This window comes from Antechinus flavipes, chromosome X (assembly GCF_016432865.1).
Source record: "Antechinus flavipes isolate AdamAnt ecotype Samford, QLD, Australia chromosome X, AdamAnt_v2, whole genome shotgun sequence".
NCBI classification, from domain to species: domain Eukaryota; kingdom Metazoa; phylum Chordata; class Mammalia; order Dasyuromorphia; family Dasyuridae; genus Antechinus; species Antechinus flavipes.
This window is the reverse complement of record NC_067404.1, coordinates 76,844,592-76,916,680: the sequence shown is the minus strand read 5'-3', so window position 1 is coordinate 76,916,680 and position 72,089 is coordinate 76,844,592.

The following is a 72,089-nucleotide window of genomic DNA, read 5'->3' as shown; positions in this document are numbered from 1 at the left end:
TTTAAACTGTCTACTCCCTCAAGAAATTTCTATTTAACTGAGGCAAAACAATATAGAAAGAGTGAACAACAAAGTACTTTCTGGTGAGGTGGAACATTTATAATTGGTAAGACAAAGTGTTCTTTTCCTCTTGGGATTGTTTCCTTTAACTTGGTTTATATCTCTGTGCATCTTAGATTCCACATCCCCCCCCACCTCCTGTAGAACCTGAGCTCCTTGAGAGCAGGAATTCTTTCGTTTCTGCCTCTGTATTCAGCATCCAAAGATGGATGGGGCTTGGGACTTAAAGTTTAAGAGATGTTTGCCGCATTGACTGGGCACCCACCACGGTGGTACATCGGGTTCAGCGGAAGTTCTGGACCTACCGGGGGCAGCCGTGAGCAGGCTTTGAAATCGTCTTCCTAGAGCTCGGAAAGCAACACTAAACGCCTAGGTATTAAGGAAATGGAGGAAAATTGTCCTGAGCTTTCCCAAGCATCCTTCCCTTGTCATAGGCGATGAATAATGTTCAGGCTGGAGATGATTTGCAATAAGATGCCTTGCTGGTGATCAAAGGTTGCCAAGCCTTTGGGATATTCAATCACCTGTTTGCACTGTTTATTGCCTGATCTGGGTGACAATGAACATTATGCCTCCAATTGCTTTCTGCTATGGTGCTGTGACATAATTAGGTTTTCCAGGAAGTCTGTCTTGGTGGCATCATACTTTTCATTAGCATAGTGAGTAATGACAGGCTTTTCTGCTACCAGACTGATGTGATTACTTCTTGGGAAACCTGGCACAGTCTCCGAACACCTGACTGTCAGAAAAAAACCCATGGGTAGTAATACAAAGTCAAGGCCAGGAGACAAGGGCAAGGGGTGGCCGGGTTGCTAGATTGTCAGACCTTGGTCCCTCATCCAGCTGAGAGCTTTGGATGTCAGTCACAGGAAGGCACCTAGCTTCTCTCGGGAAATTTCGAATCCGCCAATGTATTCTCGGTGGTATAGCGCAAATGGACGCAATTGCCAAAAGGAGATTGTTTCCCATACGAAACTGGCGGTTAAACTGAAAACGGAAATGTTCAGACGCACATCTGGGTGCTTCCAAACATCTGGTAACCTCAGGTAACCAAAAAACAATCTCCGCCCTGCCTCCCCCCCCCCCAGATTGGGAATTGAATTGTTCTGTTCCATCCAGCTGTTTGGCACTAACTAGAAATTGTCTTTCATTTAAGGAAATCCTTCTAATTACAAACAGCTTTTCCTTCATGGAGTTGGACTCAAGTTTGGGACGGCGCAATTAGAAATCCATGGGAATCAGGATCTTGTTTCTTCTGGGCCTCATCTAAAAAGAACATGACAATGTTCCAGTTTACAAACAAGTGACCATCAATAGCTTGGAGTTGTCTTCTCCTTTGCTGAGAATAAACCATGCTCTGGCTTCTTAAGTAACCCACCCTATGGAGAAATCAGCTCCTGCTCTTTTTCCACATGATCGGAATTGGACTTTTGTCCCTGATCTCATTTTCTCCATTTTCACACATCCAGTATTAAAAATATTCAATGATAAAATCATATTTGTGGCTCAGTGCCTAAGCTCCCATTTTTGTTTAGTGGAATTATGTAACTGCTGAGTGAGCATGCACAGCAGCCCCTTGAAAATAATATTCAAAGGATGTAAAGTCATGGTTGGTATGGGTGGAGTTATTCTACTCTGTCATGAGATGCCTAATGACTCAAGAAAAGAAAGTTCTCTTCCCCTAGTTATTATGCAGTATCCCCAACTGCAAAATGGCAGACAAAGACACATGAAGGCCATCTGAGTCATTCAGTCAACAACTATGTGCTAAGCACTAGGCATACAAAAAAGTTCTGCTTTCAGGGAATTTATATTCTAATGAGAGAGACAACACAGGGGAAAAAATCCATGTACAGACACAATATATACAGGCTAAGTCTGGAGGAACCTCAGAGGGAAGGTACCAGCAGTGGGAAGAAGAAGGCCAGGAGGCAGAGAAGAACCAACTTATAGACAGTATTTATGGAGCATATCCAGAGCAGAAATCAGTGACAGAGAATAGGGACCACACTCAAGCATCAGTAAAAAATGGAAACAATGCTGAGAATTATCTTTATATTCCATAGGATTTTATAAAATCAAAAGAAAATTGTCATGGAACTCCAGATTGTGGCAATGAGCTCTAACATCTTCTTTCCCCTTCTCCAGACCCAATACATCCTGCCTGCCAGGTCCAACTAAATGTCTTCCCACCACAAGTGTCTCTGCCAATTCCCAACATTTAATCAGTCAACATAAACTAAAAACTTGACATAAGAATAATATTTTATTAGATACTGTTGGGAGTTACCCAAAAGGCTCTCCCAATAACCTTGTATTCCTGACAGATAGCTCGCCCACAAAGTACAAACTCAGAGAGGAGCTATCTTGCTAGAAAGGCTTCAGATATGGACCCAACAACAGAGCCCGTATCGATCACGGTCAAGGACCAGCCCAGCTAAGTCTGGAGAGACTCATAACCAGGAACCTGGCCATGTGATGATAAATACTTTGATGATGGCAGTCCATGGAACAAAGACAGATACAAAATAATCCCCGGGCCTGGGCTGGGCAGCCCCTTTGGCTTCTACAGTGAGTGACAAGAGCACAAAGACAGAAAATGGGGCAGAAGACGATTTATTAACTCTGACTGGGATGCTGGCATCTTAAATGTAAGCTCCTTGGCCAATGAGAAGAAGGGAAGGAAGGGGAATAGGTATTTATATAGATCTTACTATGTGCCAGGCACTGTGCTAAATATTGTACAAATATCATCTCTACTACTCACTGATCAGTTAATGGACTTACTACTAGAGGAAGGGAATGGTTTCAATCTTGAGATTCTTACAATGAATGAAACCCCAAAGAGAAGGAAGTTTCATCTAGATGGAAGGATAGCCTATATGTACTCCCTGGAGAGATAAAAAAGAAGCTGGCAAAATGGGTTTCATTGAACGTCCAGAGACAATACTAGATAAAGTTAATTGAATGTTTAGTCATCTTTTCATGTAATTATCTGCCAAAAAGCAATCACAGCTTTTTCTTGTCAGTCGTTCAGCTGTATCTGACTCTTCGTGTCCCCACGGACCATAGTACACCAGTGGTGTCCATAGGGTTTCTTTGGCAAAGCTACCAGGGTGGGGTACCATCTTTCTCTGCAGCTTTGGCACCGACAACTATTGCAGAGGATGCAGAGGCAGAGAAATTCTACCCGAACTCGATAACCACTCTCCTCCTAATTAAATCAGCATGGACTGTTAGACTCAGTCATTGAAATGCAGAGTGGGAATAACGGGTGAAGAGGACAAGAAATAGATTGGGAAGCAGAGAAACGGAATAAGAAATCAGAGAGGTCAAAGACATATAGATGATACAGGTTGAATACATTCATTAAGAAAAGAATCTAAAGGAATCGTACATGGTCAATACTGAATAACATCACAAAAATGACACTGATTATATTTGAACAGATGGGACACATCTCATTACCGATGTGGGAGTCATCCTTTAATCAGCTGTGTACAGTCAAACTACCTGCCTGCATGAGCAAAGATCAAAATGGGTACACGGGGAAAAGAAAGAAGAAAATTGTAGAGTTCATAATTAAAACGACTCCGAGTTGCCCTACTTAAATGTATCATTGAAAATGAAAAATGAAACAGGGAGAGAAGGTTAGAAAGAATCCAGTACCTTTCTAGTCTTTTCAGATAGTTTAACCAACATCAATCTATTGTTATTGAGAAGAGACAAAAAGAACTAAAAAAGTATCATTGACTGCAAATGCTTGACTTACTTGCCACGTGGAAAACATTTGACAAAGGCGATGGCAGGGGAAAAGATAAATTTGCATAATCTGATGTAAAAGAATGGTCCAAAACCTTAAACAATATTATCTCCTAAGATAGATCTGAAGAGTAGAGGGTGAGAGATGTTTAAAAAAAAGCTTGGTGAGGATGGAAAATGCCATCCACATTCAGAGAGAGAACTATGGAGACTGAACATGGATCAAAGCAGAGAATTTTCATCTTTTTGTTTTGTTTTTCCTTTTTCGTTGTTTTTCCTTTTTGTTCTGATTTTTCTTTCCCAACAACGGAAATACGTTTAAAATGACTGCACATGTATGACCTGTATCAGATTGCTTGCTGTCTTGGGGGAAAAGGAGGTCAGGGAGGGAAGGAAGAAAAAAAATCAGAACTCAAAATCTTGCAACAATGAATTTTGTTAAAAAAACCATATTTAATGAAAGAGTGTTCCAAATCATTATTGATCAGAGAAATGAAAATTAAGACAACTCTGAGATACCACTACACACCTGTCAGATTGGCTAAGATGACAGGAAAAAATAATGATGAATGTTGGAGGGGATGCGGGAAAACTGGGACACTGATGCATTGTTGGTGGAGTTGTGAACGAATCCAACCATTCTGGAGAGCAATCTGGAATTATGCCCAAAAAATTATCAAATTGTCCATACCCTTTGATCCAGCAGTGTTTCTATTGGGCTTATATCCCAAAGAAATACTACAGAAGGGAAAGGGACCTGTATGTGCCAAAATGTTTGTAGCAGCCCTGTTTGTAGTGGCTAGAAACTGGAAAATGAATGGATGCCCATCAATTGGAGAATGGCTGGGTAAATTGTGGTATATGAATGTTATGGAATATTATTGTTCTGTAAGAAATGACCAGCAGGATGAATACAGAGAGGACTGGCGAGACTTACATGAACTGATGCTAAGTGAAATGAGCAGAACCAGGAGATCATTATACACTTCGACAACGATATTGTATGAGGACATATTTTGATGGAAGTGGATTTCTTTGACAAAGAGACCTGAGTTTCAATTGATAAATGACGGACAAAAGCAGCTACACCCAAAGAAAGAACACTGGGAAACGAATGTAAACTATCTGCATTTTTGTTTTTCTTCCCGGATTATTTATACCTTCTGAATCCAATTCTCCCTACGCAACAAGAGAACTGTTCGGTTCTGCAAACATATATTGTATCTAGGATATACTGCAACATATCCAACATATAAAGGACTGCTTGCCATCTAGGGGAGGGGGTGGAGGGAGGGAGGGGGAAAAAATCGGAACAGAAACGAGTGTCAATATAATGTAATTATTAAATAAAAAATTTAAAAAAAAATAAAAAAAAATAAAAAAAAAACCATATTTACTCATAATTGGAAAAATAACATACTTTTAAAATTAAATTAAAAAGAGACAACTTGGTGAGAGACTCAAGCAAACAAGGTCATCCCAGGAACAATAAATGTAAGTCTAATAGTAACCCTCAACTGACTTCATTCTCTCCCTGTGACCTCCAAGATCAAATGAAATTTCTTTTGTTTGGCTTTTAAAGCACTTCACAGTTTTGTGAAAGACAGCAGGAAGAAAGATAGTAAAGATCTGCAAAGATTTTCTAAGAAATCTTTTTAATATCAAAGTATGTGGATCCATGATCTTTGAATGCCGTATCCCAGCTCCAGATGTGCTCATTCAGGAGGTTTCAATGGTGCCAAAGGGAACACAGACAAGAAAAGAAGTTGAATTATACCAAACGTATATAGAGGAGACCCATACTAGTGGTAATGCCATTGGGAAGACACTGAGGGACTGCAATATTCACAAGATATCTTAAAGCAGAGAAAATACCAAAAGTAGAGGGGAAACTCTTAAGAACTTAACACTCCAAAATAAATCAAAAGAACATCAATGATGATCCATCAATATACTTACTTCCCCCATCTATAATATATATTAATGAGAATGATCTCTATCAGCATGGAGGGAATAACTGATGAGAATATTAGGAGAGTACAAACACATTTTTACAAGTGATGTATCACAGCGGTCCATATCTGAACTATCACACAAACGATTGAAAGATATGAAAACTAAAACCCCGCTATACCTATTGAGGACTATGAAAAGTATTCGATTGGGTAGAACAAAAGGCAACCTTAATGACTCTTCCAACGAGGTAGCTTCTATGCATCCACCAAAACGAAGGGATTTTTTGGAGGATGTGACAACAGAAACGACCTTCTTCAATATCCACTGACCCTGAAAGTCAAGGGAGACATAAAACAGGAAGATGTGTGCCCTCATCAATTCCTATGTGTTTAATTATCAACTTTATGCAGATGACTCCCAAATCTCAATATCTAACCCTAGCCTCTCTTTTGAGCTCTAGTTTCACATCACCAACAGCTTTGCAGACATTTTGAACTGAGTGTCCAATGGGCACATCACACTCAATATGCATAAAACAAAATAAAACATTCTCTTTTCTCTAAAACCGACCTCTCCTCCCACTGTTTCTATTTCAAACAAGGGGTACCACCATCTTCCATTCTACTGGGTCTGTTACCTTGGTATCACCCTCTATAGCTAATTCTCTCAGCCCCTATCTAGTCAGTTACCAAACTGTTGATTGCAATTCCATAGAATCTCTTAGGTCCATCCCCTTCTCTCTAATTACAAAACCACCACCACAGTCCATGCTGTCATCACTTTTAACTTACTTACTTCACTACTTACTTACACACGTACTTATATACACACTTACTTACACTATTGCAATGGCCTCCTGATGGTTTGGCCTTCCTGCCTCCAGTCCCTCCTCTCTCCAGACCATCTTTCACACAACATTCCTGGAGGTTTTTCTAAAACACAAATCTGACCCTGACACTCAACCAACCTGAGCCTTTCCCTGTTACCTCGAGGATCAAATATGAACTCTTGTTTGACTTTGAAAGCCTTTTCCAACTTCATTCTGACCTATCTTTGCAGGCTTATTATGTCATTCCCTTCCTTCCATACACTCTTCAGTCTAGCCTTCTTGGGGCTCTTTCTGCCCTTGCACAAACTGCCCCTCTTTCTAGAATGCATTTTCTCCTCATCCTCAACTTTTAGAATTCCTCACTTATGTCAAAGCCTAGCTCATGAACTCTATCATCCATGAGATCTCTCAATTCCCTTCCTTCAATTATTAGTGCCTTTCCCATGAAATTGCCTCACATTTACAGTTTATGTTTTGTATATATGTGCATGTGGTTTCTCCTACTGAAATATGGGCTCCCCAAAGACACAAACTGTATCATACCTATTTTTATATCTCAGTATCTGTCACAAGGTCTGTCACACAGTAGGTGTTTTACAAAAGCTTGTTGATCGGTTCAAAGTCTGTGGATGGTGAGGATCTGCAGAATATCCTGTTTGCCAACGGGGTCGTGCTGATTGTTTCAAGCTCCTCAAAATCCCAAACCTACTGGAACCGTAACAACTCACCAGAATTTGTCTCATCCGTTCACACAGGAAAAAAAAGAAGTTTATGAAGAGTGTCTATTGTCCAGATTACAACATGCAGTTAGATGGACAACTCGCAGAGTTCATCTGTCAGTATATCTATCTTGGCATGATACTGGAGATGGACAACAAATTGGGTCTAGAAGAGGAGGAGAACACAGGCTAAATTACCTTTGCCAAAGGCCAAAGATCTTCATCGACCACAACTTTCCCCTGAATCAAAGAGCTATCTTTTTAATACTAATATTTGATCAGTATTGTGGTTTGGATTTATGAATTATGGAAGAATATTGTTTAAGAAGAATTAATAAATATAATTCTGAAATAATATGGAGCCCCATGAGATATATAAGTCCTACTTATGAGTTATAAGAAAGTTATAACAAATGAGGGATTATAAAGGAGAGCTGGAGTAGAAATATACAACTAACAATGGTGGGCTACTAGACAGTTCCAAAGGACCCATGATGAAAAATGTTCTCCCCCTCCAGAGAAAAAACAGATGAAGTCTGAATACAGATTGAAGCATACTTTTTACTCTTTTTATTTTTATCCTTTTGTTTTGTTTGGGTTCTCATTTGCAAAATGGCTAATATGCAAATCTGTTTTGCATGACTTCACATGTATAATTGATATCAAATTGCTTGCCTTCTCAAGGAAGCAGGCGGAGCAGGAGAAGGAAGAGGATTTGAAACTCAAATTTTAAAAAATGATTGAAAGCATTTTACATGTAATTGTGAAATATTGAACAAAATAAATGATAATACTTTTTAAAAAAATAATAGCTTTTTATTTTCAAAATATATGCATATATAAAAAATTTTTTCTCCCTCCTTTCCTCCACCCCCTCCCCGTGGCAAATAATCCACTATAAGTTAAACATGTGCAATTCTTCTATTCGTATTTCCACATTTATCATGCTGCACAAGAAAAATCAGCTCAAAAAGGGAAAAAATGAGAAAGAAAACAAAAAAGCTTTTAAAAAAAATGATGGGCTGGTGAGGAGGCAAGTGATGTGGCTGTGGGTTCCATGTGTACCCTCACAATGCCATAGAACATGAAGAAGAACAATAACATGATGATTGGGCCTCCTGTGTGGAACTAAGGAGAGGATGAGGACAAGAGTCCCGCAAAATGGGCAGGCCCAGATGGGTCTAGAGGCCTTTTTCAATCCCCATCCTTCTCAAAGTTTAGCTGCAACTAACACTTTAAATAGTTTCTCATTCCACTCTCTCCTCTTTCCTGGTTTTTCTCCTACCTGACTTCTTCTTGGCCTCCCGTGCTAAATCTTCAATCATGTCAGGCACACTCACTGTGGGTATTCCCCCCAAGGCTCTGTCCCAGGTCCTCTTCTTTTTTCTATATACTCTTCTATTTGGTCATTTCATTTATTCACAGAGCTTCAAATATCCTCTCTATGCAGATGATTCTTAGAGCTCTCCATATTGTCTGGATTTCTCTATCGGGCTTCAGTCTTGCATCATTAATTCATGTCCAAAATGGAACTCATTAATTTTTCCCCAGAATCCTTTCTTCCGAACCTCTCTATTACTGCCCAAGAAACTACTACTATGCCAACCTTGATGTCGATCTGGACTCCTCACTCATACTTCCCACACCAAGGCCAAACTTTTTTTTTCACCTCCACAGCTCCCCGCCTTGTCTAGTCATCACATAATTCAGGCCCATTCCATCTCCCACCTGAAATACTAAAACAGTCTTCTGATTGGTCTCTCTGCCTCCAGTTTTTCCTGTCTCTTATCTCAGCCACCAGAGTGACTTTCTGAAAGTGGAGATCTGACCTTATTACTACTCTACTCGGTAAGTTCCAGAGGCTCCTGATTGTCTCCAAGAAGTACGGAGACCTCTGTTTGGCATTGAAAGTCCTTAACAACCCAGCCTCTTCCCTTCCTGACCACTTTTCCTTCCTCCTTTCCAGGATACCTTGGCTTACTTGCAGTTCTTCTCACATAACGTTCCACCTTCTGTCTCAGTGCTTTTGCATTGGCTATACACGGAATACTCTGCCCCCTTATTTCTACCTCAGTTTCCCTGACTTATTTTAAGACTCACCTTCTGCAGAAGGTTTTTTTCAGGTCCCCCCAACTGCTAATGTCTTTCCTTTGATATTACTTTACATTTGCACTATCTATATTGGCAATACACATTATATATATATACACACACACACACATACATACATACATAAAATAATAAAAATACAGGCCTTCCACATAAGAATGTGAGCTGAGGGCAGGGACCCCATTTTTGCCTCTCTTTGTATCCTCAGGGCTTAGGAGAGTGCAGACATATAGTAAGCATGTAATAAATGCATGGGGGGGACTGCATCATTGAAAATAATAGCCATATTGATGAGATCTCAGGTGTATTGAGTACCCTGAGTATAGAAAAGCACTCTAGGACCTCTCCACGTGAAATTTAATCATATAGGAAACAGAACCAACACCAATGACAGAGGCTCCTTTGCTAGATACACATACATGTTTCTGTCTTTCTGAAGGAATTAGGCCATCTGCAAATTGGCCCACGGCACCAGCCTATGGGAAGAGAAAAAGTCGCCTCAGGGTGTACCAACAATTAAGTTAACTTGCAAACCAAACAAAATACTTTTACTCTAAGAACAACTAAATGAGTAAAAATTCCTTTTTGAAAAAGGTCACAGAGTTCCAAAATAGACGATTTTATTATTTGGATTGTTTCACACACTCCCTCATTTTGATTGGCAAGCAATTTTTTTTTCACAGTCTTAAATCAAGTTTATCTGCTATATTAATAGAAGTTATATCTGATGGCCCATTTTCAAATAGATCATCTGGGGACTATTCATTCATTCATGCAAATGGTAATACATAACAGACCTTGTGAAATAATGTAGGCAAGATTTCAAATTAATGTGGTTAAAAGGAGGATCGACTCATTATGTAGTATTCTCAATTGCATCGGGGTGGCCCAAGATAAAATTTGTTCATTAATTCATTTATTCACTCATTCATGTATTCACCAGTCATTACATCAAAGAAGCCTAGAGCTCATGGAGAACGGCGAAAGATCAGACAATCTAAATCAGGATGGGGAATGTCTGGCCTACCAGCTGTATAAGGCCCACAAATTCAGATGCTGAGGTGATGGCAGGAGACGATGGGCTGAAAGCAAACTCCCACTGCTTGAGCTCTATAAAATCTGTAATTTTGTATGGCCCGCCAATGTTATAAATATCCAAAAGGCCCTTGGCAGGAAAAGGTTCCCCACCCCTGGAAATCCTTGCTTAATAAATGAATATTCTTTGTGTTCCATTGAATACTGGTACTTCATAAGCCCACCCTATAGCCTATTCTTTATACAACCAGACGCGTATAGTTCCGTGAAAAGTATTTGAGGTAGTGAAAGGATCTGGAGCTCTGCAGCAGCTAAAAAACTGAGCGCCTGGTGGAATGATCAGTGGGGATACCGTCCCTTTATCCTCCCCACCTCCAAATCTGGAATTGTTGGTTTCTGCCTATTCAAATCTTCCATTCTTCTAGGCCCAGCTCCAAGCTTATGTCTCTGAAGTACTCATTAGCTTCACCTTTCTCTGAGCTCCTGTAGTCTGCAAGCCCCAGGACTTGCTTAACTTCTGTCTGTTCCTGTGTACTATGTGGTTCAAAGGAGTGGGCTGTGTATTCCCAACAAGATGGTAAATTCTTTGAGGATTGCATTTATTTCGCTGCATTCCCTACAAGGCCTAAATGAGTAGGGGCTCAACAGCTATGTGGAAACACACTTGTGAACCACGTGACTGTGGGGAAGCCCCTTGATCTGCCCGAGCTTCGGTGTCTTCATCTGTACTTTTCCAATAGTGCTCGGAGCTGTGATTTGGTAGGTATAAGTAATCTCTGCACTGATACAGATGTCAGAAGAACATCCTAATATTTTGACCACAGAGCTTCGCTGGCTTTTTCCTCCCAAGATGCTTAGCAACCAGGGGATGTGGGCCAGGAATGGATAAGTACATCACCACAGGACTTCAGAAAGGAATAGTAGTAGAAAAGAAAAATGGGTCAGGGACTAACCCCCTCACAACTGGCAGCCTCCATCCTATTATGGGACAGGGCAAGTTTGAGATTTCTCTGCTATTCCTGCAGAGGCTAAACACAAAACATTGATTAAGTTGTACTGCCCTAGCACCAGTAGGTCTCTGTGTGGCTCGTGCGCTTCTAAATCCTGAGTATGTTGAGTATTCTTCAGCTAATGGCAGAGGTCCTGGTTTGAGCCAAGATTCCGCCTTCTAGATCCTGAAGACTGGATGTTTCTGGGGTAATGGGTCAGATATTCTCATGAGGTTTTGATCCTCTAGTTTAACCTCCCGGCCAGAGCTACTCTAGGCTGAACTCTGCTCTCTATACCCGTGAGTTGGTTAAAAAAAAAAAAGTTGCTTGCTTGGCCCATGGGTGTTGGGAGTACTTCCAGCTGAGACATTTTCTTGACATTGTTATGCTTTTACCAATTAAACTGTTTTGCTTTCACTACCCCTAGGAGTTTAAGGTAACTGGTGAATATCATCTGGGATTTTCGAGGCAGTGGAAATTTTCCAGTAGAATGGGAGCAAATGAACCCGTGAGAGTATCTAGAGCTCGAGAGTATCTAGATAAAGAATGTCTGGCCAGCAAGCCTTATAAGGCCCATAAAATTATTTGTATAATCAACCACAGGTGATGATGAGCCGAAAGTTAGGTCTAACAACCTCTTCCCACTGCTTGACTTCTATAAATTGATCATTTTGTTTGGGCCACGACTGATGTTATAAATATCCAAATGGTCCTTCACAGAAAAAAGGTTCCCCACCAATGCTCTAGAGCATGGGAGCAAAAGGAATTAAGGTTCTTGTTTGTGCTGGAGATGGGAAGGGGAGGAAAAGGGGTTTCTATAGCCTTCAATTCCATTTGAATTTAGTGGAAGGTCTTTGAGAATCATCGTCCCATAGGTAATCTGATGATGAACATTTATAATCTCAGTGGGGCTAACCCTTGGACAACAGAGACCCAGTTTCTCGTTTTCCCCCATTTCACTGAGAAAATGGGACTAATAACTCTGTAATCTGAAAAGTCTTATCGAGATTTGACCTCTCTGGTCATTGTTTGTTTGTTGGTTTTTGGTTTGTTTTGTTTTTGCTGTACATCATAATCTGACTCACATCCACTTGACTACCGGATCCTGGATGTTGCCCTTCTTCCAGGGAGTTCCCAGCATAGGGTATCTGCATCTTTCTATTATATCTCTATAAGAATGGCTCTCTGGGTAGGCACCAACCTACTCTCTCTCTCTCTCTCTCTCTCTCTCTCTCTCTCTCTCTCTCTCTCTCTCTCTCTCTCTCCCTCCAGACCAAGACAGTAATGGATAGACTGCAGTGTATCGTTTCCCAACCAGAACTATGCTGCAGATCAGCAAACGGTCCACATTCATTAGCGCTCCACAGCTGCAGTGAAATGACTTGCAAGGATTCAAAGGAGTGGGGACCAGGCTCTGGGAGAAGGAAGGAATCGAGGGAGAGAGAAGCCGTGGGACAACAGGGCATCATTGGGTTCGAGCTTACAAGAAGTAAGATCCTTTAGTAATAAAAGAAAGAGGAGGTACTCCCTACCCCTAGTGAGTGATCAAATTGTAGCTGACATAGCTAGGTTTTTCAGAGTTTATTATCATGCTTCATTTTTACCCTTGTGGAAAAAAATCTAAAAACAAACAAACAAAATCCTTCCAACAAAGAAAAACCACAAAGACATATCTTATCTCTCTCTCTTGTCTCAGTATGACCAAAAGGAGAACACAAAGGGACACGCGGGTCACTTCTAATTCCCAATCATTGCCGGGACTCATAAGAATTCACATCTCCATCACTGTGCAAGCCTTGGGGAGACAAAATAACTCTCCCTCCCTCCCGTAGTCCAACAGGAACAAAAAGAGAAAATAACTGGTTAAACCTCTGAAGAAGAATCCTCCCCTCATTCACTGATGCTTCTGCCCATTGATGCCACCCGAGAAACGAATGGGAATATCTCTCATTACGGGGTCACTGATTTGGAGCTAGAAGAGAACTCAGAGGCTAGCTAGTCCAAGCCCATGATTTGACAGAGAACCGGAGCTCCGTGAAAATAAAGCTCAACTGAATAGTAATCGTCAGAGTTGGGATTTGAACTGGCACCCTCTGCTCCAGACTCAGGATTCTATCTGACGTCCATTGAGCCTGTGACCTTGGACCAGCAGGCAGCCCCGGGCCTTCCTCCAAGTTAATGCCCCTTTTCTCTAATGAGGCATCTGAAGCTCACCGGTTCAGCCATCCATGCTATGTGAGAGATGAACAAAGAAGAGGTGTTCCAAGGGCAGACTTCTTTGGCAGAGATCTCATTTACCCGCATTAGAAGCAAGATGGGAAGTGGAGGGCTCCGTTTCAGGATGTCAGATAAAGGGGGACTTATGGTGCCAAAATGCCATTAAAGGCTAACTAAAATAACATCCAATGGGCTGGAAAAATGGAAACTATGCAACTAGGAGGGAGTCGTGGGTCCCAGGGAGGGGGAAAGGAATACTTGGGTTGGATTTTAATTATGCCAGACAGGCCTGTGCTAAGGCATGGTTGACTCTCCTCACGAAGAGACGCCTCTGATCCCAGCAGTACCCGGGGATTTGGTTTCCAGAAAGCAAGACCTGCTCAGATCTGGGTACTTTCCTCAGGTTGGCGGGGGAAACACAGACTCTGCTTTCTCACTTGGCTCCCCTACTTGTCGAAAAATGTCTAAATCGGGGTTTGCTTTAGGACCAAATCTTACAAGTTGATCTTGTATTATTTCTGAAGCCCCCATTTTACCCCCACTCCCTACCCCTGAAAATGCCATGCCTATTGCTGCTTAAAATTCTTTTGACAGGAAACAAATATTATGGAGCTTAAAGACTGAAAATGCAAATGATAGTCAGCTAAGCAACTGCCATTTGCAAGGGTGGAAACCTGAGGATAATACTAGTGCTACTCAGCCATAGTTAATGACCTCTGTGGAGATGGGAGAATATGTGAAAAGAGAGGGAGACGAGGGGGCAGGGGAAAGGATGGAGAAGACATATTGGCTGTGTTGCTCCGAGGTTTCAGTCACGACTGACTCTTTGTGCCCCCATTTGGGATTTTCCAGGCAGAGATATTGGAATGATTTGCCATTTCCTTCTCTGGTCCATTTTACACATGAAGAAACTGAGGCAGACAGACTTAAGTGACTTCCCCAAAGTCACACAGATAGGAAGTGTCCGAAGCCAGATTTGACCTCAGAAAAATGAATCTTCTTGACTCCAGACCTGGCATTCTAGCCACTCAGCTTCCTACTTGCCTCAGGGATCTCTTTACTTTCCAAGTTAGAAAGGCTTTCTATACCACATATCAATAAGTGTGTCTCTCTAGCACCAGAAATATGGATCCAAAGTGATAAATGATTTTTCTTCTGGCCACAATTAACTCAAGAAACTGTGTACAAAACTTGGAAGGGGATGTGATCTGCTACCTGGTGAGGACACCCAGTTTTCAAAGAAATTCTTATCTTAGGCCCAAAGGAAGAGAGAAATCCAGGTACAGAGTTTGTCCCATAACCCCTTAGGTAAAGGAAAAGGACAACCTGGCCAGAATTTGATGAGCAAAATGCTAAAAATAATCCCACAATAAGTAGAAACCATTAGACTGACCAGGATGCCAAAGATGATAGAACTCCATCGTGTCTGAGGTTTCTCCTTGCATTAAATCAACGATTATGTTGATGGAGAAAGTTTAGGCAACATTGGGGATGGAATGGAAAGGAAGAAAGTGCCCCCCAAAAGAGAACCCTTCATCGTCTCAACAAGTGAAAGGTAGAATAGCACAATGGACAGAGAACTGGCCTCAGAGTCAGGAAAACATGGATTCAGATCCTGCCTCTGACATATCCTATTAGCTGTGTGAAGAGAGCAAGTGATTTTGCTGCTCGATGTCAGGCAACTCTCATTAAAGATTATAGATTGCTGACAAAGTTGCTAATCTGCATCAGCGGGAAGAGTTTCCACATTAGGACTTCCTCACACCATGGAATCAGAGCTCTAGATCCCACTCAGTCCTCACTCCCCAATTCTCAAAATTGGGGTGATGTTAGTGGAAATGCCAACAGCTTGAAGGGATATTCAAGTAAACACTATTACTGATGTCATTGTTTCAAAGAGAAACATTTTCTTTTTCACTATCTAGACTCTTCAAGATCACAAAATACATTTTTAATATCATCCAGAGGAAATGAACAGTCTTTGGACTTTTCCAGATAATGCAGGAAAGCAGACAACTAAACCTTCAAGTGGGCAAAAATTACACAGTAAAAAAGAGAAGTAAAGGTGATCATTTGAACGCGATAGAGGAAAATTTCACTTTAGGAAAGCAACAAATAAATCTTGGGCCACTTGGGCCACTAACATTTGAGTGAAGTAAAGACAATTTTGTAATCTCAATCAGAACTGCCTCCTATTTTATCCATTTGCATAAAATTATCTAATTAAGTATAACCATATGGGACAACGCCATAGGAACTACATGTTCACGCAGTGTTGCGGCCTGAGGGAGGAGTCTGCTATTTGACAGAGTCCCTGGACTCCATTTCCCACAAGGTTATGCACGGGCTTCATGCCCGTGGTGATGTCTCCTCTGGCTACAATCTGGCTGACTAGGGATTCTTCTGGATGTTCTTTTGTTTTTGTTTTTTATTTTGCTTTGTTGTTGGTGTTTTTAATAAAGCCATAATAGTTTTACAAGTAAAAGCTAGCTAGTTTTTGAGGCATAGGAAGAGATGAAACAAAATGGCTGCTTCATCTGGAGAGGAGGAGAGAGGAAGAGAGAAAATGGGGAAGTGAGAAGGAGGGAGAGCAGATGGCTCTGTTGTGGAGTTCCTGTACTCAAGCACCTCAGCTGAACTTTGAAGTCGGTATGGTTTCCAATCAGATATTTCTACATGTCCAGTCCCTAAGAGTAATGGGGACCTAAACGGGAAGCAGTATTGCATGCAAGAGAATGGAATACATTCACCAAAGTTGTGTTTGGGACACAGAAGAGAAGGAGTGGAGAGATAACTGGGTGGAAGCCATGGGAGTATGGATGCGAGAAACACTTTCTAATCCAGATTCTTTCATCACTTCACTTTGCGAATTCACAATTTGTTTTAAATTTTGAACTCATAGGTCACTCGCCTTCCTTTGACACAAAGAGTATCTTGAACCCCAGTGTAGTTTTCAAGGGGCTCCTGGGCTAAATAACATTATTCACTCACATACAGAGATGAAAGATGTGAGCCAAGTGAGTTTAAGGCAACCCTTTCACTAGCTCATAAAAAGATGTGCACAGACATCTGGAAGATGAAATCGGGGGAAAGGAGAAAATGTGAGGAAAAAACTCAACCCAAATGTTTTCTACTCTGTCCCCCACCCAGATACGGAAAGCTCCAAAAGACTGCCAGCTATGACCACTTCTGCTTAGGAGTCTTCTTGTTCATCCTCCTCGAAAAAATACAGAGAAAAGGGCCAAAGAATGAATGGCAAAGGGCTTCTCACTGGTCAGTAGCTGATACATTGGTCCTTTAAGACTTGCTGTGAACAGAAATCTGCCTCAGCTCACTGTTTGCCATCTTGTTTAATGGTTACCTCAACCTGTACATGTGGCCCGTTTCCTGTTGCCTTGGATACTAAAATGTAATGATGGCGCCCAAGGGCCTTTATTCAAGTCACCGATGATTATCAGCAAGCTGCTTTGCTCTGTGTACCTCTAGTCTGGAACATTTTTTCCCTAGGCTTAGGGATTTTCATTATTCACACTCACCCTTCCTCCCCCCTGGTTTTATATTTTGCCAAGGTTATTGTTGTTGATCCTGGTATCCTCACTTCGGAGAATAGAGAGATTTGCCAGAGGCCCTAAAGCAGGTGCGGTGGTCTTCACTGACAGTTTAGCTTTCAAACGCTGTGGAGTCACAACATTTGACTGGCACCATGCCGGAAGTCTGGATGGCGTGTTAGGAGATGGCTTTCCATGAGAATTTCTATTTCTCTCTCTCTCTCGGTAATAAAAACTTGAGCTTTGGAGCTCAGTCCTCAGAGATATTGCTGCCACGATGAGAATGCCCCAAAAATGAGAACAGAGAGTTTAAGGAGGGGGTGGGGTTTGTGGGAGCCCAACATTTTCCTAGAAGGGATCTCAATAGTTCATCTTGATTCATGACAGCCATCTTGAAAACTGTTTCCTTAACAGGTTTCTCGGTACCACAAGACAGAATACAATTTCTTCTGGGAGATGGGATGGGGTCAGACTTAGCACCTCAAGTTTAGAGAGGACCTGTTGGGTAAGACAGGCCCATAATTGCCTAGAAAATAGAGCTGGAAGTTCTGGTTAGCTCCCTTAGAACAAGAGAGGGAATGAGGTACTGGGAGATTGGGGTGGGAGAGGGAGGAGTAATATGAGTCTGATGGTCCCTTAGAGATCATCAAGTCTGCTCAATTCTCAAATGAAGGAAGAGAAACCAAGAGAGAAAGTAGCTTTCCTGTAGTCACAGTTTAAAAAGTTTTTTAACTTTTAACTTAATCTTTAAAAAAAAGTTACTCCAGGTTATGAATATTCTGAGCATCTAGACTGCTATCCAACCCATAGCTCATTAACCCACCCCCCCCCCCGCAGGTGCTTATTTTTATGATATATGTAGAAAATACACATAGTTTGAAAACAAAGACAGAAATTAAAATAGCACAGCATTATAAGTTACAATAGAACATCTCTCTTGTAAACCCAGAGCTCGCTCTTTCTTTCTTTTTTTTAATTTAATGATTACTTTATAATGACAACATTATTCCTTGCACTCGTTTCTTTTCCGATTTTTCCCCCCTCCCTCCCTCCACCCCCTCCTCTAGATGGCAAGCAGTCCTTTATATGTTGGATATGTTGCAGTATATCCTAGATACAATATATGTTTGCAGAACCGAACAGTTCTCCTGTTGCATAGGGAGAATTGGATTCAGAAGGTAGAAATAACCCGGGAAGAAAAACTAAAATGCAGATAGTTCACATTTGTTTCCCAGTGTTCGTTCTTTGGGTGTAGCTGCTTATGTCCGTCATTTATCAATTGAAACTCAGTTAAGTCTCTTTGTCAAAGAAATCCACTTCCATCAAAATATGTCCTCATACAATATCGTTGTCGAAGTGTATAATGATCTCCTGGTTCTGCTCACTTCACTCAGCATCAGTTCATGTAAGTCTCGCCAGTCCTCTCTGTATTCATCCTGCTGGTCATTTCTTACAGAACAATAATATTCCATACCATTCATATACCACAATTGACCGAGCCATTCTCCAATGGATGGGCATCCATTCATTTTCCAGTTTCTAGCCACTATAAACAGGGCTGCTACAAACATTTTGGCACATACAGGTCCCTTTCCCTTCTTTAGTATTTCTTTGGGATATAAGCCCAATAGAAACACTGCTGGATCAAAGGGTATGCACAATTTGATAATTTTTTGGGCATAATTCCAGATTGCTCTCCAGAATGGTTGGATTCGTTCACAACTCCACCAACAATGCATTAGTGTCCCAGTTTTCCCGCATCCCCTCCAACATTCATCATTATTTTTTCCTGTCATCTTAGCCAATCTGACAGGTATGTGGTGGTATCTCAGAGTTGTCTTAATTTGCATTTCTCTGATCAATAATGATTTGGAACACTCTTTCATGTGAGTGGTAATAGTTTCAATTTCATCCTCTGAAAATTGTCTGTTCATATCCTTTGACCATTTATCAATTGGAGAATGGCTTGGTTTCTTATAAATTTGAGTCAGTTCTCTATATATTTTAGAAATGAGGCCTTTATCAGAACCTTTAACTGTGAAGATGTTTTCTCAGTTTGTTGCTTCCCTTCTAATCTTGTCTGCATTCGTTTTGTTTGTACAAAGGCTTTTTAATTTGATGTAATCAAAATTTTCTATTTTGTGATCAGTAATGGTCTCTAGTTCATCTTTGGTCACAAATTTCTTTCTCCTCCACAAGTCTGAGAGATAAACTATTCTATGTTCCTCTAATTTATTTATAATCTCGTTCTTTATGCCTAGGTCATGGACCCATTTTGATCTTATCTTGGTACATGGTGTTAGGTGTGGGTCCATGCCTAATTTCTGCCATACTAATTTCCAATTATCCCAGCAGTTTTTATCAAATAATGAATTCTTTTCCCAGAAGTTAGGGGCTTTGGGTTTGTCAAACACTAGATTGCAGAGCTCACTCTTTCACAGAGATGTCTTCAGAAGCAAAAATAATGCTATCGGTAAGAACAATTGACATTTTTATAGTAATTTAAGGTTTGCAAAGCATGCTACATACATTATCTCATGGATATACACAGAATGCATGGGGAACACATGGCAGTAAGGCCTATAACTGCAAGGGCAATGCACTCCTCTGATCTGCAGAGCTGCCAGTGTAAGAAGCAGCATGGTACAGTAGAGGTCCTGGGGTTCAAATCCTGCCTCTGCCACTTTGACTAAGTCACCCCTCTCAGGGCCTTGATGTCCTACCTCTGGAAACTGGGGGTACTGGTCAAGATGACCTTGATCAAGATGACCTCTAAGGTGGCTTCCAGCCATATAGTTAAAATTTCTCAGCCCCGTGATTAACTAGAAAAGGCTTCCAGAGCTGCAAGATTTCCAAATCTGCAGCTTTTCATATCACTATTAGTTATTTAGGAGTTTTTTTCCCCTTTCCCTGATTTAGGAATGAATTTTGGCCTTGTTTTGAAACAAATATTCTCAAGAATCTTCCGGGCAGGATGGTGGATTGTTCCCCATCCCCATAAATGATGTATGTAGATTTTTACTCTCCCTCCCCCCACTCCCAGGGTGCACCTGATCTATGAGCTGACATTTCTTTGTGAATATTTAAGTTAATGTCTGCTCTGGTCTCCTGTGCAGAATCCACTGCAACTTCTTCAACTTGACTTTAGTCAAATGTAATGTTATTTGCTTATGAACATTGCAGGGGGAGGAGAAAAAATAGGTCATCTCTTTTAAAGCTATGATTTTCTGTTTGGATAAATGAGGGTCTCTAAAAGGCTTTTCGGGGATTTTATTCACAATGAACACATTTCAAAGAAGCTTTACATTTACTCAGGCTAGTAAAAGCTATCCCAGCTGGAAAATGAAAACACCATCTCACTAATTATAGCCTTTCATTATTAGAAGAAAGTCCTCTTTGATGTACTGGGTCTGCACCCGTCTGTAAATGAAGAGTTCAAATGTCTTTTCTTGAAGACGAAGGGCAATGAGCGCATTTCACTGTCCTTCCAGTGATGGCACTTGAGGGAAAAAGAGACAATAAACTCTTAATAACAGGAAATGATCTCAATGGCTTCTGGTGTGTTCCAGACTTTCACCTTTGCTGGAAATTTACAGAATTTTGGCTAGTCTTTAACTTGCTTTTAATCTTTGAGCTGGGAATCTAACAGTTGAGAGGATTTTACTGAGAAAAGGCACCAGGGCTGTGGTCCAGAAGTAGGCCCATGGCCCAGCATGGTTTATAGAGGAAGAGAGTCACTCTTTTTCCACCGTCATCTCTGGGCGGCCAAGTGATTACCTAGTGTGCACGCAGCCATAGAAAACGGCATGATGCATTAAGTAAGTCAGACTCAACACAAGATGGGCCTAAGAAATAGCATGAGACTGGCCAGTAGGAACAGAGATCCTAACAGAGATTCCAAGATTCTCAGAAAAAGGCACAAGATCTCTTGTGCCACCTTAAGAATCACAGAAATCAGAGGGCTTCCAGTTAAGAAACATACCTTCCCCCAAGTTGCCAATGTGGGTAGGACCCTGGGATACACTCTAATCTTACCCTCCGATGGGATACACTTCCTTTCCTCGCCATTCCAAATTAATAACACTTTTTGTCTGGATGCACGTACCAGATGGTTTTGGTCCCTTCCATCGTATAGAAGTGTTAGAGATAGAAAGGAGCTCAGAAGTCTCCTAATACAGGACTTCTTAGGCTTTTTCTACTCCTGACCCGTTTTTTGCCCGGGAAATTTTTATGTGACCCTGGGTTTATAGGTACATAAAAGAGGCACCCAAATCAAACACGTACTGATAACAAATCATAGTTTTACAACCACCACATCCAGTCACATCACCCCATATGAGATCCTATCCACAGTTTAAGAAGCTTTGTTCTAGCCCATGGTCCTTGGTTCAAAGAGACCGAGACCCAGAGGGTGATTTACCCAAGAACGTTCCGCTCCCAAGTTGCCTGTCCTTCACCCTGACCCATCATCCATTCCCTTGAGGTAGCTGGCAATCTTCCCTCTCATACATTTACCTGGGGCCAATCGTGTGGCTGCTTAGGGAGGGTGATATCCAGCCCAGTGGTATAGGTCAAGGGACAACAAAAGGCCACTTTCTCCCAGGTTTTTCTCCAGAAGCCTCATTGTTTTTCCTTTCCATAGTATTTAGATTTAATCGAATTGAACCTAAGCCATTTCTTCTTTAGATCTTCAAAATGCCAGCACCTAACTTATTAAGCATTTTACCTACATCCCAGGCCTAATGTTCAGTGCTGGGCTGTCCACTTTTAAAATTACTACTTGGAGTTTCGATAAAGGCCTCATTTCTAAAATATATAGAGAACTAGCTCAAATTTATAAGAATATAATCCATTCCCCAACTGATAAATGATCAAAGGATATGAACAGAATTTTCAGATGAAGAAATTAAAACCATTTCTAGTCAAATGAAAAAATGCTCTAGATCACTATTGATCAGAGAAATGCACATTAATACAACTCTGAGACACCACCACACACCTCTCAGATTGGCTAAGATGACAGGAAAGGATAATGACGAATGTTGGAGGGGATGTGGAAAAACGGAGACACTGAGACATTGTTGAAGAAGTTGTGAACCGAGGCACCCGTTCTGGAGAGTAATTTGGAACTATGCTCAAAGGACTTTCAAATCCTTTGATCCAGCAGTGTCTCTACGGGGCCTGTATCCCAAAGAGATCATTTAAAAAAAAGAAAAAGATCCACATGTGCGAAAATATTTGTGGCAGCCCTCTTTGTAGTGACAAGGAACTGGAAACTGAGTGGATGCCCACAGTTAGGGAATGGCTGAATAAATTGTGGTATATGAATGTTATGGAATATTATTGTTCTGTAAGAAACGATCAGCAGGAGGATTTCAGAAAGGCCTGGTCAAACTTACATGAGCTGATGCTAGACTTTGTTCTGTACGTTTGTCACAAGAGTTTGCATTTTTCCCCAATGGAGGAAGGGAGAGAAAATAATTGATTGGTCAATCATAAAAACAAAAAAAGCATTTTACTAGTATTACCTAGAGCATCGAGACATTAACTGTAACACAGCCAGTTCTTCCTTGCTTTGAGTCAGTATCACCTTCCCATCCTACCTCTTATGATTGTAGACATAGTTATTCTCAAGTCTCATGCTGCCTTCATACGGTTTTTAAAACCCAACATAAAAAGTTAGTTTTGGCTCTGTACAAGAAGACCTGCATTTTACAAACCAGGTACAATGACGACTGATGGGCCTACAAGAAAAGCACCAGCCAGGAGTTCCTGCATCCTGCAAAATGAAATCGGACATAGAAAATCTCAACCATTGCTTGAGAGATGAGGTAAGGGAATAGAGAAAACCTTGATCTGGAGTCAGGAGGTGCCAGATTCTAATCTGCTCGTCATATTTACTAGCTGTGTCATCCGGGAAGGTCATCTAATATTTACTAGCTGTGTCATCCGGGAAGGTCATCTAACCTTTTGGGGTCCCAGTTTTGCCATCTGTAAAAAAAGTCAGTGGACTATTTCACTTCTAAAGCTCCAGTGAGACTCAAATGAGTCACCACGTACAGAATTCTGCCACCCTGAGCGTTCTGCCAGCGTCACTGTGTGCCATTAAAAAACCAGGCCCAGTGCACGGAAACTCTCCAGGTGTTACTCAGCAGCAGAGCCAGACCCGCCAAAGGGAAGAGTCCACAGGTATGGCTCGACACCCGGCCTCTGAGGCAAGAGAAAAGAGACTGGGAGAAGAATGGGACAAACTGGCAGAGAAGATTGGTGGGGGGTGTTAAGGCTGTTTGAATGACCTGCACACAGGTCATTGCCTTTGGGAGCCTATGCCAATCTCCCAAATTTAGGATCCAAGGGTAGTATTTCCGAATTTAATTTTTTTTATTAAAGCTTTTAATTTACAACACATATGCACGGGGAATTTTTCAACATTGCCCCTTGCAAAACCTTGTGTTTCAAATTTTCCCCTCCTTTCCCCCACTCCCCTCCCCAGATGGCAGGTAGTCAAATCACATTAAATATGTTAAATCCAACATATGTATACAAACTGAATTTAGAATTAAGAGTAATTTGGATTCACCAGAGGAAGAAATCAAAGGCAAAAAGTAAATTACTTTTTTGCAAAGTTGAATCTTTGATGCCAAAGGGCTTCCACAGAGAGACAAGAGGAGCCTCCATTAAACAGAAAAAAAGTAGCACTCCAGGAGCCTTTTTCTTTTAAAACAAATTTATGCTCTACTGGGCTGCCAAGTTCTTGGCCCCGAAATCAAATCTTGGAGCACAGACATTGTCATCACCCCCATTTTCTTTGTTATCATCCTCGGCATTGACTCAAATAGACTGCTAGAAAGGATGGAGAACAAAGGATGGCTTAGATGGAGAGATGGAGCTGGCATGGGCCAGCCTCCCGAGGTCAGGAAGCGCCCAGGACACGCACTTCAATTAAATCCATTTGGGGGATACTCTGGACTTTCTGTTAACAAGATGCCATGGACACTGACCAAGGAACAAGGACTCCTGCATGATGGATAGAACGAGTGCCTCCTACTAAGGCAAGCTGGGGCTTCCCCTTGCCCAACCCATTTTCGGAGAGAGTTGCCTAGAGCAGAGGTGTCAAAGCTGAGACCTGCAGGCCCCAGACCATCAGTAAAACTCCCCACTGCACCAGGAACCAAATTAGAATGTCACTGGGGAAAAGTTTAACTAAATAAAAATACAATCCAACAGAGATGATGTTAATTTGTGGTTTTCTAAGTCAAACTGCAGTCCACAAAGCTCCCTTTCTATTTTAGTTTGATTCCACAGGCTTAGAAGACTGAGAAGGGAAGGAAACACACTCAAGGAGTGTTCAAAGCAGGCTTTCTCTAGCTACCACACCCTCCTGTCCCAGTTCTTTTTTCCCTATTCACTTTCTTAAACTCTGTATCCCTAGCCTTGGGCTTTGCGGAGCCCCCTCTTTTATCAGTTCTTTGTATTCACCCCTTAAACAAGCCAGTGAGAAGCCAGAGACACTTAGTGATCCCCAGCTGGTTTTTCTGATGCCTAGAGCAAGAACAAAAAACTTTTGCGTGCTTCCCCATCTCTACCAAAAAAGAGGGAGTTAAGAGGAACTGAGCTGTCCCAACTGTAAGTGGTCAAATTAGTAGTGGGGCAGGGACAAGTGCAGAGGGAAAGCTTTTGGATTCCACTCTTCTACCCGCTGAGGCTCTGGAGATAAAGCCTAAATCATTCCTTCTACCCCAACACTCTCCCTTGGCTCCCCTAGATCGCCACTAACTCACTTCTATGACTGTGCATAAATCCTTTCTCATGTGTAGGCCTCAGTCTACTTTTCTGTACTATGGGGGTAGAACAGCTAGGTGGCAGAGTGGATAGAGTGCCAGGCCTGAAATCAGAAGATTCATCTCCCTGAGTTCAAATATGGCCTCAGACACTTCCTAGCTGTGTGACTCTGATCAAGTTACTTTACCCTGTTTACCTCTGTTTCCCCATTTGTAAAATGAGCTGGAGAAGGAAATGGTCAACCACTCCAGTATCTCTGCCAAGAAAATCCCAAATGGGGCCACGAAGAGTCGGGCATGGCTGAAAATATCTGAACATAATTGTTAGAACAACCATGAGAGTAGTACGATGTAAGAAGACTAGCTGCTCTAGAACATGCCTCCCAGCTCTGCCAGGCTCTCAGTGAATCCAGCCAAAGCTCCTTGTCCCATGATGAAGTCTCCGAGGAGGACCTTAACGGAGCCTGAGTGGGGAGCAGACTAGGCAGAAAACCATGACATGTGCACAGCACCTGATCATTAGGACACTGTTACTGACCTGTCTTCCCGCGATCATTTCATATTACTGCTAAGAATCTTGTCCCCAAGTTCAAGTGAATTCATTTGACCCAGAAGTAAAGATAAAATCTTGTCAGAGACTACTCCCTTTGACGGCAAGGAGCAGCTCTTATTCTCATGCCCATCTCCTGATATTTGCCACTAAGGGCCGATCTCTTAAGAAGAGTTTGTGGGGTGGATGTAAAAATAAAAACTAGTCAACAACTGGAGAACACTTATCGAAGCTGGCTAAATAATGTTCTGGCCTTTACTCCTCTGTCCCCAGATCGAACTGTATGCTCGGAGAATGGGTTTCCGAAACTCATGTAAAACCTATAAGGAAACCATTGTCCATTAAACCAACAGATCATTAGGTTGGAGACAAATTCGTTCCTCTAGGTGGGATCTACTTATCCGTTCATCCTCGACAGCCACCATTCTCTCGCTCTAGTTTCCAAGACGAGACGAATCCCTGCTGAAGTTCACGGTAGGAGGCAAGGGCCCTTTCCAAAGGCTCAGGCGAGTCCCCGGACTCGTACCATGGACAGCGAGCAAAGTAGCCCAGTCTCTGTGGCTTCTTCTGCCCCTCTGCTGGCATCGGTGCTGGAGTGAAGCAGTGAAGCGGACCAGATAACTACCTCCAGCCCACCTCTGTGGGCAGTGCCCAAGGACACCTGTTTACCTTTCTCCCCGGCCTCTCTGAGCCCCCGCTTCCCTGGCAAGGCTCAGTCTGGAGTTCAGCCAATGATCATTACCTTAGGCATATTTGTCCTGGAGATCTGCTAATTCAATTATTTTATCCCTTCAATATTGATCCTTGCCTCGCGCTCTAATCCGTCCCTTTTCCCATCCCCGAAGCCCAGTGATTTCCCATCAACTTTTAATTCGTTGGAGCACTCAGCTAGAGCGACGTCTCCTTCCACTTGGTATTCATCTGCCCAAATTTCCTTATTAGACTTTCAAATTAGCTCCTAGACTGGCTGAAGCCTGGCTCTTTGCTGCTTTGAAATAGCAGGGTGGGGGACACAGGAGAGCGGCTGATCTTCCGGCTTCTCTACAAATCTGTCTACAGAGAAGCAGGGCAGCACCCAAAGGAAGTGGCAATGGGATCTGGGACTAGCACCTCCAGGATTTCAATTGCAAGGGCCATTAATCCTGAGTTGCTAGATTGTTCCAAATCTGAGGACATTCATCACCTGGGAGCATTCTCATTCTCATTTTCTCTTTCTCTCTCTTCTTCCCTCCTTCCCTTTCTCCTCTCCCCCCTTCCCTTTCTCCTTGTTTCCCTCCCTTCCTCTCTCTCTCTGTCTGTCTCTGTCTCTCTGTTCCTGTCTTTGTCTCTCTGTTTCTGTCTCTCTGGCCACCATATTGCCTGATTTTAAGGCCTTCAGTCTGTCTCTATCTCTGTTTCTGTCTGTCTCTGTCTCTGTGTCTGTCCCTGTCTGTCTCTGTCTCCGTCTCTTTCTCTCAAAGCTAAGAACAGAGAATAATCTAGAGGGGAAGGAAGGAAAGACCATGAAAATTTCTAACTAGGAATGCTGGCACAAGGGGCAAATTCATCTGGGATGGGGAGATGGAGGCAAAGGCACAGAGACTATTCTATCTATGGAGATGGGGGGAGGCCGAGCCAGCCTGCAGAAAGGTGAGCTTGTGCCCAGATAAGATGGCAGGGAGCCATTACAAAAGAAGCAGAAAGGCCGTGTTTTTTATCCAATTTCAGTGCCCTGGGCCAAAGGTCTGACCTCCCCTTTCTAGTTACTGCTCTGGAAAAAAGAGAACTAGGATAGTGATGACTATTACTTTCCGTTCCTTTCCAGTAGAACAGAAGCTCCTCGGGAGCACTATTTTCTTTGTGTCCTCAGAGTTCATTTAGCTCAGGTCCTGAAACATAGGAGATTTTTAACAAATGCCTGTTGCATTAAAACTGAAAACTCAGAGACTCTGGGTCATTTCAGGGTTTTCTCTTTCATCGGATTTCTCCTGCCCAATGGAATGCCCCCAGAATCCACCTCTTTGAGATATACCTGAAGGACTTAAAATTAGGCAATACGGCAGCCAGATTCTTGCTGACAGATATGTTACTAGCCTGCTGTGCAATCTTCAGTAAGCTGGGCCACCTCCCTGGGTCTCAGTTGACTTCTCTGTCAAATGCATGGGGAATGAGAGTCACAATGGGTTAGCCTGGTCTGAGTTGGTCACAATGAGGCTGGCCTAGTGCTCTCTAGAGCACTTGCCCACAGTTCAGATCCTGCCACGTTCAGACACCACAAGCAGCAGCAGCCAGCTTCGCTGGGGATTCAGGAGCTGCTGCAGCTACTTGGCAGCATTGAGTGAAACATCATTTCCATCACCTGGAACTAACCTGGAGTTAGAACGTGCAACTGACAAAACGTCACCAGCTATAGCATCTCCAGGGGGGACTGCTGGGCCCAAAGCCTGTGCTGATCTAGTGATGAGAAAACAGGCTTCTTGCTGCTCTGAACTAGTTCTGGTGCCTCCTTCAGGATTCAAGATCATCAGAGTTCATGAAGCAAACCTCCTCCTTTGCTGGGCTGGATGCATTTGCCACAGAGAGACGTCTGGATCTTTAACATATGAGCCATTCCACAGAGCTCATCAAAGAGGACAGCCAGGAATCATGGTACCAGTTTGGGAGTCAGACAACCTGGCTATAAGCATTTGATCTGTCACCCACTGCCTCGATAATCAGAGATAAATCATTTTCTCTCTCTGGACCTTAGTTTTCATCTCTGTAAAATAAGTAGATTGAGCCAGCTGTCCTCCATGGTCCCTTCCAGTTCTAGAACTGAGATCCTTTGACCTAGGCTCCCAATGTGGAACTTCGAGGATTCTACAATACCACTCACGTAAAAGGTAGTAGTCTTTTACTGACAGCTCCATGGATCTGGACATGTCAAACATCATGCACAGGGAGTCCCAGGTACCATTCTGAAGCTCATGCCATCCTTTGACAAGATCAGCTATGGGGCATGTGGGGCACCCATCTCGGCAAAGAGCCCTTCCTCAGCTGCGATCCTCAACCAAGATCCTAGATAAACTAGAAAGGGGTCATTTCCCACCCATGTCTGTTATTGGCCCTCACTACCAGGCAGCGGTAAGGAAACCTGGTGTACAAGATAATCATGGCTGAGAAGGGACTCCTGGGATGGAAACTCCTTCTACTTGGTAAATGAGTAGCCCGCTTATATCCTCTCTCCTTGGGGAGATGCCCAAGGCCATGGAGAGGTAAAGGGACTGGTCCGGGGTCACACAGACAGTATGCAGAAGCAAGACATGACTGAGCTTGTTAACTGTCAGGCTGACTCTACAACAAGCACTACAATAGGCTGCTTCTCACTGAAGCACTTTCACAGGTCTGAGAGTTGGGGCCTCAGACTTTAACCCCGAATTGACCGAGGACCTTTCTTCCAACAACCTCCACGACTAGTCATCGATCCTTTGACCAAAGACCTCCCAGGAAGAGGAGCCTGCCACCGTTGCTGTGGAGGCAGCCCACTGACTCATTCCTTGATGGGATGGCTCCAGTGGAGAGGGAGCCTCAATGAGACAGTATACACTCCCAGCCCCTACTGCTGCTCCGGGTTTTGCTCTCTGTCCAAAAAGAACAATCTAGCCTCAATTTCTTCCATATAACAGGCCTTCAAATACTTGAAGATGGCTCTTGGTTCTCCCCCAAATTTCCTTTCTGCTGGTAAAACAATCCCAGTTCCCCAGAAGTCCCTTCAGGATTCTGGCTGCCATACCCCGGACACACGGCACCTTATCAATATCCTTCTGTTAGCGAGCAGGCCAGTTTCAGAAAAGCCTTGACTTACAAGAACTGATGCCGAGTGAAAGGAACAGAACCAAGAGAACATTGTACAGAGTGACAGCAGGATCACGTGGGGACCAGCTGTGATGGACTCAGCTCTTCTCAGCAATGCCAGACAATTCCAACAGACTTGGGGTGGAAAATGCCATCTGCATCCAGACGAGGGCGTAGTACTTTCACGGGTTTTTTGTTTGCTTGTCTTCTTTTTCTTTCTCGTGGTTTTTCCCTTTTGTTCTGATTTTTCTTTCACAAGATGAAAAATAAGAAGATATGTTTAAAATAACTATTTATGTCTAACCTATATCAGATTGCTTGCTATCTTGGGGAGGGGAGGGGAGTAAAAGAGGGAGGGAAAATATTAGAACGCAAAATCTTACAAAATGAATGTTGGAAACAACCCTGACATGTAATTAGAAAAATAAAATACCATTGAGAAAAAAATCAATGTCCTTCTGAAACTGTGGTGCCCAAAAACAAACATGATGTTCTATAGAAAGCATAGTCTCTTGTAATATGGACTGAGTTAAAGGACATGAGTTCAAATCCTTCCTCTGACGATGACTCGCTTCGGTGACTTTGCTTGGGTGAAATAGAAGGATGGGACTTCTGAGACTACTTGTAGTTCTTAGGATGCTCTGACAGAACAGGATTCAGGGGAACTATTACCTCCTTTTTCCTGAAAACATTAGAACATGTGTTTGGTAGCTCTGCTGTCTAAATATATAGGAATGGGTGTAACGTGTTGTCACAGAGGCCACAAAGAGAATCCTCTAAGGTTTTCAGAGCACTTTCCCAATCATTTGCCTCTCAGTTCACTACTCTCTCCTTGGCCTCCCGTTGCCTGTCTTGACTTTAACAAAGGAAGTTTCCGAGGAAAAACTCTTCTATTTTCTTAATACGTAGAATTTAATTCTCAGATAAAACAAATGTGTGTCATGAGAGCCCTCAAGCATGAACACACACAAAAGCAAGCTAAGTACCTCTTCCTTTGGAAGCCAGCTTATTTGCCATGGACTTTTCCCAATGTCCTGAGTTCAGACTCGGTATACTGGCCTTTTCCTTGAAGGCCTTGCTGCCCTTACAGAAAATCTGAGCCACCTCTTTGCTTTCTGTCTCTGTCCATAGCCAGAACAGTTCAGAAGAAGCTTGTCTCCCCCTGCCAAATCTCCGCAGGTACATCTGGCTCTCCTGTATCTCTTCCCCTCTGGTGCCATCCTGGGGGATGTGGTTCTCCAAAAGGCTTGCTGTTTCTTCTCCCTTCACAGTCCCGATCGTGATAAAACCACAACCAAGAGACACCCTCCCGGCTTGTTGGCCCCATGAGGCCTTAAACACAAACCGAGCTGGAGCTCATCATTTTGAACAGTTTCCCCAACAATAATAGCTGAGATTTGTAAAGCACTTTCCATTTGAGCTTCACATCAACCTTGGAAGGTAGGTATTACTAGTATGATTATACCCATTTTACAGATCCAGAACCTGAGACTGAAGAGGGTAAAGTGATTTGCCCTGAATCTCTTCCAGCTAGTAAGGGTCTGAGGCAAGATGTGAAAGCAGGTTTCCTGATTCCAAGTCCCGGTGCTCTATCCACTGCCTCGGGCTGTCTCTCTCTGAAGCCCCTACAATCTCCCCCATTTTTGACCTGACTCAACAGCCTCCCCCCACCATCAACACATACACAGAGTTGGTCACTTCAGCCATAGCATTTCCTCAACATACTGCTTCCCTAGGGCCGAGGCAGATAAAATTAATGCCCCTGTCTGGGAAAAGTCAATAAGAGGAGAAAGAAATCAACTTCAATTCATCACTGAGTAACAGAGACAGAAGTGCAAACTGCTTTCAAAGTGGAAACAATACCCTGGGAACCTAACCAAAAGGCACCCAAATTTCAGGCATCATAAAACACACACATTAATAAACAACATTTCTCATCATCTAACAAGAGATTAATCACAGGCTTCCTCTCCAGGCTGCTCTCTACTACTGACTGCACTGGAGGCAGCCACAGGGATAGATCACAGGATATCTACAACTGGAAGGGACCTTCAAGGTCACCAAGACCAAGTGGAAGTCCAGGAAGTAGGACTCTGGCCCAGGTCACACTGGGAGTGAGCACTGCCAAGAAGCTACAAGTCCCAGCTTCCTCTCTCTAGAAGTTCCCAGCCATCAAATGGCAAGAAGCCTTGACCTGCACAATCAACTGGGACTCAACAATAGCAAGATAGAATTGAAAACTTCAAAATGGTGCTGTTCCTTTGGATTTCTAAAGGGGAGTTCCATCTCCATAGTTCTCTTCAGTGAGAAATAGGAGAGTAGTAAACCAGAAAGGCCAAATGCCCTCATGGAGGACTAACGAAGAACAAGGAGAGGATCCGGACCTGTGATGTCAGAGAATTCCCAGGGAAGAAATTCTCTCTACCAATGCAGGCCAGCAGCTCCCTTGTACTGGCAAATTACATGACTTGCCCAGAATCATACATTCAGTAAGTATCAGAGGCAGGCCAGAATAAAAAGCCAGAGCAAGGCCTGTATTTTTTTTTGGCTAATGTTGTGATACACAAAATTGCTACTGCTTCACCTTCAGTGGATAAAATAGCCATTTCAAAAATGGCTCATTGATCTCTTTTCTTTTAGCACGACAAATATTTGTTGATATTGGCTTCCCTTTCCCTCTTCCCACTCCATTTCTCCCCTCACATTGAGCACATCATCATTGTGAGAATGAAAAAGGTAAGCAAGATTGACTGGCAAAGCAACCATATCTGAAGACAGATAAGACATTCTGTACCTATAATGTATCCAAACTCTCTACTCCAAAGAAGAAAGGAGATCTCTTGACTTAGACCAAGTTTGCTCATTGCATTTGATTAACATTTAGCTGCCTTTCAAGTGTTGCTTTCATTCCAATTGTTCTAGTCATTGTGTAGCTTGTTTTTTGCTCATTTTCTTATTGTTGTTCAGTTATTGGTGTTCGATTCTGTGACTCCACAGGGAGGTTTCTTGGCAAAGATACTAGAGCAGTTTGCCATTTCCTTCCTGAGTTCACTGGAAATTGAGATGAACATGATTAAGTTACTTTCCCAGGTTCACACAGTAAATGTCTGAGGTCAAATTTGAACTCAGAAAGATGAGTCTTCCAGACTCCAGGCCAGGAATCTACCCACGAGTCTTCTGGACTCCAGGCCAGGAATCTATCCACTGAGCCACTCACCTGCTCACTTCATCAATTCCCACAGTTTTTCGATGTTTCTCTGAATCCCTTCACATTGGTTGCTGCTTATGATTCCATAGCAGATGGGATTTGTTTAGAGTCTGTACTTGGAGCAGAAGAAGCCATTAAACCTTAAGAACTGCACTAAGACTTTGGGATATCTTGTCCATGAGTCCTTTCTTGATCTCTTTATCCATCATGGGGTGTATGTTTGGGACTGGAATCATTGAGTCAAAGGGTATAGACAGTTTACAAAAAGTCATTTTCCCAGTAATACAGTTCTTATTACTTTGTCCCTGCTTTCTCAAATGCTGCACAATAAGATCACCAGTAGCCAGCCGCGACTTGTTCACTGAGAAATCAACAAATATTTATCGAACACCTATCTCACATCTTTATACTGGGTCTCTGATTCTTCTGAAAGATACAGCTTACTTTCAGGTGTTACACAGATATTCTAACAGAAACATATATTGGAAAGAGGGAGGAAATGAGATTATTTTGATTAAAATATAATTCTTGACTTTAAAAAGGCAGAGATTAAAACAAGAGAAGATGATAAAAGCCCATGTGAAAGAACATGAGAAAGATGTACATGTGAAGAGTGAACAAAAGAAAATGAGAGGGAGGAAGAGAAAGTCTCCTCCAAGGGGCTTAGGCCTGAAGCCAAATCTGTTTTCTTAGACCTTCCTCAGTCTCCCAAATTTCTTTCTCTGATTCTTCCACAGATTATGACTGCTTCCCAATAACAATATAGTCATAAAGAATAAAGTGAAATTATGTGGAATGGATGTGGAGATGAAAACATGACAGGCAAAAATATGGAAACAACCTCCCCTTAATAGAGCTCCTGGGGAAAGAGATTTGATATCCCAAATCTTCTCTCTCCCAAAACACAATAAACAAGAACTTTCAAGAAAGAGAGCTGATTTCTCAAAAAAAAAAAAAAGACAAACTTTGCAATGAAAAACCAGGTCATCCCTAGAACCTGGCAAGATTCAACAGCAGCCTCCAAGAGGTTGTATTCTTTACCACTTATCCTCCTTCAACATTTCCTTTCTTGCTTGCTTCCTTTTCCTACCTCCCTCTCTTCTTCCCTTTCTCCTTTCCTCCTTCTTTCTTTCCTTTTCTTCCTTTTTTCTTCCTTCCCTCCCTTCCTCCCACCCTCCTTCTCTCTCTTCCTTCCTTTTCTTCCTTTCTCTTCCCTCCTTTCTTTTCTTCCTTCCTTCCTTCCTTCCTCCTTCTCTCCCTGTCTTCCTCCCTCCCTCCTTCTCTTCCTTCTTTTCTTCTCTTCTTTCCTCTTCTCTTCCTGTTCCCTCCCTTCTTTTCTTCCTTCCTTCCTTCTTTCTACAAAGATTTCTGGAACTCTCACTCTTTGTGGAACAAGGCAGTGTGTTGAGCACTGATGGAGAGACAGAAATTGAGAAGGCCTCGAGAAGTAACTCCAGAGCCATATCTACTCCTTCACAGTAAACATCTCCTTTGGCTGGGAGGTAGCATGGGAGCCGGACAAACAGGCTGGGCAGGCACTCAAACAGGTGGAGATATGGGGACAAGGTCAAAGGATCATAGATTTAGGCCTGGAAGGGACATATCAGAGGTAGAACGGGACCCCAGCTTTTCTTGACTCCCAGCTCAGCATTGCATCCACTGGACCGGCTTACCATAACAGTATCGCAAACATAACACACAGTCTTGTGGAAGCCTTTTGGTAGCTGTTTCAAAATCTCTCTTGGACTGTCTATAAGCAACTCCCCAGTTTTTCAAATAAGGGGTTTGGGTTTATTAAGAGCAGCTGAAATGGTCGTAGAAAGATATTGATATCTTGTCAAGAGTCATGGGGCAAACCTAGCAAAATCCTCCCGGCTACCACTACCGCCACAGGACAGTCGTGCCCCAAGCCAACAGAGCCTCGTCTTTTTGGTCCAGATAGAATCCCCAAGGAAGGGTTCGTTATCTTGGAACAGTATTCTTCCCTTGTCTTTCACCTTTCCACATATTTCTCTAACAATCTCTTCTATTTGAGGACTGAGATTATGACATGGCTTTGACCAGATGAAGAAACAGGCTCCTAGATCTCATGATCTGGCATGGTCACCTGACTAGTCCTCTGGCTCTTAAGGTTTAAGTCTCAAGCTGGTTACCACCAGAGACTTCCTCTGAGGAGCAACATGACCGCCCTACCATAACCCCCTCACTCGGTGTGTCCATTACTTGCGTTCATGTGGATGGGCTTCAACCCCACAGACTTTTTACACAAAGTGCTATTTTTTCATGGAAACTTCTACACACACGCGTACACACACCCCCATGTGTATATATGTATGTATTTGTATGTGTATATACACATATCCTAATGTGTGTATGTGCTATGTGTAATATATATGTATGTATGTATGTATACACACATATGCGTATGTATATTTTTTAAACAAAAATGTTCTTGTTTGGAAATCTTCCTCTCCCAACACACCATGCAAATAGGCCCTAAAAATAGAGCTCGGGCTTTGAAGGGAGCTATATGCTTGCCTTTAAAAGTACTTGAAATGATGGTAGTACATTCCATTTTCGGACTCTAATTTTTAATACAAACACTTAACACTTTACAAGAAAAAAATCTGAGTTTCCATGGCAACAGAAACCCCAAAGCATTCTCCCTCTGAAAATCCGAGTCACAAGGATTTGGGGGGTTGATCGCCTCCATGTTTGCGTTCCACATTCAGAGCACAGACAGTACCAGTAAACCCCCACCCCACCCCAAGCAAAGGGCGGATGATAAAGGCTCCAACTCCCCGAACGAGGAGATGACTTTAAAACAAAACAAAGCAAAAGTTATTCCTTGAAAATAAATGGAAATACTCACAGGCAAGCGTGTTCGTGGAATCATTCAAAACGTGTCCGAAGACGTCAGCCTTCATGGTCTCTCTGTCATTCCCATGCTAGCCCAAATGCCAAGCGCCTGAAATCTGTCACGCAAAGGAAAGTTCCATTCTTCACAGAGACCTCTCCAAATCTGGAGGCTTTCCTGAAAGAAGGGAACAAAATCAACTCAATCCAAGTTTCTTGATTGCTTTATTATGTGTCAGGGACTATGTTAAGTGCTGAAAATAAGTCCCGTTAGTTCATCCAAGGAGCTGTCTGGTGAGGAAATCCTAAACCTAAATCCAATCCCTACTCCCACTCCCACCAATCTTTATTGTTCAGTTGTTTCAATCGTGTCCCACTCTCCATGACCCTGTGTGTAGTTTTCTTGGTAAAGATACTGCAGCATTTTGCCATTTCCTTCTCCAGCTCATTTTACAAATGAGGGAACTCAGGCAAACAGGGTGAAGTGACTTGAGCAGGATCACACAGCCAGTAAGTGTCTGAGCTCATATGTGAACTCAGAAAGATTCCTGATTCCAGGGCTCAGGGCATTATGGTGCTATCTAGCTGTCCATCCCTGGCAGTGGGATAGCAACTTCCTGCCATCCACCATCTTTGAGAATTGCCTAGAATACTGAGAAGTGATTTGGTCAGAGTCGCACAGACAGTATGTGTTAGAGGAGGGACTTGAAGCCAGTTGGTTCTTCCTGCTTTTGAAGTCAGCTCTCTACCCACTATACCACACTGCTTCTCTAGATATTCAGAATCCAAAGGCAGAAATGGAACAGCGCTTGTCTTCCAGGAGCTTACTTACAAACAAATAAGGCCATAGAGTCAGGAGATCTGGGTTCAGGTCCTGGATGCCATACCATCACGCAGCACAATTTGGGCAAATCATTTAAGCCGAGTCTTTTTCCTCATGTGAAAAATATGGAATGACAACCATTGTCCTTCTTAGCCCCCGGTGGGATGGGGAGAATCAGACGGCGGAAGGACGGGAACAGGTTTTCGCCAATTTCAAACTGTTACGCGTCCATGGGGCCAGAGACTCAACTGGATTAGGGCTGCCAAAGCTTCCCTGCATTGGTCTCCTTCTATAAAGCAACCTATTATTGTGAGCAAAACCCCAGAACATACTGGACCAACTCTTCTGTGATGCTCTGGGTACATTTAACTTTAAAAACAATTGGCTAAAATGGCCCCTTTAAGATGAGGCTTGGAGAAGCTAAAAGCCAAAATCCACATAGATAACACTGGGGAGGGGAAACCAAGCAAGACGGGAAGTCCACCAAAGACACTGACTTCGTGGTGGTGTGGCTACAGGCTCTCACTGAGGACAGGAAGTAGGGCTCAGAGGGGCACATTCCCAACCCTTGGGCCCACAACCTCCCCTGCCATGTCTAGTGGCCATTTTCCCCACTCCAGTCCAGCCACAAGGCACATCAGCTTTCCCATACACGGTATCAGGGAATTTCAAGTAGCAACCCTGGGCAGCTGAGACAAACCCACAAGAATTCCTGGCCATGGCTTCCTGGTTGGCTCTGCCCTTAGCCAGTGTCTTCAACCTCTTCCTTATGTTCAGTGCCTTCCTTTGATCTCATATCTTTATCCCTGGGCTGTTCTCTCGTCTCACTTTGTCAGGCCTGGCTTCCATGTTCCAGTTCAAGTCCTCAACCAGAGTAATGAGGCCCTCCAAAAACACGGAGGTCAAGGCCCAGCAACGAGATCCTCAAATCACGGAGATCAAGGCCCAGCAATGAAACGCTCAAAAAACATGGAGGCCAAGACCAAGGGGGCTAGAGCCATTCAGAATGACATTTTCCTGCCCTCGGAAGGAGAGGAGAATGATGATGACTACCATGAAGATGGGAAACCAAAGTAGCTGGCCCAGGCCAGGCCAGAAGCAGGTCCTGCTGAGAGGCCTCCAGTCTCCCCTGAGGTCAGGACTCTACTTTTCAAAGGCATACCCCTGACTCCATTAAATGATCTCCCCAGCTTGGCTTAGCTAATCCTAACTCAGCCTGGGGACAGGTAACTTTGTGTCCTCCCCGGCTTGCTAGGGTAACAAGGACATCAAGACTGACTGGGCCTGTCCTGAAGCTGGTGGGCCTTTCCTGTCATCCCTGTGCCTTTGATCTATAGCTGCTGCCAGAAAAGATGCCAAGGCCTGTAAGAAACTGCCAAGCCTCAGTACTAGCTGGGCTTCATCCCAGCTGAGTTATAATCAGGAGCAGCCTGCTGCTCTGGCTTTTCCATCACCACCTGCAAACACTACTGATAAGCCAGACAAAGCCCCCCCCCCCAAATCTGGCCTTGAACTCCACCCGCTTTGGCTCTAGGACATCATCAGTTGCCCATGGTACAAATGATTTGCCAGTTCAGCCGATACTTTTGGGTTTGGTTGACTAGAAATGTGGGACTAGTCATTCCTCATCCCTGAGCTGTTCCCAGTCCGTATCGACACATTCAGCTCGGAGGGGTCCATCCTATCTCCTGGCTGAACTCTTTAGCCTCTGTTACTGACCATGATCCTCTGCTCTACCTCAGTGGTTCATTTTTTCTGGGCTCACCATTCTAATAAAAGACTCCTAAACCCCTCACCAGGCTCCCTTGCCATCACTAGCTCAATGCCTCCAGCAGCCATGGTCGACCTCACTCCTTCTCAGGGAGTCACACTTCACTGTGTCTCTGGGCACCCTTCTACATTGAAATCCTGTGATGTAGGTGACTGGAAGCCAAGATGCTACCTTGGACACTTCAGTACTGCCTTTCCCTTGGGCCGTCCAAAGCACTCAAGACTGGAGCGTGCACAATTCCTCTACTAAGAGCTAGTAAGGCATCCTAAAGATCTCATTTGAACTTCCCAACAGCTCCGAGAAGTCAATCCTTTTACACAGGACGAATGAAGGCGAGTGCCTTGCCTGGAATCACAACATAGGCCTTTTGGACTTGGAGTCCAGTACTCTGCCCGCTACAGCAAGCCACCTCTCTTTTCCCCATCCTTACTCTCCCTTTGATCGCCAACCATAGAAGGGGTGGATTTCAGTCATGCTCTCCTTAATTCAAAGGAAGCCATCTCCAAAGGTAGAATTTCAGGCCCCTTGGCTGACTTGGGTGGGGTGGGAGGCGTCTTTTGGATCAAACTTTTCTGAGAATGTTTCCTATTCGGCTGCCTGGGCTTATGGTCAAGGCCGGCTCTGCCCACTACGTCCTATTAAACTCTCATCTGTCCTCCCCCATTAGAAGCTGCTTGGGGAGCCGTCAGCTTTCCAAGTCGCCTTCCGGTGCCCACACGCTTCCGAACACAATTAATAATAGTCTCAGCACTCTCATCTCCCAGCAACGCTGGAGATGAGAGCGGGCGAGGCTGAGGCTTTCTTTGTGTTGGCTCGGATTTCTATCAGCCAACTAGGCAGCGGTCATTATCTGAGTCCTTTTCATCAGCTCCCACCCGAGGTCAGGGTGCCGGCGATGGGGGAGCTTGGTCAGGCTTGTCAAAAACAAGTGTTTCCTGACTGCTCTTTATTCGGAATCTGACTAAGACTCATTTCCCCTAAGATGGAGATCAAACACATTCATCTCAGCCAAGCCAGAGCAAGATAAGGGGAAGGTGATTTTCTTTTCTTGCTATCCCTCCGGTGCTCAGCAGGTTTCAGAGGGAGCACCGGGGGGCCGAGCTCCCTTGAATTGCTGTCAGGTATTTCATCAAATATTTGTATTTGCATCTCATTTATTTTATCTTGTAAGAAAAGGTAAAATCTGGGAAATGAGATGAAAAGAGCAGATCTCTGAAGGGCAGGACAGTGGTTGAGAGTGCTCTACATGGGGTTGAGAGACTAGCGTTCAAACCTCGACCTTTCTGGGCCTCAGTTCATCCTTGGGAAAATGAGAAGAAGATTATTGCTGTGAGACCCAAATAAGATGAGTTATGAACAGCAAACCTTGTAAGTGAATGTTAAGGTTGGCTCTCACGGGTAGCTCCGAGCTGAGAAGGGCTACCCGTGGCTTGGGTCTGTACAGTCGCCTTCAAATTGATGTTCCCCTGACATGGGTGTACAGTGTAGATGAGACACATACATAGACTCAAGGGCTGGAGATATAGGCAAAGGGGAGACACAATAACTTTGACTACCCTGCAACGGAAGACCCTAATCGGGTGGTGTTGCTTTGCCCATCTGTATCACTCCTGTCTGGGGCCCCTGTGCCCAGAACTCTAATCAGCTGGGCTACACGGAGGTGCTGGAAGTAATTTGAGTTGCAGAACTTTTAGAGAATCAGAAGATCCAGTGAGTCAGGACCTGAAGAAACCACTGGGCCTAGCTTGGCAAATCTGTATAAGAATGGGAAGACTGGCTCCAAGCAATTGAAAAGGCCTACAGGATTCCAGACTAATGGATCTCTTTAGCAATAGGATGGAGAGGCAAGGTGCAATGGGAGTAAGCTCCCAGCAAATGGGAAGACTTGCATCATTTAACTTCAGAGATGTCACTGAGCTTTGGTCACAGGGCCAGGATGTGACATATCAGGAAATTGACCAGACCAGACCAGATTTACCCAAAAAATCTGAACCTAAGATTTCATTAGAATAAGGAATTTTTCCTCCCAATGCAGAATGGTGACTTAGAGATAATTTGTGGTCTAAAAGGAGTTTCCTGGTATCTTTTTATTTTTTTTTTAATAAATTTTGTTATCTTTTGTTTTTCCATCAACTTTACTTCCTGTTTCTATCTAGTATATTTCTTCCCTTTCCCTCTCTCAGAGAGCAAGCATTTCCTCATAACAAAGAGAAGGAGGAAAAGAGTTTCATTCAAAGTATCCGGAGATTGACATTATTCGCCACAGCACTCACCCAGAGTCTCCTATCTTTGCAGAGAAGGGAAGGGAAGAGGCTGTCCAATGTCTTCTGTGAGGCCAAATTCAGTCATTCAGATTGTGTTTTTTTGTTATTTATTGTTAGGGCCATATTGATTGTTTATTTATTTATTTATTCATTTATTTATTGTTCGGCCATAATTTTGTTTTGATTGGTTATTGTTTTTCGATTTCTAGTGTCATAAACATTGCATATCGCTTTCTTGGTTTCACTTCACTTTCAATCAAGAGTATGGCTTTCCATGCTTCTCTGTACTCTTTATATTTATTCTTTTTTATGACATATTAATCAATCAAATAAATATGCCACAACTTATCTAGCCATTCCCCAGCAAATAAGCATGAACTTTGCTCCTAGTTCTCCGTCACCAGCTAAAAAGTGCTGCTATCAATATTTTGATGTACACACAACAGACCTTTCTGTCCATCTCCTTGAGGTGTATGTCCAGTTTGGGGATGAATGCAACAAAGCATATGGCCATTTTAGATACATAATGGATTACTGTGTTCCATTCTTTCTGATTTCTTCTTGGCTAGCCGGTTTCTTAGATCTACTTTTTTTTATTTTTAAACCAGCACAAAAGGATTCTGATGATCACTGCTTTGGAACCTAGTTCGAGGTTTAGAAGTTCTTTTCCCCACTCTTATATTTTTTATTGTCTCCAATGCTATTCGAGATCTTTTGTACTTCCAAAGGAGTTGTGCTCAGTACCATACGCCTTGGTGACTGGTACAGCACTAACCCTGTAAACGAGTCCTGATACTATTGTTGTTTTAATTCAATTGGCTCAACTCAGTCATAAGCATTGACTATCCCTTCACTTATTTCACTTATTATTTATATCTTTAAGGAGTATTTTATAATTGTGTCTATGCAGGGCCTGAGAGTGCTCTGGGAGGCTGACTTCCAGATGCTTTATGAGTTCTACAATTCTTTGAAGTGGGATTTCCCTTGTCTATTTGTCCTGCCTACTTATGAAATTTCATAAGGACAGACAGAAAGTATGACTTCCAAAAAAGCAACTCACCAGTAAGAGATGGGGGTGAATGGGGCTAGACAGTATTAAGGGAGGCAGAGCTTACAGGGATAAGAAAGTGAGAGGCCCTCGGTCAGACTTTTTGGGGAGGCAGGTGTGCGTTTAGTTTCAGGTGCTGCCATTTAGGTGGAAGGAACAGCGCTAAGTTGGAGAGTGTCCCGAGGGCAGCCCAGAAGAAGAAGGGCCATTGCAGACTGTTTCTTCTGAATAAAAGGTTTCCTATTTTTTAGCTGACATACTGAACATAGGTCCATGTGATTTACTTCCCAGTCGCAAAAGACCCTCCCTCTAAAGCTATTACCAGTGCCGTGGGACTCTGTGATCCATGGCTTCCAATCCTTCTTCTGCCTCCCACTGTTAAGGGGCATGATCAGATGCGTCCATAGCCAATCCTAGAGAGGGGGAGTGACTGATCGATGTAGATGGGTAGGAAGCACTACCCACCCTATCTGTGATGCTCCATGTTCACAGGAGTATCAGTTTCATTTTCCTTGTGTGGGGGCCAGGCTTGCCGGAATTGGGTAGAGCCATTGGTCATTTCTTTCCCAAATGTGAGAGCACCTTTGTACTAAGTTGGTATCTGACCTGAGAAAAATGCTCCCAAATTTGAGAAGAACTCAGGATCCATTGCTCCTAGGTTTAAATAACAAGTAGAGTGACTACTGGAAAGTCTAAAATTTGAAAACTTAAAAAAAGTTTAAGCAGGAGACCCTATCAATGGGCCAGAGCATCCCTCTGGCCAGACCAGAAAGGTTTGGTGGAGGGGCTGGCTTTGTTCCATTCTCCTGTGGCTATTGCCAAAGTGCTGCTCTCCTGGCAGGTTTGAATTGAGACAGAAATGAGGCTGAAAGGCTACAATGAGCAGGGGGAAGCTGGGGTTCTGATAGGGCTTTCTTCACCCCACTCCTTCTTCAGGGGAGGGAAGAGAGTGAATAAACCAATCCCTCTCTGGGTGCCCTTAACCAAAAGCTAAGCTAAGTAGTGTCTAACCTGGCTATAGGGGAGAGGAGCAGAAGAAGGGACCATTTGAGGCACCAGAACCCTAGGTAAACATAAGCTAGGCTTGCCAAAGGGGAAGAGGCCTCTTTGAAAACTCCAACCTTCTGTGATGAGGCAAGCAAGAAGCCAGACAAGCAGCCTCTTTGGGAACAACAATCTGAGCCATCTGAAGAAATCCTGTGGGAGTCACTTAGTCAGAACTTCCTGCTGGGAATCAGATCCCTTCAGCGTGTACTTTAGTCAGGTCTGAAGGGCTGCTGGGCTTGGCCCAAGAACCTGACATAGTCTACACAGGTCAGAGCCTTGGGCCAAATTGAATTTTATATATATATATAATAAAACATTCGGTTTTGTAGGGAATTCTGATAGTCAGTCAATAAACATTTATATCCTGAGGATATAAAGAAGGGGAAAGACAATCCCTGTCCTCAAGGACATCACTGTCTAATGAGGGAGCCCACAGCAAACAACTGTATGCAAAGAGCTATAAACAGGTTAAAAGGGACTTACTTGGCTGAGGGAAGACATTAGAATTAAGGACTTCCTATAGAAGGTAGGATTTTTGCAGGGACTTGAAGTAGGCTGGAGAAAGAGACCAGGAGGGGGAGTCCTTCCAAGGAGAAGGACCAGTCAAGGAAAATACCTGGATTGGGAGATGGAGGGTCTCATTCAAGAGGCAGTAAAGAAGGCAGCGTCACTGGATGGAAGAAAGGATGTGTTGGGGAATAAGGTATAAAAAGATGCTCAAGGAAGAGGGGAGTAGGTGTCTATCTCCTGAGGACCTCATCTGTGCCCTTAAGGAAGGAGCCAGGGTGAGATGCCCCCAGGCAGGTCTGGGATCTGCATCACTGCAAGGGAGAGATATAATCAGACCTCGCTGCCTCTTATTTCCTTGAATTTGTTTCCATATTGTTGAAAATGTTTTTTTTCAGCTCCACTCCCTCACCGAGTTCTCAGCTGTTTCAAAGTCGCTGATTTATGCATATGGATTGCTATTAAGAAAAGAAAAAAAGACTTGAATGCTGCTGCTGAAAATAAGAAGCCATTTAGAGTATCTTCGGGGTCACCAAATGTCAGAGAATAATACCAGGATTAATAATGCAGATAATAATCATGTATAGAGCATGTAAGGTTTGCAAACTGTTTTATGATATCATGTCATCTGATCTTGAGAAGAACCCTGTGGAATCAGGCCTCCGGCTATCCCCAACTTAGACACAAGGAAACTGAGGCTGGGAGGTTAGAATTTCTCCAAGGCCACCCAGCTAAAGTCCACAACAATATTTGAACCCAGTTCTATTACGCCACATCCCTTCTCAACATAGAACAAAGACCCCAGAAGGTTAGAGCAGTAAGGTACCTGGGACAGTAGCTGATTGGCTCTCTCCTTCCAAGGTGGAACTGACTACCTGGTCAATGTGATATTCATTCACTGCCCCCCACCCCCACCCCACCGCTGCCTCAGCACCAAAAGCTTCTTCCCAAAATTTATTCCAATCTCTGTTGAAAACCCATTTAACTTGTTTAGGATCCATGCCCGTAGGAGTTGAGCCCTCTTTTTTCAGATTAATAGGCTGTAACTTATAACAAGCAATAAAGGCCAAATAAGCAAATTATTGTTGATAAAAATTAAGAAATGATTCATTGAGTAGGAAGGAAGAGACATTGCCCCAAACTGGAAGGAGTCCTTGGAAAGGCTTGCCACGGTTGCCAGCAAGGTAGCCTCTTCAGACCTTCCAAGGACGTCTCCTCTCCTCCATGAAAAGAATGCTATACAGACATAATTCTTCCCCTGTTTTGTTCTGAACAAAGACGCCATGCCGGGTCATAAAAGAAGCCAGCATGCATCTGAGGTACCAACATCTTTCTTCTTCCATTACTATAAAAGCTCAGCCTAGAGAAATGGCAAGCAACCTGGAAAAGGCCCTATTTTCTAACACTAAGAGAAGAGAAAATTAGTGTACATGTTGATTACTGCGTGAGTAAGAGATTTCCTCATCTGTAAAATGAGGGGGTGGGACTGGAAAATCTCCAAGGGCTCCGTGACAATCTAAGATGCCCTTGTCTGATATTTTGTGAGAAGGAACTGTGAGACGTCTTGCAAACCATTGTGCCCTCCTTCCCTTCCTCTTTAGCTCCAGTCTCCTAGGGGCTGCCAAATATACCTTGGACATTCCTGCCTTTGTTTGCCTGATACCTCCCTGCAAAGCTGGGGGGGGGGGTTCTCCCTTGCTCTATTCCTAACGTGCATACCCCGCCTCCCGACTTCCAAGGTTTACTTCAAAGTCTACTAAATCTTACTTCATTCACTCATTCATTCGTTCAGATGTATTTTACTAAGAGATTTTTGTTTTGATACCATAATCACACCCCAATAGATGCTGCCTTCCTCCCATGGTATATTTCCTTGAAACCAATAGGCAAAACTACATGATATAGCATTTTCACATGGTTCAGGATTCACTTATGAGACCTCACCGATATTCCAGACACTGCGTTTGGCACCAGAAACACAAAGATCCAAAATAGTCTCTACACCCAAGGAGCTTATGTGAACCAAGATAAGCATAAATCACATGATTTCTGTGCAGAGATGTGCAAGTTAGAAATAAAGTTGTTCAGGGTATGTGAGAGAGAACTAGGGAATTGTGATGGGCATCTTCTGGGACATTCTGAGAAATTGGGGGAGCGAGGAGATCCTGATGCTCCTGGGGACAGCCCAGCTTATGGCAGGGTTAAGTAATGGGGTAGAAGATGAAATCAGTCTGGAGACAGCATTTGGAATGAGGATGTGAAAGACTTTGAATGCCAACCAGGGGAGTTTCCATTTGATCCCAGAGGCTAGAAGAGAGCCATTTATTGAACAGGGTACTTCTGTACCCTGATGTGACCTGTGCTTCAGAAATACCAATGTGATATTATGTGGAGGATTTATTCCTGAAAGGCAAGACTGGTGATGGAGAAACAAGGGTAGTGGGTAGCTTTATGAATGGAAATGGGAGGATATGAGAAATGATATAGAATCAATTGGACTGGGCAAAAGATTGGATACGGGAGACGAGGGAGAATGAGGAGGGACACTGAGGCATGAGGAAAGTGAGAAGAAGGGGTGGTCCTAGGGAGAAAAAACAAGAACAGCTTTGGACAGGATGAGTTTGAGATACTTATGGAACAATGGTATATGTGCTATAGTTGGCATCCTTATCCAATGCATAAGGATCAACAAATTGGGAGGCAGAGAGTCTTCCCAATGCGGGAGGACTAAGACATTAGCAACATCTAATAACAGGAAACACTGTAACTGATTATCACTTGGGATAAGTCTTGCCATGTTTCTCTGAATTTTTGATGACAAAAAATCCTATTATTTATACTATAGGGTTTTTTTAGCCTTTTCCCAAAGAACAGGATCAGAATTTGTTTCTAGCTTTTGCAACTACAAAAAGTGCTCGTATGAACAGTGTGGTATAATGAGACCACTCTATTAGTCACATCCAGGGGGAGAAGCCTCAAGAAGGAATCTGAATCGAAGGATATAAACAGTTTGGAAGACTTCCTCCAAAAATTCCAAATTATTTTCCAGAATACTTTTTTTTCTTTAAGACCGCCATTTCCATTTTTATAACAGCCAATGTAAGAATCAACAGATAATGTTACAAGAAGAAAAGCAGAACCAAGGGGTCAGAGTAAAGGTAGGGACTCTCCTGAGCACTCTCAAATTCCCCTCCAAACAACTTCAATATAATTCTAATGCTCAAAGCTAATTCTGCAGTGACAGATCCAACAAAAGGAAGGGGTGAAACGATGTTTTAGCTCAAGACAACTTTAAAAGGTTAGCAGGAAAGGTCTGTCTCACTGTTGTGCGAGAGCAACTTTTGAAGTCCTCAGCCCGGATGGTAAGGAGGTTGGACAACTGGGCAGAAGGAAATTACAAAATTCTCTTTACTGGTACTGGGTATGGGATTCTGTTGCAATGCTCATCAATTGTCCTTGGTTGGAATTAAAGGCAAAGGGAAGCACCGGCAGGCTAGAGTTCACAGCTAAAGGGGACCAGGACCTTAATCACAGATCCAGAGTGAAAAAGAGTGCTTGTGGTTGCTCACAGACCAGAACATACACCAGAGCATAGCAGTGAGCATACATCTACTTAGATCATACTATTTTGGAAGAACTGCATACTTGCAGACCCTCAGAATTACCTCTGACCACAGCATCATGAAAAACCTAAATTTGGGAGAGCATCATCTTTACCCCAAAAGCAGAGCCAAATGTTGACATAAAATTAAAAGTCAAGAAATAGGCTAGAAAAATGAGCAAACAGCCACCAAAAAGAATCTGACCATAGAAAATTACCTTGGAAACACTAAAGGTCAAAATACAAACTTGGAAAAAAACAACCAAGTCAAAACAGCCAAAATCTAAAAGAAACACATGAACTGGTCATAGGCCCCAAAAAGGAATTCCTGGAAGAGCTCAAAAAAAGATTTAAAAACTCAAATAAGAAAGACAGAGGGGAAAATGAGAAAAGAAATGACAGTGAAGCAAAAAAAATCATGAAAAAAGAGTCAGCAGCTTGAGAAAGGAGGCACAAAAAATACTGAAGACAATAATACCTTAAAAAATAGAATAGACCAAATGGAAAAAGATACTGAAGAAAAGAAATAGAACTGGACAAATGGAAAAGAAACATAAAAGCTCACTGAACAAAGTAAAAGTAATTCCTTAAAAATTAGAGTCGGGGAAATGAAAGCTGATTCCTCTATGAGACATCAAGAAACAATAAAACAAAGTAAAAAGAATGAAAAAAAATAGAAGAAAATGTAAAATTTATCTTATTGGAAAAACAACTGATTTGGAAAATCGATCCAGGAAAGAGAATTTGAGAATTATGGACTGCTTGAAAACCATGATAAAAAAGCTCAGATATAATCTTTCAATTATCAAAGAAAACAACCCAAATATCCTAGAATCATTGGGTAAAATAGAAATTGAAAAAAAAAAAAAAACTACCGAGCACCTCTTGAGAGAGGATCCAAATTGAAAACAACTAAGGCCTATATCATAGCCAAATTCCAGAGCTCCCAGGTCAAGGAGAAAATATTACAAGCAGTCAGAAAGAAACAATTCAAATATCATGGAGCCACAATCAGGGTAGCACAATAGTTAGCAGCTTCTCCATTAACACATTGGTGAGCTTGGAATATATTAGAAAACACAAAGGTCTAGAATTACAACCAAGAATCACCTACCCAGCAAAACTAAGTATAAGCCTTCAGAAGTAAATTTACTGAAATGGAGGACTTTCAAACATTTCTCATGAAAAGATCAGACTGAATAGAAAATGTAACTTTCAAAAATACAAAATTAAGAGAAGCTTAAAAAGAGAAATCATAAAAGTTTTAAGTTAAATAAGGTTAAACTGTTTCCATTCCTACATGGAAAGATGATAGTTATAACACCAATGTTACCATTATTAGGGCAATAAGAAGGAAGATACATAAGCAGGGAACATGGGTGTCAGATGACTATTATGGGATGATATCTAAAATAATAAATCTAAGGGGTGAGAAAGAGGGATGTGCTTGGAGAATGGTAAAGGGAAAGGCAGAAGGGGGTAAAATACTTTTCTTAAAAGAGGTATAAAAGAATTTTTAAAGTATAGAACATATGGGAGGTGAAGTGGGACATTTCAGAAAAGCCTGGAAAGGCGTACATGAACTGATGAGTGAAGTGAGCAGAACCAAGAGAACATTATATAGAGAGCAACAAAAAGATTATGTGATGGCCAATTGTGATGGACTTGGCTCTTCTCAACAATGGGTTATTCAGGTCAATTCCAATAGACATGGGATGGAGAGAGCCATCTGCATCCAGAGAGAGAGTTATGGAGACTGAATGTGGACCAAAGCATAGCATTTTCACTTTTGTTGCTACTGTTATTATTGTGGTTATTAGTTTGCTTCTTTTTTTCTCTTTCTCATTTTGAGCTGTTTTTTTCTTAGTATGATATCTATGGAAATACATTTGGAAGAACTACAGATGTTCACCCTACATTGGATTGCTTGCTATCTATGGGAGAGAATAGGAGAGGAGGGAGGGAGGAAAATCTGGAACACATGGTTTTGCAAAGGTGAATGTTAAAAACTATCTTTGCATGTATTTGGAAAAATAAAAAGATTTTAAAAAGAACTGAAGAGTAGAATTCTTTCAGAAAAACCTGAAAAGCCTTAGACTAACTGAGGCAAAGTGAAGTGAACAGAACCAGGAGAACGTTATACATAGTAACAGCAATATTGTACAATGGATCAACTGTAACTTAGTTATTCTCAGCAAAACAACTATCCAAGACAGTTTCAAAGACTTATGATAAAAAGCGCTATCCATTTCTAGAGAAAGAACTGATGGAGTCTGAATGCAGACCAAAGCATACTTGTTTTAACTTTATTCTTTTTGGTCTGTGTTTTCTTTTAAAACATGACTAATATGGAAATATGTTTTGCATGACTACAAATGTATAATGTATATCAAATTGCTTGCCTTTTCAATGAGGGTGAGGGAGGGAAAGGTGGGAGGAAGGGAATTTGGAAGTCAAATTTTTATAAAACAAATGTTAAATACATTTTACATGTATTTAGAAAAACACTTTTAAAATTATGCTACAAGAGCTTTCCCCCTCAGTCATAAAGGAGTGAGAGGAAGGGGAAAATGTGTGTTAATTAGAAAATAAAATGAAATCATGATTTTAAAAGAATCAACAAATGAACACCCACTACATACCCAGGAAGGTGCTAAAATGAACATAAACAAAGTATAAAAAACAGCTTAGATGTCTTCCCACAGTTTATTCAACGGTAAGTATTTCCATCTTGTATTTCTACCAATTGGAAATTTCCATAAGTATTTCTATCTTGTATTTCTACCATTTGGAAATTTCCATAAGTATTTCTCTTGTATTTCTATCATTTGGAAATCTCCATATGTATTTCCATCATCTGGACCAATTTGATGGGTTTCAAATGATGTCTCGGAGTTAATTAATTTGCGTTTCTTTTACTATTTTTGATTTGGAGAGTGCTTTCATATAGTTGTTGATAGTTCACATTTCTTCTTTTGAAAATCATTCCTATTCGTGGCTATTTTTCTATTACCAGGCAATAGCAGAGTTGGCAGGGAGCTCAGAGGACATCTAATTCAACTCAGGCATGAAAAAAAGAATCTCTCAAAACATTCCTGATATTTTTACAGTCAAAGGTTCTGATAAAGGCCTCATTTCCAAAATATATAGAGAATTGACTCTAATTTATAAGAAATCAATCATTCCCCAATTGATGAATGGTCAAAGGATGTGAACAGACAATTCACTGACGAAGAAATTAAAACTATTTATAGCCATATGAAAATATGCTCCCAATCATTATTAATCAGAGAAATGCAAATGAAGACAACTCTGAGATACCACTACACACCTGTCAGATTGGCTAGAATGACAGGGAAAGATAATGCAGAATGTCAGAGGGGATGTGGGAAAACTGGGACAATGATACATTCTTGGTGGAATTGTGAATACATCCAGCCATTCTGGAGAATAATTTGGAACTATGCTCAAAAAGTTATCAAACTGTGCATACCCTTTGATCTATTGGGCTTATATCCCAAAGAGATTTTAAAGAAGGGAAACCTTTATGTGCAAGAAAGTTTGTGGCAGCCCTCTTTCTAGTGGCCAGAAACTGGAAACTGAGTGGATACCCATCAATTGGAGAATGGCTGAATAAACTGTGGTATATGAATATTATGGAATATTATTGTTCTATAAGAAATGACCAGCGGGATTATTTCAGAAAGGCCTGGAGAGACTTACCTGAACTGATGCTGAGTGAAATGAGCAGAACAAGGAGATTATTATATACCTCAACAACGATACTGTATGAGGATGTATTCTGATGGAAGTGGATTTCTTCAACAAAGAGAAGCTCTAACTCAGTTTCAATTGATCAAGGATGGACAGAAGCAGCTACACCCAAAGAAAGAACACTGGGAAATGAATATAAACTGCTTGCATTTTTGTTTTTCTTCCCAGGTTATTTATACCTTCTGAATCCAATTCTCCCTGTGCAACAAGAGAACTGTTGGGTTCTGCACACATATATTGTATCTAGGATATACTGTAACCTATTTAACATGTATAGAACTGCTTGCCATCTCGGGGAGGGGATGGAGAGAAGGAGGGGAAAAATCGGAACAGAAGTGAGTGCAAGGGATAATGCTGTAAAAAATTACCCTGGCATGGGTTCTGTCGATAAAAAGTTATTTAAAAAAATTCCTGATAAATTATTATGCAGACTTTGCTTGAAGACCTTCCAGTGAAAGAAGGAAGAATCATATATGCAACTATCATACTGCAAAGGAAAACAATTCTAAAAAAATGCATTCATATTTAACATAATGTCCAGTTCTGGTGTCAAGAGGAGAGCATTCTTCCTTTCTCTTTTTAGAGAAGTGGGGGATTACAAGTGTAGAATATTACATATTCTGTCAGTTGTATCCATGTCATTGGTTTTTCTTAACTGCCTTTTCTCTGTGCCATTGTTTGGGATAAGGAGATGTACTGAGAAATAACTATTATATATAAAAGATAAGACATAAATCAAACAATCAAAAAAGATTGTCACAGAATGTTACTGCATGATAAGGTACAAGCAACGTGAAGAATTCAGAGAAACATGTCAAGACTCATTATGAACTGAGAGAGTAAACATGGCTTTCGACTTGGAGTCATGATGTCCTGAAATCAAAATGCACCCAAGCATTTACTAGCTATGTGACCCTGGACAAGTCTCTCTCTGTGCCTCAATTCCCTCACTTGTAAAATGAAACACTTTTATGTCCTCTATGGCCCTTTCCACCTATACATCTATGACCCTATAATCCTCTGACAATAGAAGTAGGAAAGCAACATGCCCAGTAGCTACAGTAATGTAAATTAAGATGACAACAGTATGCTAACCAAATACACTGACCAGTGCTGGTGCTGAATGACTGATGAGATCAATAATACTTTCTTTCTCTTTGTTAAGAAATCGAGTGAAATCTTCCATGTTTTGTGTCTCTTATAATTTTCTATCTCGAGCATCCGGCACGATACTCGGCACACAGTAGGTGTCTAATAGATTCTTCCTGACTGTTTGGGTTGCTATTGCTAGATAATATTGTTTTGCTTATTTTTTGAGAGGAAAGTACCATGGAGGGAGAGACTGTCTATGGGGAAGTGACTTTGTGGTCGAAGAAAATCAATAATATATTATAAAGAATTTCCTGTCATGAGCAAAACACTAAATATGATTACAACACCATCTTAAAATTTCAAGGATGCTAATCTGTAAGTTGGGCTCACATTCTTCCTGTGCCTGACCACCAATCTCAACTGTAACCCCTTGGTGAGAAAGATAGCTAAAGAACAAAGAGGCCCGATTGCCTTGATTTATTAGGTTTAATACGAATATCGTTTTTGCCTCTTGGGCACAGACATACATACATATAGAAGCCGGGCAGAGATCACAAATACAAAAAGTCTCTTTCGAAATACACAAATGGAAAGATTTAAAGTGAAACCTCTTCCAACTTTTCTTCATTTTTCGGCTTTGTCTTTTTGTGAGGTGTTATTTATGACAAAGGCTCTGGAAAACATCAAGCCGACTCACCATGTCGATTAAGGGTTTGAAAAATGGCAATTGTGAGAGCTCATCAATAGCATCTTGTAAAAGAATTCATTTCTTTCCCATCCTGGTGAGACACTGATCTCTGGCAATGGAATTCCACAAATTAATGACTTCCTCATTGGCTTTTCTGATTGCTAGTCTCCGGAGGACAAATGGCTTTTCAGACATGGCTGTAAATATCCAATCTAAAGCAACATTCTGTCGACTTTGGGTGATGAGCCCATCGTTAGAAAAAGTTGATAAAGAAATAGCATTTCCTATTTCTTTCTTCTCTAGAGAGAGGCCCATGTTGGGGTTTTATTTAAAAACACAAACTGAAGTCATCTCCGATTTTCCTTGCCTTCTTTGGGGACGTTAATTACTGAGGAGCATCTGTTGATGAGGCTACTTTTCTCTCCCTCCCATGATGTGCTACCATTCCACGGCCCCATCTCCTCCTGATTTTTGCAATACACAAAGAATTTGGCAATAACAATCTAACCATTCGCTTTGGGGCTGCAGTGAAGGACAGAGCTTGGGAGAAACTTAGGGGGAGAAAAATCTCTGTTTAGGAAAGAAGCTCTAATTTTGTTGAACCCCGAGGCCAGAGAAAAGCTCCATGAAACCCCAGAGTGAACAGTGATTCATGCTCCAAATGGTGCCCTTCAATCACCTCTTGACACTTCTATATGGCATCAGAACACCTCTGGTAACTTTACTCAGGTTTCTGAAAACAACAGCAGAGCCATGGAAATTACTCAGTGGTTTGCTCATAAAGCCAGAGACAAGTCCACTGAATAGAAAGCACCTCCTTAGGCATTAAAGGAGAGAAGGAAAAGTTTAGCTATAATGATGTCTGGTAAGGAGCCAGTACACTCAGTCAGTGGAGAATTCCCTTGACCCATTTAAAAAGTAAACGAATGAAAAATGGTGGCGATTCAGAAGCTGGTGAAGCTTCCAATTGGTCTTTTCTTCCAGTCCAGGCCCGTTTGTGCCCTCTGAATTGGAGAGGGCTAAGATTGGAAGGGCCCTTCAAGATCATCCACGCCGAGCCCTTCATCGCCTTCACCCAAGGAAAGCTATTTCTCCAGCCATGTGGTCACATAGATTCAAATGAAACAGCTGTAATTTTCAACATCCACAAGCTAAGGGGTATAAAGTGACGTGAGGAATGCTAGACAGCTCGGCACAAGTGTACATATACACACGCACACATATGTGCACACACGCCTTCCCCTCCTGTCGTGCCACTTGAAATTCTACCATTAGAGATGCATGCCCTTGAGATGTAAATTTCTAAAATTTGTTTTTAGGCTATAGTTCTTCAAGATCTATTAAGTGTGATTGTCCTGTGGCAAGATTATGCCATAAAATTCTAGCACGTGTACTTCAGTCCCCCAAAATATACTTTTCAATATCTCCACAGTCTGTAATCTTGTCAAATTGAGTACTTCTATCTCCTCCGGGGATTGTGATCCATCTATGACTCAGTAGACTTATTAAATGGTCTCGGAGAGCTGCCGTGGATGAAAAATGTTATTGTTCTGTGGCCAACCCAGTGCTGAGCCTCTGAGTCACCTAGGATGGCACTGGTCTCGTATATACATTGCCCGTGCGGTAGGTTTTACCAGAGCTTTTGTTCTCCTGATATAATTACCTTTTCTAGTGTCAACATTCTTCCAGAGATGCTAGCCGGCAAACAATTATCTAGTGTCCAGAGGATCAGGATGAGTTTCCCTCAGAGGGCACTGGAATTGGGCATGGTGGAGATGACCCAGCTTAAATACATTACAAATGAGAATCTGGGCAAGAGAATTAACACAAAGGCTTTCATCAGAAAAACTTTTGATTCGAAAAAACTAAAGGAGTCAAAAATACAGCCAGGATTGAGAATAACTGATAGGCAGTTCACTGTGTTCCACTCAGGCAGTATAGATGAATGCAAGGAGGACCCCAATAAGCAGAATATGGACCCGTAGGAACAACTGGGTGGTGCTGCAGTGGATAGAATATGGGGCTTAAAGGCAGGAAGACTTATTTTCAAGTTCAAGTCTGGCCTCAGACACTCAATAGCAGCTGTATGACCCTGTGCAAATTATCTAACTCCATTTTTTGCCCGAGTTTCCTCATCTGTAAAAATGAGCTGGAGACGGCAATGGTAAACCATTCCAGGATCTTTGCCGACACAACCCCCAAAAAATGATCACCGAAAGCAAGATACAACTATAACGACTGAACAACAACAAATAGATTCTATACTGAATGTAGAGAAGGACATGAACAAGAGTAGCACAGGATGGGTTGAAGGGTTGGGTTCTTGAAGGGACTATCCCCACTGGTGAGACTACAAATGCCTTACAGCACTGGAGTTCTATTTATCAGTATAGTATTTTTGAACGCCACATTTGTTTGTATATAAAACATTCCCTTGAAAATAGGCTGTACTATGAAAATTAGGTCCCTGTTAAGGGAATCAGAAATATTAATTGAGAAAAATGACATTAAATGACTACATAAGAACATTTATAGCTATTGAAAAAAATGCCATTTTTTGAAAGTAAAGAAAGTAGCTTCCACCATGCTAAAACAGAAAGAAGATGAAACAGAGGGACCCAGCCAGGAGAGACAATATAGAGAGTGAAGAAATTTAGGGCAGCGAGTGACTATAGACTTTTGGAAACTGAGGAACAAGTAACCCAGAAGGCTGACCACCCACTATCTCTCTCCCCATTGCTTCTCTGGTTTAATGTCCTTGTAAGATAGGATTCTGCCCAATCTCCACATCAAGGGCAACACCTGTATTATTAGTTTTTAACATGTATATTATTTTAGGCATAAATGTGCCTACCAAAAAACAAAGCAGGTGGGGGGCCTTAAAGGTGATCAAATATACAAATATTAAACATGAAATAAATATGAGTTTCATGACATCCGGGTGGTTAGGTTGATAACCGAGAGGAAGACACTGGGAAGAAGGGTAGAGGCTTGCAGGAGGAAAACAGGAGGCAGCTAGGTTGGGCTGCACTGGAAAGAGCACTGGTCCAAGAGTCAAGAAGCCCTGGCTTCCAATTCGGTTTCAAACACTTGCTACTTGTGTGTCATCTAACCTCTCTCAGTCATAGTTTCTTCAGTTATAAACGAGGAGTGATAATGGCACCTATTCTTTGGAATGCCTGTGAAAAATCAAAAGAAAAAATATGTGTAAAGCTCTTTGCACAATGTCTGGCACATAGTAGGAGCTTAATAAATGCATGTTCTCTCCCTCAGTTTTCTTATTTGTAAAATGGGAACAACAATAACCTCTACATCCAAGGGTGATTCTGAGAATAAAATGAGATACTTGAAAAGCATTCTGAAGGCCTTAGAGCAAGCCATACATGCTAGCATGATGATTATTCAAAGGGAGGATGGGCCAGTGGAGATTGGAGGGCATAGAAGCCAAAGTCCACAAATTTCACAACTGAGTCTAAGGGATCCAAAAGAAGAAGGGCAGATTTGGAATCAGGAAAGGTCTCAGAAATCTCATCTCCAACACTTACTAGCTGGGGGACCCTAGGCAAGAAGCCATATGCTCTCTCTCAGCCTTAGTTTCTCTAGTTGTAAAGGGGATAAAAAGCACCTAGAGCACCTCCCTCCCAGAGTGTTTAAAAGGATCCTGAGATAATTAAGGTACGACAAAATGCTTTGCAAAATTAAAAATGGAAGCTATTATTATCCTAGCAATTATCTATAAGACATTTCAGTAGCACTTGAAGGTTTTGAGAGTTTACATATATACATATGGCTAATACTAGCCAGAAAGAGGATTTGAAAACTGGCCCCAGTGCCAGAGCTCTACCCATTGTGCCATATTCTGCCTCTATACACACACACATACACCCCCCAACACACACACACACACACACACACACACACACATACAAACAGACACATATACAGAGATATACATACACATACATTCAGAAATATAGACAAACACATAAACACACAAACACACATACATCCAACATATACACACAGACATATACAGACACATACTCACAGACACATTCACAGACACATCAAGTACTTCTGCTTCACAAGTCGCTGACGTTCTAACATGCAGAACCATCTCTCAGGGATCACAGATTCCTTTTGGTTTGAAAGATGCATACCTATATCCCAAAGCAGTAGCTTAAGAAACATAAGGGAAGCCCGTGCCCTCCCTCCGACTCGGAGGAGAAGCTGGCCTCTGAGAAGGGGCTAAGTACAAATCATTAATGGCAGTCTGTAAAAATGACTCCCACACTTTATTGAATTTGAAACGGCCAGAGAGCTCAGCAGCCATGGAGTGCCAAGGCGACAGGCTTAGCTATCAATACTGATCGATGCTGGAAGGCAGGGAAGATGCCAGATTGCCCAGAGACAGCCTCACCCACACTGTCCTGGGTCTCTGCCTCAGATGCTTCTGAGAATAAGACAGGAAGCCATACAGCCTTCCTTTAGACAGGAAGATCCTCTGCCCACTAGCCATCAAGGTGCAGGCTGGGCCCTGGGAACAGAGGGATGTGCATGGGCCTCCATGAGCCCAGGGATCTGAGTGAGTGCCCAGAGCCTCATCCACATCCAGAGCTCCGGAACCTACTGGCCCAGGCAGCCCAGGACAAGAGTACTCTCTAGGGTGGCGAGAATGAAAATTATAATCATGACTCTGCAGAAGGGCGATAGTGGGGCTGCTTGGGGTTCTATCGCTTGTTGTGGTTGTGACCGTTGTTTCCCCCTCACTTACTCCAGGAAAGGAAAGCAAGGTGACGTAGCCTCTGATACATTTCACATGAAAGTCACATGGAAAAATCATGGCATCTTACCAAGTTTTGGAGAATGCCAAAATGGGTGCATCGTAGCTAAGGCTCCCCTTAACCATCCAGGAGGAAAAGCCCAGCTACCTCACACCGAGAATCATTGGCACCTTCTGCTAGCCTTCCACAATTTAGCTCCTACTTCCCTCTCTATTATTATTCCGGATGGCTCCTTTTTGTACATTTTCTCTTTCTACTCTTCTGGCCTGCTTCTAGACCTTGTTATGAGCTCCCCCCTCCCATGCCTGCAATGTGCCCTCCCAGCATCTTTGCATAGATCCCCAACTTCCTTCCAAGTCCATTTTAGGAGACAGCTCTTACAAGAGGCCTAGTCAGGGTTTTCTCTGTCTGTATATCCGTTTCTGTCTCTCTCTGTCTCTGTTCTCTGTCTCTCAGTGTCTACTCTCTGTCTCAGTTTGTGTCTATGTCTCTCTGTCTCTCCCGCTCTGTTTCCCTCGCTATGTCTCTCTGTTTTCTTAGTAACTAGGAGGATGACAATGTTCTCTGAAACAATAGGGAAAGTAGGAAGAGGTGGACTGAGAGGGAATCCAATTTGAGTGTGGAATGGTAAGAGTACATCCAGGGGGAGATAGCCAATGGGCGGCTGTTACTGTGCTCCTGGCATTCAGGAGAGAGATGGGCTCGGCAGATACTTATATGAAAGCCATAAAAAGAGATGACAAGTGAACCCAGGGACGATGAAATGGGGACCCTTTGTGCTGGCACCTGGGACAAAGCCCCAGTCACTCTCGGCTAGGTCTGAGGCAGAGAGAGAGAGAAAGACAGAGGGAAGGGGGGAGAGAGAAGAGACAGCAAAGGAAAGAGAGAGAGAAGAAAGGAAAAGCGGGGGAGGGACAAAGGAAGGGAGGGAGACAGAGACAGAGAGAGACAGAGAGAATGACAATCCCCATCATGAAAATGATGTCTCCTTATGTCTCCCCCGTTATCTCTAGCTCTGGTGCTAATATTTCAGACAAAAAAATGAATGTGACGATGGAGCCCATCCTTTTTTGTAATGAAACCCCTTAGGTGATTCTTCCAAAGAAGCGCACTCTCCAGATCACAGTTATGAGAAGAGGAGCAAAAAAAGTCCTGGGCGACTTAGAACTCCAAGTCTACGCAACTGGAGCCGGTCTCCTAAAAGCCTCAAAGAAAGCAGGCTGGAATGACTCATAGTCAGATGGAACTATGCCATTAAGCCTTGAAAAGAGGGCACAGGCCATTCCAGCAGCCCCATGGGGTGAAGGGCCAGGGAACTGTGCATGAAACTTGTTTATCGTCATCCCATGTAAAATCTAGCAGATATGTATGGCCAGACATCGGGGCGAGGTTGGGGGAGATGGGAGAGAAGGGCAATTGCAGAAGAGAGCATTCTTTTTAATAAGGTTCTTTGTTTCTCTCTTCCTCTCAGGAGAGTGACGAGAGAATATGCAAAGGCTATGGAGGAAAGGGCATCGTTATCAAGAGCTCATATACTGTTCACCGGAAAGACATTACAGTATTAGGACTAATAGATGAGAATACGTCACGTTAATAAGGAGCTGATTTTCTAGTCCAAGGTATCTAAATTTAAATCTAAACCCTCGCCTGTTAAGGATGTCTAAAAGAAAATCCCATTCAGTTGTAGCAAGGAGAAAAAAATCCAACCTTTCAGGATTAAAATTAATGCTAGCAATTTAGCATCATTCTATTTCCATAGCAGTTAACCTCTGGGAACCCACCTGATCATCACTAGGAAGAAGAATGGCTTCAGGCCTATTTGTTTGGCTTGGTTTAATTTGCTCCGCTTTGAGTTGTGCGAACAGAAGAACTGAACAATTGGACCCGAGACTGAAGCTGCACGATTTGTTCTAGGGCCCTTCAAATGTGGCCTCTCTTTTAGAGAGGAAGATACTGTTCTTCAGCCTTATACCTGCAGCCACCCCAGTACAGAAACAGGATTCTCCCAGGGAGCCCCTCCTCAGCTTTCTCCCCATTCCATAAACATGTCTGATAGCCATGGCACCTCTGTCAAGTCACTTAATAGACTCCATGTGCTGACTCTGTAGGGTCCATCTAGTAAGTCAGAGATGGGTTGCAATCTGTGTTGCTGAAAACAATTCCCACATCAGGAGTTCTCTGCCTCTCGTCTCTCCAAAATGAAATCAGAGCTCCTCCCCATATTCCCCAGGTGACGTCAGGAGAGAAATCATCAGGAAGGGTCAGAGGAAGAAGGGCTGAGTAATGGGTGCCGGTGACTACCTGCTGAAGCATACTAAGTTAGTCTGCGTTAACCATTCTCTCCTCTTCTCCACGTCGTGACCCCTTGGTGAACTAATTCAATTCTATAATGACCTCTTGAATCTCTTGCCTCCTTATTGTATTGCTGATCATACCCAGGAAAGTCTTGGATCCCTCTCCCGTTTGCTGCCTTAACTCCTATATATGTGTTGCTGAACAAAGGTAGAGAAATTCATGCAACTGTTTGGACTGCATCCACTACAAATTGTTACACAAGGTCAACCGGGCCCTCACTGCCGCTAGGCAATCCTTTAGATGTTTCTTATCAACTCCCCATCACACTCTCCACAGCAGCTCTTTAAAAAAACCCTCATCCCTTCTCCAGCCTCTCATGGCTCACACCATCCCCTTTTCTTTTCTTTTTCTTTTTCTTTTTTTTTTTGCTGAGGCAATTGGGGTTAAGTGACTTGCCCAGGGTCACACAGCTAGACAGTGTCTGAGACCAGCCATCCCCTTTTCAACTGAGAACCTTGCCTCCTATTTTACGGAACATCTTTTTTTTTTTTTTTTTTTTTTTTTTTTAGTAACTTTTTATTGACAGAACCCATGCCAGGGTAACTTTTTACAGCATTATCCCTTGCATTTACTTCTGTTCCAATTTTTCCCCTCCCTCCCTCCACCCTTTCCCCCAGATGGCAAGCAGTCCTTTACATGTTAAATAGGTTACAGTATATCCTAGATACAATATACGTGTGCAGAACCGAACAGTTCTCTTGTTGCACAGGGAGAATTGGATTCAGAAGGTAGAAATAACCCGGGAAGAAAAACAAAAATGCAAGCAGTTTATATTCATCTCCCAGTGTTCTTTCTTTGGGTGTAGCTGCTTCTGTCCATCTTTGATCAATTGAAACTGAATTAGCTCTCTTTATCGAAGAGATCCACTTCCATCAGAATACATCCTCAAACAGTATTGTTGTTGAGGTATATAATGATCTCCTGGTTCTGTTCATTTCACTTAGCATCCGTTCATGTAAGTCTCGCCAGTCCTCTCTGTATTCATCCTGCTGTTTACCGAACGTCTTGAGGTCATTTGCCATGAACACCTTCTTCTCCCCTCTTCCTTGCTTGCTATCACTCACATGCCTTCTGTCACTCTCCTCTTTAACCTTTGTGTACATGACAAAGCAGCCATACTCCTGACTAGGAGGAGCCCTGACTAGGGCTAAGCCTTCATCTTGGTCAAGAGATCCCATTCAATCATGGCTCCTCCAACAGAATGCCCCCCTGCCACCCCAGGAGCTCCATCTTTTCACTCATTTTCACTCTCCCTGTCTCTTTACTCATTTGCTACTGTGAATAGACAAACTCTTGTCTTTTCCATTCTGAAAAAACTTCACTTGATCCTTTCATTCCCACTATCATCCTCTATCTTTTCTACCTTCTGTAGCTAAACTCCTTATAATCTAGCTTTGGGCATTATCATCTCTGTCTTTCTGTCTCTCTCTATCTCTCTGTCTCCCCGTCTCTGTCTCTCTGTCTCTGTTTTTGTCTCTCTCTCTCAGTTTCTATCTCTTTGTTCCCCCCATCTCTGTCTTTCTCTGTGTCTCCGTTTCTGTCTTTCTGTCTCGGTCTCTCTGTGTCACCCTATCTCTGTCTCTCTGTCCCTGTCTGTCTCTGTTTCTGTCTCTCTGTCTTTTTCTTTCTCCCTTTCAGTCTTTGTCTTTTTCTTTCTCTCTGTTTCTGACTGTGTGTGTCTCTCAGCCTCTCTGTCTCTCCCTATCTCTGTCTCTGTCTCTCCCTATCTCTGTCTCTGTCTTTGTGTGTCTCTGTCTGTGTCTCTCTATCTCAGTCTTTGTCTCTGTGTGTCTCTACCAAACAATTTCACCTTTCCAACACATCCCCGACCCACCTCTTTCTGTCTGATACTGCCACCATTCTGGCCTGAGCCCTCCTCACCTCAGCTCTGGATGATCGCCATAGCTGCTGGTGGGTCCGCCTGCTTCGTCTACTCGGGAAGGACCTTCTCTTCCAAATACGGCTCTTTTCTCAGAGCTTCGTTTCTTCCTTGCAAGAGGCTGAAGGGAGAGAGAAAAACCACGTGAGGCGGAGGTGTCAAATAGAGGTCCAAGGGCTGCATGGGAGCTACAACACCCCTGAGGGCTACGAGAACCAGATGAAAATGTAACTGGAAAATATTTAATGAAACAAATGCAAACCCAATAAAACTTAATCATATATTTGAAAACTAAGCCAATAAGCAGGCAATGGGATCTTTATATCAAGATTAGCAGCCCCAGTTACCAGCACTGACAGAGGCTCTCTCTGCCCTGACATCATTTTAATGAGACATGTGCCTTTGTCTCTGGTTTCTCCCTTTGTATATTTGGGGGAGGTTGTCTTTTTCATTGCTGCTTTCCAATCTGGACTGGGGGGGTTCAGTACAGCAGATGAACTCTCCCCAAATTCATAGGTTCATCGGTTTAGCACAGAAGGGACCTTGGGGATCATCTGATCCAACTCCATCTTATAGAAAAGGAAAATAAAACAGTTGCTTAAATCCACACAAATAGCAAGTGACAAAGTTCCGATGTGAACCGGGGTTGTCCGACTCTTAAGTCTCATGCTATTTCCAATTCATTGAGCTGTCTGGCAAGGAAATGTTTCTGAGGCAAGCTCTGGTTCTTCAGGCTTTACATTTTAACTCTGGAAATGGTTGCTTTTTTTGATCATCAGTGAATAGTGGCTGTGGATGCATTAGCCCTGAGTGGCTTTGCCTCTCAGTCTCTCTGTCCAACAGTCAATAATTTGTAAATAACCCTAAAAATGGATCGGGGAGCTCTTTATTGTTTGAGATTCTTTGTCATTTCCTCATATGACAAAGAATCCTTTCATCACAGGGAGGATGGCCCCCTAATTTACAAATGCCTAGGTTTTTTCAAAGCAAGGCAGACCTCCCTCCGTGATCTTTTAAGCTAATGATCGAAGCTGATACAGCATTCTCCGGCAGATTTCTGTCTCCCTCACGTAGGGAAAGCAGAGTTAACTCGTGATCCTTCCACAAAGGAAAGAAAAGAAATTCCATCTAGACTTTTCTTTTTCTGCAGGCAGCTAATTATATGGGCAACGAAGAAAAAATGGGCCAACTAGGTGCTCCCTTTTCGAAAGGACCCAAGCTAATTAGCTAGGGATTCCTAATGACTTCGATGAGCCAGACAATATCATTAGAGGCCAACGTGGCCCATTCCTCATTATTCCCTAAGAGAAGATCCGAAGATCATACATTTGGTGCCAGAAGGGATGTCAGAGGTCATTTCGTCAAATCCTCTCATTTTGCATATGAGGAAAATGAAGGTCAAAAAGGTCAAACAGGGGCAGAGCTTAGATTCAAAGATGGGCTCTCTGACTCCCAATTTAGAGTGCTGGTCACCAGGCTATAGGACAGTTATTATGCCCACGTTACCCCCAAGGTAGAGAAAGGCTATTTTCTCAATGCAGCTATGGATGTATGCCTAAAACTGGTGGGGTCTTTTCAGTCAATCAACTGTGTCTACTAAGCAAATGGGAAAGCAAAGCAAAATGCAATAGACTGAGATCAAGGAGTATAGAAAGCAACTTTACTGTGCATCCCTTAGTATTAAGTTCTTTGGATATATTTGTTCACTCATAGCCAACAATGGGACCAGAGAAAGTGGGACACGGTCTGTAAGATCCCTGGCAGTTGCAATTCCAGATCTATGAAGCTGTGATCCTATGGTAGATGTCTCAAAACCTCACCCAACAATTTACTGTCTTTGACTGAAGGACTCTCAACCCAGTGGAGCATTCTTAACCCTCAGAGAGCCATCGGCACAGAAGAGTAATTGGCTCTACCTTTTATGGAAAAAACACTACATGTTTTCCTCCAGCTTCTTTTCAGACTTCTGTTTTCAGTGTAAGCACAATGTGTTTTGAATGAATTTTTTGAATGCATTATTACAAGTCTTGTGGGCACAGACTAGAGAAAAAGAACTCATGTTTATGGTTCTGATACGTAACAGAAAAGAACAAAGAGGAAAAGAGGAAAGTGACAGAGAGGGAAGAAGGGAAGGCACAAAGAGTATGAAAAAAGTGGCTGTTATCCTACACCAGGAGAGTACTTTATTATTCCAAAGCACTTTCACACATACTGTATCTCCTTTGATTTTCACAATGCTGCAATGAGGCTACACAGATCACATCACATTTTTTTCTTCCAATTGTACAGGTGAAAAAATCAGGAAGTTTAGGGATTTGCCCAAGTTTATAGGACAAGTGAGTAGATGGACTGACCCCAGAATTTATAATCCCAGCACAATGTTCTTGTGGATTCCAGTACATGAAATGTATTCCTTCATCATTCCAAATCCCCTGCTTCTTTCAAAGGTCAGATGAGGTTCCATATCCTCCATAAAGCCTCTCACCCCTCAACCTCCTTATCAGCTTATTCTCAGTGTGTGTTGTATTTTGCCTATTTGGATAACCATTCTACCCCACAAGAGCAGGGCACACCACTACTTAAGGACAGGGACTGTTTCTTGATTGTTTTTTTTTACTGCCTTATACCTGGTAGATGTTTAATTCAAACCTGTTGGATTGAGTTCTACTTTACTACATGGAAATAATTTTTCGACTTCCACTATTACTCTATGATTCCAAGGGGTCTGTGATTTCATCAATGCTAGTACTCCCATCAGTGATGAAAAGCCCTCTTCTTGTATAACATTTAAGCAAGCCCCCCCACAAGCCCATGAAAGGGAGACTCAAGATTTTGTGGGGGCCTTCTTCATTTTCTCCTGATATTATGAGGCTACCAATGAAAGCCATTCTCCTAAGTCCAATTTTCAGTTTTGAAAGTTAGAGATGGCCTCAGATTGGCTAAAATGACAGGAAAAATAAGGAGAGGACACATTGGAAAACTGGGACACTAATATATTGCTGGTGGAATTGTGAACTGATCCAACCATTCTGAAGAGCAAATTGGAACTCTGCCCAAAGAGCTATCAAACTGTGCATCCCTTTTAATGAAGCAGTGTTTCTATTGGGCTTGTATCCCAAAGAGATCTTAAAGGAGGGAAAGGGACCCACATGGGCAAAAATGTTTGTGGCAGGCCTTTCTGAAAACTGAGTGGCTGCCCATTGGTTGGGGAATGGCTGAATAAGTTATGGTATGTGAATGTTATGGAACATTATTGTTCTGTAAGAAATGACCGGCAGGATGAATACATAGAGGACTGGAGAGACTTACAGGAACTAATGCTGAGTGAAATGAGCAGAACCAAGAGAACATGGTACACAGCAACAGCAAGTTTATACGATGATCGATTCTGATGGACGTGGCTCTCTTCAACAATTGGCCAGTTCCAATGGTCTTGTGATGGAGAGAACCGTCTGCCCCCAGAGAGAGGGCTGTGGGGACTGAGTGTGGATCACAACATAGCATTCTCACTCTTTTTGATGTTTGCTCATATTTTGTTTTCTTTCTCATTTTTTTCCTGTTCGATCTGATTTTTCTTATGCAGCATGTGGAAATACATATAGAGGAATTGCAACTATTTAACAAATATGAGAATACTTGCTGTCTAGGAGAGAGGGTGGGGAAAAGGGAGGGAGAAAAACATTTGGAACACAAGGTCTTACAAGGGTGAATGCTGAAAACTATGCATGTGTTTTGAAAATAAAAAGCTTTAAAAGAAAAAAGAAATTAAAACTCAGAACGAGCCGAGATTGGCAAAGAAAGCTAAGGAAAACAAAAAAGAAATTTAGAGGCGGCACATACCAACAGAAGGAAAACTTCTTATGATAATATGGAACTGGACTTATCTGACGTTCATTGTCTCTCTCTGGAGGCCCCGGAAGACCTTGATTTCTTCCTTGGTCCCAACAGCACATTGCTATGGTTAGCAAAGCCAGAGCAGAGCAAGAAAGGCTAATGCTAGCAATGTGGCAGTCTGCCATCATTGCACCTGGGGGCTCCACACACCTACTGATAAATGATCATCTGGGAAGAAGGCAGTAGACACCCAGGAAGACAGGACACATCCAAAAGACATTTCTACAGTTTTGTTTTCAACAGAGTGTGTGAGAAGTAACTGAGAGGAAACTCAAGTTTCTGGAAAAATGAAAAATTTGAACTTGTTCCAAATGAAGTTGATTCTCCACAATTCATTATCAAATGGTTCAAGCAATTTTCTGAAGTAGCAAGTATGTGAATAGTCTTGGTTCAGGTCCTTTAAGCTAGGTGGGGATAAAGGAGGGGTTAATACCAAAACCAACGATGGGAAGTCTGTCTCCAATGGAGAAGAAAAACTCCCCTAATTGAAAATGAATTTCCATGGCGAGTTGATGTGCATTTTCTGAGAATAACTCATCAGGCGCTACCGTTGTGCCCCTGTGACCTGGCTAAGAGTCAAAGTGACAACTGGTGATGAGTCAGCCTCTCACCATCTGTTGTTGGCTCTGTGCTGGTTCACATTTTTATCAATGACTTGGATAAAGGCACGGATGGTACGCTCATCAGATTCAAAGATGACATCAAGCTGGGAGGTAAAGCTGACACACCAGATGAGAGAGTCAGGACCCAAAAGGTTAGGCTCTTGGGCCAGTTCAAACAAGAAGAAATTTAATAGGAAGAAATGGAAAGTACCACACGTAGGTTCCACAAAAATCAACTTCACAAGTGCAAGAGAGGGAACGTAAAGCTGGACAGCAATTGTCGGACAAAGTTTCCATAAATCACAAACTCAGTGTAAACTACCAAGTGATCTAAGCAGTCAAGGAAACGAAAGCAATCTGAAGCTAAGTGAAGGGAGATGCTACAGAGTATCTGGGCCCAAAGAAGTGAGGGTCTCTACGCTGCCTTGCTCAGACCATATCTGGAGCTTGGTGCTCTGTTTGGGGCACCAAAGTAAGGGCATCTAACACAGAGCAAGATGATGATGGTACATCCACATGGTTCCACATGACAATTGGTTCAAGAAACTGGGGATGTTTAGTCTGGAGAAGAGAAGGCTTGGGGACAGGATAGTTGTCTTGAAGTTTCTAAAGGATTATCACAAAGAAGAGTCTGTTGGTCTGGGAACTCACTAGAGCCATATCAATATAAAACCAGTCCAACCATTCTCCCCCAAATAATGTAGCCTGCACCCTAGATGGAGTTGACAAAGGAGAAGAAAAGGGTTAGCAAAGGTATAAGGATGGCACTTGTGGTGGGGAGAAAGCATGCCCTTGCCCAACAAGTCAGAGTCCAGGGGCAAAGTCTCTTTGGCCCCTGCTAATTCAGGCTCTGTGTCCTCATCTCCAATAAATAAAGGCAAATGTTACTGAAAGCAAAAGGAGAGATTTTGTTTTTTGTTTGTTTGCAGCCAGAAAAATTGACTTTGAGTAGGACAATTAATCTGAGCAGCTGTGCTCAGCAACAGCATCCTCCGGGGCCGGGTCTCATTCAAATGACAGAGAAAATTTGGTTTCTTACCTTGAGCCCCTATCATGACTGTAAAGTGATGCTCATTTGTATTCATTCCCTGGCAAAAAGAGGTAACTCAAAGAATTAAGACTTGGAGTCCTGATGGCAACTGGAACATGGGAAGGCGGCAAGGTTAATAAGTTTGCATGACTAAATATGTAAGTCAAAGGAAGTGACAGGCCCTCATACAAGACTAGACTCCACAAAGAAACTATGTAAGGAGGCACGAGGCAGAAAAAGACGCCAAGAGGATGAGTCCAGTTCCCCCCCCCCAAAAAAAAAAATCTAGAACAATGCACTTTTCAAGAGTTTAGGGATAATATCAAATGCCTTAGACCTTACAACTTGGACACATTGCCTTGCTGCGTTGACTAGCCCCAGGAGATGTCCTGGAGTTCAGATACAGGGACCTGACATAATCACAAATGAGAACAGAAGGGCCTCTTTCACATGGTCCCCAGCCCAACATCCCAGTGAAGATCCTCTGGGGCCTTTTGGACGGCAACCCAGGAAATTCAATCTCGTAGTCCTCATGGGCTCCCAGTCTCTAAATGGAGGTTGTCTGGGAGGTTTCAAAAGTAGGCTGAGGATGCTACTGTTCCAACTCATTTGGAGTTTCCTTAGCAAAGATTCTCATTTCCTTCTCTGCCTTATTTTACAGATGAGGAAACTGAGGCAAACAAGGTGAAGTGACTTGCCCAGAGACACAGTGCTAATAAGCATCTGAGGTCTTATTTGGATTTGGGGCTTCCTGAGTACAGGCCCAGCACTCTAGCCATTATTCCATGATGAATACTGAGGATGGGATGGCATTAACCTACAAAGTTAAGACCTCTAACCTCACATGCAAGCCTGGAAGCACTGCCTCCCACACCCTAAGAGTTCCATCTGGGCTAAGAGTTCACGACTTGGTCTGCAGGAAATACTCCAAAACAACCCACAGAACCCATAAGAAAAGAGGCCCTCTAGTAGAGTTGACACACTGTCGTCCATGCAGGGGCCCGCCAGCATGAGCAGGAAGCTGCGCTGCTACCTTAATGTGGAAGCCTCATTTCAGCCCCCTGGAAGCTGCCTCATGGGCTCCTGTCACTTAGAGCTTTGTCCCCGAGCAGGTTTTTCCTGTTTCACTGTCCAATCTATATCCCTTATATTTAATGGAGCAAGAAACAATGAACTTTACATAGAGAGAGATCTAAAAGGATGCCCGAATGCATCCGCCACCCAAACAGGATAGAATGCACAAAGAGAAAGGCGGACTATTGATTTTTGTCCTTTTCCTCCTCAGCTTCTTTTATTATCCAGAAAGAAACATTAGGGTTTTAGTTGCCATTAGCACTGTTCCTTTATTCATCTCCTTCCTTCAAAGCCCATCTTTAACTGCCTTTTCTGATTCTTTCCTCTGCCCTGTACTTCCCCACCCAGTTGTAAAGAGTCTCTGCCTCTTGAAAGCACCTAGTACATGCTTCATATTTACTTATAAATATGCCATAATTCACTTCTCCCCTACCTCCCATAATAGATTATATAACCCACAGGCCCAGGACTCTAAACCTGGAGGTTAAACAGACTAGAATTGATCTCAAGATCAAACCTAGAGAAAAATTTACTTTGGTAACATCTACAAATATAGGTTCTGGGGTCAGAAGCTTGACATGGTTTAGAAACTCTCTTCTTAGACTTCTAAGTTTCTGCAGATGTAAATAAAAGAGGTTCCCAGACCTTATACAAGTATCCAAGGTCAAAAAGTATATCAAAGGACAGCCTTGATTTTGTCTCATGAAATATATAGAGGGCTGACAAATACAGAGCATGTGCAAGGACTGCCATTGGCTCATAAAAAATCAGTAGAATGCTCCTTCTCTACAAAACTTCACTGGCTCAAGGTCCTGAAATCCTCCACAATGACCCCCTCCTTGGAAGGGAAATGTGTCTGGAATCTACTTTTTCTTGCTCTAAAGCTCGATTTGGGGATCTGTTGCCATGGAGGGTCTCTTCTTCTGTCCAAGAGGCAAGAGGTCAGGGATTGTCAACACTTGGACCACATAGTTCTCTTCTCTGTGGCTGTCACATGGTTAAGAAGTTATAACTTCTCCTCAGCATTTTTCAGGAACTCTTATCTCATGCCCCTTGAGCAAGCACTGGCAACTCCCATATACGCCTTTGATCTTAGGTTCTAGCAACTTCCAGTGGAGGAAAAATACCTTCCGACACCTACCACTACCACCCCCGTGACCCAATTGTACCCTTAGCTCTGCTGCACTTTCATCCAATGGTGTATAAAAGGGAGGAAAACCTGTGCATCTGGCTCTCGTGAATATATTAACACAGAGAGATGGCTCTACCCACAACATTCATCCCTGGGGAAGCTGAATGAATTCATTCATCTCAAATATATTTCCCATCAGTGAAACGAGACCTTCAGAATTTTCCAAGAGGGTGCAGCCAAACCGTCAGTAGGAGGACCCAATCCAAGTCCCAAAGACTCACCACCCAACAAACTCATTAAACTGCTTAGGCAATTTCTTTGATCAATCTCCTATGTAGCCCTGCTCTGCCACATACTTAGTTCCTACAAATTAAATCAGGCTTTCTTTGGACACACTGGTCTAAATCCCCAATTTCTGATAGCTATTAGAGTGGTAGGAAGACTAGAGTGTGAGAAATTTACTCAGTGCAGTAGTCCTGGATTTTTTTTTTTTGGTGGGGGGTTGCCACCTTCCTCTCCATACTATCCCAATCCCAAGCAATATACAGCAGTACACACAGGACAGTAGTGTCCGTGAAGGGCAGTCCTTGGACAGTCCCAAATTGACAATGAACATGATAAGTCGGCTTGCAGCATATAGCCACCAACAACACATAACTGTGTGAACTGCCTCCTAAGCTCTTCCCTCTAAAGGGTTATCCTAAATCCAAAAACCAATAGGAAAATTATACACACATACACATATATACACATACATATACTACAATATATGTAGACACACACACATATACAAACATGTACATACATAAACATTCATACATATACATCCGTGTACACAAATATATATACAAATGTGAACACACATATACATATATAAATGCATACTTACACACATGTATATGCATATAAACACATATTCATACACATACATATAAATCAACATACACATGGATATGCACACATACATATACACATATTTATTCACACATATAAGTATTCACACATACACATATATACACATACATCCACACATAAACAGGCCCATAGCAGTCAATTGACTTGGGAAAGTCAGCCCCTGAACCTAGGTATTATGACCACAGATTGAGTCCTATTCCTACTCCACTCAAGACTCTATAATTTCATAAAACATCACATAAATGTTACCTGCTATTACTAAAGATTTATTGAATTAATAGCTTAAGAACAATGAAAAGCTCATTTATTTGCTCAGTGTTGACCCCAAAGATAGTGGGACCGTGGAAGTCCTGGATGTAAGGGTTTCGCAGTTTCCAGGGTCTTTCAGCACTCTGGGTCAAGGTGGCAATCTACTCTGTGTAGGGATTGAGGCAGGTGCCAGAGGCAAGAATCAGACCAAGAGTTGGGGGGCCTATGGCTCTGTCCAATCAACTTTCTTCCTCTGGTGACTTAGAAGAAATGGAAATGCTTTGAAAAGTACCACCTACACAGCCTTACCCATTCTGTGATGGGGCTTACTGACAAGGCTAGGGGCTCTTTACTTGTGGACACAAAGGGAAAAATGTCAGAAAGAGGACCTAGAAGACAAGGACAGGAGAGGGGGTGGATGCATACTGCTTCACCAGATGCTCTCATGAAATAAGTCAGATTAAAACTCAAAGAATCATCACTAGTTATGGCTAATTACAGGGGCCAAAAAGAGACCTTCTTGACAAGTTGAGTGAAGAGCTTTTCTTTTAGTGGAGAGGGAATGGTAGAATAAGTTTTCATGCACCAAGGGAAGGGACTATTTTAAAGAAATCCACTATTGAATTATTTCTGTAAAGCAAAAATTCCTTTGATGACATTAATGATCCTGTGTGACCCTGAGAAAGTCATTAGTCCTTTATAGGGCTCAGCTTCTTTATCCTCAAAAGGCAAGTGTTGTCTAAAAACATCCCTCTTTATAAGGAGTACCTCACCAGGAGAGTTGGAGGGAAGGACAGAGAGCAATTTAGACAAACCAGATAGAAAAACCAAAGATATCAATACAATTTTTTTTAATGAAGGTGTTGGACTCTAAGAATCGAAAATTTGGCTCCTCTGATTCTAATGGAAAGGTGGTTCAAGAAAAATAATTCTGTATTTGAAATCAGATGACCTGGACCTCAATCATAGCTCTGTCATTTACCATCTCTAAAATCATAGAAAGCTCCCTTGAGCGTTCTAGACCTTTATTTCTACTTCAATAAATTGAGTGGGCCAGCCTAAACAATTCCAAAGGTCCATTCCAACTTGAAATCCTACAATCATATGATATACGATAGACGCAGAGAAACCTAGTCTTTTCTACTTAGGGGAAGTTCAAATTATGAGGAAGTCCTCCCTGGAACTGAGCCAAAATCTGGGGATCTCCATACATACACCCAGCACTCCTATTTTTTGCCCATTAGGGCAAGTCAGAAGAAATCCAATCCCTCTTCTGTGAGACAGTTTTTCAAATATTTAAGGCTTAGCAAGTCCCCAAGTTCATATTCGGGGTTTAATTGAAGGGAAGTACTATATTTATAATCCCTTGTGGAATCTTAGTAGCGCCCATTAGGGAAGACCTGAACCAGAGCTTTTGAAAAATATATATATAATCATATCCTCATTAGCATCAAAGGGTCTTGAAATCATCGAACCTTTAAGTCCTTTGGATTTCACTCTCAACAAATGAGCAAATTTTTCAGAGAGAGAAAGACAGAAAAAGACAGTTATTTTCCAGAAGTTACACGTGAGAGAATTGAGGGGATTAGGATAGCAAGGGAGTAATTGTGGGAACTGAGTGAACCACACAGACTCCATTCGGTGACTCACTTCTGGGGCTAGCTCAGTTCCCCTTCTATTCAATTATGAGTCTAGGACAAATTCTGTGAGAAAAGTGTATTCACTTGTGGAAATCAGAAGAGAACTTTATCGTATTGTTTGAACCTAGCCCTGTGTGGCTCAGAAACTGAATCACCTCTCTCTGCTGTTCAAAAACTCTTAATGAAGGACCTAAGTTATGTTGGTCAGAAACCATAAGGAGTTTCCTCACAATTGTACATCTCAAGCCACCCATAAGTCTTATCTGAAAACTGCCCCATAGTAGTCAGTTAGTATTCCCATGTTCCTTTGAAAATGGACACTTGGAGACAGTAAGACACTTCCTTTTCTCATTTACTCTCCCTCTCCCAACTTGGAAAGTATCTAATCTTTCCTCCAATTGGAAATCAGACTACCTAAAATTGTATCCTGGTTAATGGTTTTCTTTTAATTAATAGGATTTATTTGCATAATTGCTTTTAATGCATAA